General features: G+C 45.9%; 1 protein-coding gene across 1 annotated transcript; it reads right to left on the bottom strand.

Moving 5' to 3' along the window:
• Positions 1-22,438: 22,438 nt before the first annotated feature.
• Positions 22,439-26,729, bottom strand: LOC127344069 (sulfite exporter TauE/SafE family protein 5). Its single transcript, XM_051370287.2, has 4 exons — positions 25,884-26,729; positions 23,331-23,471; positions 23,071-23,223; positions 22,439-22,983 (listed from the first exon to the last, which is right to left on the bottom strand). Exons 1-4 carry the CDS (start codon positions 26,646-26,648, stop codon positions 22,675-22,677), a joined length of 1,368 nt encoding a protein of 455 aa, XP_051226247.1. The 5' UTR covers positions 26,649-26,729; the 3' UTR covers positions 22,439-22,674.
• Between the last annotated feature and the right edge of the window lie 45,360 nt (positions 26,730-72,089).

Genomic DNA, 72,089 nt, shown 5'->3' with positions numbered 1-72,089 from the left:
ATCCGAACAACACCAAACACAAGAACGCAGAAACTCCGTTTTTCTGGTTCATGGAGCGAGAGGCAGTACTACCAATCGAGATAGAGCACCCCACACCACGTCTCGCAGAATATGATGACGAACCGGCGAGACGAGTGCTAGACGACGACGTCGACGCACTTGCTGAAGCTCGAGATGAAGTATTATCTCGGGTAACCAAATATCAACGGGACTTGAAGAATTACCACGGTCGACGTTTGCGGCCAAGATCTTTTCGTGGGAGACCTAGTTCTTCGGCTCACGCAAAAAAGTCATGAAAAACTCGAGTCACCATGGCTTGGCCCTTACATTGTCACGGAAGTAATTGGAGGAGGAGCATACAGAATAAAGGACAAGAAGACAGGGGTGGAGGAGCCAAACCCCTGGAACGTGGCGCAACTTAGGCGTTTTTACGCCTAGAGTCAAAATATCGTCTTGGTAAAGCGTCACTGTCCTGAAACGCCCGCGAGTTTTCAGACGCACTCTTTTCCTTTTTCGGGGCACCGAGTGGGGCCGGAGAAGGTTTTTAATGAGGCGGGCTCGCGGTGCTGCAATATAATAAAGATAGTGACAATATAACTTTTCTTCCTTATCGACATGACCAAAGTCTTCGCTCCGACGAATTTCAATATAGTTCATCGACAAAAGGAAAAACTTGCCTTGGTATTCAAATACCTCGTGAGTCAACAAAAATACAAAATAGTGCTCAATAAAAAGCTTGGGGGCTCATATTCGCCTTAAATATATAAATGCCTTGGTTCAAAACCTCGCAAGTATACAAATATAGTAAAGAGTCACCGAAACACTCGGGGCTAAACAAACAGAGAAATATAATGATTGCTTTACAATATAGGCATGGATTACAACGAAGAAAGATCTACAAGAAGAAACTCACTAGTCTTGATTCAATATGTCCTCAAGAGTAACCCTGTTGTCCTCCGGAGCAGCACCAAGAAAATCGGCATAATGGCCATCGGCAAAAAAGTCGGCATCCATCCGAAGTAGGTCCTCAATCATTTCTTCGGCTATAGGCGTAACCTTCGTGTTAATCCTGTCAACACCAACTCTCCGCCGTTTTACTTTTTGGTGAACCTTCTCGACAACCTGGGTAAGGTCAAGCTTCGAGTGGCGATTTGGAGCATGATAAGAGCAAATCGGGCGCCAGCTACTAGTTGAGCTTTGACAAAATCATGGATACTGCGAGCATCCTTGAACCTTTCCATCAATTCAGGAAGAGTTTTTGGTTGGACGTTGCGAGGAAACATGGAGTTGTAAACCATGGACAAGGTCTTGGTACAGAAGTCGAGGAAATCGCGAGTTTGAGAGGCGCGATCTTGAAATCGACAATTTGGCGGGTCCTTTCCTGGGGTAGCCCAAAACAAAGAACCATGGTCCAAGGAGAGATTAACAAGGAGGGTTGTCCTAGCATTCACCCTCTCTTCCTCGGCAGCATCGGTAAAGGCACCTATCAAAACAAAAAAGCGGAAACCTTCAAAGAAACAATAGTATGCAAATAAAGGATATCGGCGGATGAAACAGGCATACCCGACATATCTGCACTGGCTTCATTCATTAATTCGAGCATGAAATTTTCTCGAATAGTCGCCTTTTCAGCCTCGGAAGCAGCAATTTCCTTAGCAGCTACGGCCTCGCGAGCTTGTTGAAGAGCAATTTTTTCGGCTTCAGATGACTTACGAGATTGCTCCATCATCACAAGTGTTTGCTTCTTCGCATACTGAAGTAGTTGCCGAAGTTCATCCAGCTTCTTGCGACAAGGTATCGTCGACAGAGCGGTATCACCAAAAGCTTTCCTCGCGCGGGAAGAAGAAGGCGAAACATTGGAAGGAGCGAGAAGATGGAGTATAGTTATCAAATATCAACTGAAAAATAAACAAGACAACATCAAATAACAAGCAAAGATAGAAGTCTTCATTAATCTCTTGGAATAATTACAAGGGCATTCCCGTGGAGTTAAGTAAGTACGTGTCGCCAAATGACTTCTGTGGCGACAGCCGCCCACGAGACAGAAAGAAAAACAGAGGGCTGCAACTAGACCTCCGGCCTAGAGGAGCTAGGAGGTGCAGGTGGCTGGATGCCCAGATACGCCAATATCTTCTTCGTGTTGGGCTTGGCCGCCTTGATCAGCGACCTCCATCTTGACTGCTCTATCTCGACCGGTGTCGCCAACCTTCATCCAATCAAGCGTACGGTTGGCTGTCGGCAACCAGGGCAACGGTACTCTCGACAAAGAACCTTCATATTCTCTGACGCATCTTCAATCCCAGGTCTTCCGAAGCATTAAACATCTTGGCGAGGTTAAGGAAAGTTGCGGGTTCTTCTTTCTTCGGGAAGAAATAAGGGAACAACGCCGACAATCCTGCATTAGCATTTGCCACGCCTTCACGAATTTCGCGCCCGTGAAACTCCGTAAGAGAAAGTGCGTCAAGGAGAGGATCGTTGACAGGATTATCCAGATCAAAATCCTGGTTTGTTTGGGCTGCCACACGAGACAAGACATCAGTCAACAACCAAGAAACAGGAAGTGCGAAAAAATAAAAGGGATTGATAATATTACTCGTAGTACGTCGACTTTGCGACTTCAAACGCTTGAGGATTCCTTCGTCACGAAGCCTGTGCAGCTTTGTGCTCATCCAAGGCAGCTGTCGCATCCTCAAGTTTCTTCTGCAGTTCCTCGACACCAGCAGCTTTCGCCTTAGCTTCATCAGCTTCGACCTTGGCTTTGCTAGCAGCGAGTTCAGCTTTCTTGCGAGCCGCCTCACTTTGCTCAAGTTTTTGAGCCAGTGCGTCGGCGCGTTCGTTAGCCTCTGCAAGTTTCTCTGTCGAGATATGGAAAAAAGAGAGAAGAAAGATCAAAAATCGCGGCAAGTAACGGGAGTGACAAATTAAGGAAAAACGACAAGTATGAAAGTCGTTACCTTCGGCTCTATTAGCATATTCACGGTACCCAATAAATTGGGAACCGATGCGGAGAAGATCCTTGATCATAGGCTGTTCAACGTGAACACAGTAAGAGAAACATCGGCATAAAAAAAAAAAAAAAAAAGATGTGAAGAAACAAAATAAAGAAAATATAGATGTCGACAAACTTACATCATCTAGGAGAGGGGGCGACGAACTGCCCAACTGAGGGGCAGGATCAACAATATTTTCAATCCGTGCCCTTTTTGGTGAAGGGGCACGGGGGCTCGAAGGAGTAGATGTATCAACATTTCTTTGAGGAGGCGACGATTCCTCCCCTTCAACTGGTTTTTCTGAAATAACTAAAGTATGTGACGTGCTCGTTCGAGCAGCCACATCTAAAGTTGGTGTTTCTTCATCATCACTGTGACAAAATAGTGGCAGCATAAAAGCAAGGCAAAATAAAATTCTTCAAATAAAAAAGGAAAAGAGCAAGGAACCTACGAGCTGATGATACTCTCGATGTATGGATCATAAGCTGCTTTTCGAGGTGCGGGAGCGGTTTCTTCGGGTTTCGAGGTCCCGGAATCTTCGGCATTGCTCCTTTTCCTTTTGCTCTTCGGAGAAACAGCAGGAGGAGGAGATTGTGCTGATGTTGTATCTTCGTAGGCAGCATCCTTCTCGGTAGATCCCGCAGATTTTCGAGAATCATGCGGGTTCATTCACAAAAGAGGGGGTCTCCTGGTTAACATCATCGACAACGGCTCTTTCTTCGACCTCTCCATCCTCGGGAAGAGGAGGAAGGGAAGCCATAGTAGGATGATTCTACAAAGAAATAGTGACAAAAGAGAATAAGTGAGATACCACCGCAAATAAGATACGAGGAACAGTTCAAAACAAGATAAAACTTCGAGAAGAGAAAATACCTCGGGAAGAGGATTGGAAGCACCGTATGGTTCCACTCGACGGGGAGGAGGGAATAGGATCCTTCTTGCCTAATCGAGAAATTCTTCGAACCAATTTTTCCAAGTCCTTTACAGAAAGATCACCGGAGATTCGTTGGCGTCATTTTCACCAGAATACGTCCAAAGGGGATTTTTGCGAGCCCGAAGAGGCTGCACTCTAATCCTAAGGAAGTAGGCGTAATTTGAACACCAGATAGCTCTTTGCCTCGAGTGTTTTGAAGATGACGGATACGAGCCATGAGCGCCTCTGTCGCTTTTTCTCTTCTTCGAAGCTTCGGCATCCCAGAACGGCGACGCTGAATCCACGGCACTTCCGTCGAAAGGAACTATGTTGTGCTCCACGATTGGCGCTTTCTTCGTGGATGTAGAGCCACTTTTTGCGCCATCCTTGGACAGAATCGGGAAACTTGACGTCGAAATAATCGACATCAGTTCGAACACGAGATAACAACGCCACCTATGTTATAAGTGACGTTGTGGGAGCCATTACGGCGGAGGCGGAAAATGCGCTTCCACGAGCCCAATTGGGAGTGATTCCGAGGAAGCATTCGCAAAGTGTGATAAAAATAGAAATGTGAAGGATGGAATTGGGAGTCAACCGGTGCGAGTTGAATCCCATAAACAAAAAGAAGGCCGCGGAGGAAATCGTGGATTGGGGTTGAAAGGCCGCGGATCGGGTGATCAACAAAACTAACCCGATACTCCATTGGAGGCTTGGGGTAGCTTTCTTCGCTAGGAAAGCGGATGGCGTCCTCCTTCGTCATGAGGCCGAGCCTCTTCAGCGTGTTGATGTCTTGATTGGAGATTTTGGATCTCTCCCACTCAAGATCCTCGGCGGCCATCTTGGATTCCGGCGTGCGTGGCGAGTCGAGACGCGTGCGTGGTGGCATCAACGGCGGTGGGCGAGCAATGTATGTGCGTACGGAAGATTGGAGAGAGTTGGGCGCGGGGAAGTTTTGCGAAGAGGAACAGTGAGCGGCGCAAGTGAGGGGATGAACGAAGGTTGAAGAAGGGTTTATATAAGATTCGGGTGAAGCAGTGTGCCGTTGGATGAAGAAATCGTGTGGTGAGGATGGATCTTCTAGACACAAGGGCAAAAGAGTATTTTAACTGAAATAGGCGTTACCGTACGTGCGCCAGAAAGCGGAGGACGTGTGTCCACTACTTGCACGACGTGTCAACGTAGTCGAAGCAATGGACCCACAGGGCAGAAAAATCACGACTATTCGAGGAGGATGAAGTAAATTTGATTAAGGGAAGTATGTCGACAAGAAAAACGGCGACGTAAAGAATTATTCAATACCTCGGGAACCTTTGGTCAAATACAAGTTTTTGCCCAAATGCTCGGGGGCTACTTCAGAAAAAAGTAAATTTTCGAGTATGATAAATATAGAAATTGCGGGAGCCTACAACCAAGCACAAGTCCTTGGCTGTAGCCTCGGGGGCTACTCCCATCAAGAACGCTGTTCGCGCACCCGAGAGATAAAAAAAAAGAGAGAAGAAGAAAGAGATCATATTGGGAAGTAATGAAAATATAGCGACAAGGTGGACTAAAATGTTGAGCCTACAACCAAGCACAAGTTCTTGGTTGTAGCCTCGGGGGCTACTCCCATCGGGAACGCTGTTCGCGTGCCCGATGAAATTAACAAAAATAGAAAAACAAGAGAGTATATTTCGAGTTATAATTAACTCTACATATACTCCCATCGGGAGAACAATATAAGTCATATATGACTCGATAAAATGTGCCATTCCAACAGCCGGAAAAGCACTCGACAATATATTCTCAGAACGCCGAAGTTGCGATCAATTTCTGAATGCCGCAAATTTGCGAAGGTAAGACCCCAGATCCGTTCTGCTGGGCGTGGCATCGCCAAAGACTGCGCTCTGCTACTTTTATCCGTATCAACAGATACGAAGAAAAATCCTAACGGACGCGTTAGGTACCCGATAAATTTGACTGGGACTCGACAGAATGGTAAGACCTTAAGCGGCACCTGTCGACGTTTACACCAGTATCCCGAGATCATGTCCGGGGACGTGATTTTGAAGTAGGTTTTTGCGGATTGCCACTAGAGCAGTTAACTAGTACCTGATCCGTCAGATGAACTAGCCCCAATTACCAGTATCCCTGTACAATATAGAATTTTATGTGAAGAAATATAAAAGGTTAAAGCTTTTGAGTAAAAATAAACAATGGAGATTTTCCACGACTCTACGATTCAAGCAAAATCTCGGGGCTATCGACATAGGCATCCCAAATGGGCCTGCCGAAGATGGTACCCGGGGTTTACTGGAGGCCCAATACCCGAAGAATAAGAAGATTCGGGAGCCCAAGATTTACTAAGGAAAGATAGAGTTGTAATAGGAAGTGTTGTTTGTAATCTGGCGGGACGAGTTAGAAACCGTCCCGGACTCTGTAAACTTGTATAGCACGAATCCCTCGGCTTCACCTCATATATAAGGGGGAGTCGAGGGACAAAAGGAAAGACCCGAATCATTGTCTGCAAATCCTAGTTTTCACAATCGTCGAGTACTTTTCGGCTGAAACCTTCGAGATCTACTTACCCTCTACTTCTAACTAAACCCTAGCCTACAATCCATAGGCATTGACAAGTTAATCCCTTGTCAGTGTCTCTCCCATAAGATAAATAGCATGTTGGGTGAACAAATTACAGTTGGGCAATTGACAAATAGAGAGGGCATGACAATGCACATACATGACATGATGAGTATTGTGAGATTTAATTGGGCATTACGACAAAGTACATAGACCGCTATCCAGCATGCATCTATGTCTAAAAAGTCCACTTTCAGGTTATCATCCGAACCCCTTCCAGTATTAAGTTGCAAACAACAGATAATTGCATTAAGTATGGTGCGTAATGTAATCAATAACTACATCCTCGGACATAGCATCAATGTTTTATCCCTAGTGGCAACAGCACATCCACAACCTTAGAACTTTCTCACATCGTCCCAGATTTAATGGAGGCATGAACCCACTATCGAGCATAAATACTCCCTCTTGGAGTTAAGAGTAAAAACTTGGCCAGAGCCTCTACTAATAACGGAGAGCATGCAAGATCATAAACAACACATAGGTAATAGATTGATAATCAACATAACATAGTATTCTCTATCCATCGGATCCCAACAAACACAACATATAGCATTACAGATAGATGATCTTGATCATGTTAGGCAGCTCACAAGATCCGACAATAAAGCACATGAGGAGAAGACGACCATCTAGCTACTGCTATGGACCCATAGTCCAGGGGTGAACTACTCACACATCAATCCGGAGGCGACCATGGCGGTGTAGAGTCCCCCGGGAGATGATTCCCCTCTCTGGCAGGGTGCCGGCGGCGATCTCCTGAATCCCCCGAGATGGGATTAGCGGCGGCGGTGTCTCTGGAAGGTTTTCCGTATCGTGGCTCTCGGTACTGGGGCTATTATCGACGGAGGCTTAAGTAGGCGCAAGGGCAACGCGGGGGGCCACACGAGGGCCCCACACGCCAGGGCCGCGCGGCCAGGGCCCAGGCCGCGCCGCCCTGTTGTGTCGGCGCCTCGTGGCCCCACTTCCTTTCCCCCTCGGTCTTCTGGAAGCTTCGTGCAAAAATAGGACCCTGGGCGTTGATTTCGTCCAATTCCGAGAATATTTCCTTACTAGGATTTCTGAAACCAAAAACAGCAGAAAACAGCAACTGGCTCTTCGGCATCTCTTTAATAGGTTAGTGCCGGAAAATGCATAATAATGACATATAATGTGTATAAAACATGTGAGTATCATCATAAAAGTAGCATGGAACATAAGAAATTATAGATACGGTTGAGACGTATCAAGCATCCCCATGCTTAGTTCCTACTCGTCCCGAGTAGGTAAACGATAACAAAGATAATTTCTTAGTGACAATGCTACCAACATAATCATGATCAATACTATTGTAAGCACATGTAATGAATGCAGCGATTTGAAACAATGGTAAATGACATGAGTAAACAATTGAATCATAAAGCAAAGACTTTTCATGAATAGTACTTCAAGACAAGCATCAATAAGTCTTGCATAAGAGTTAACTCATAAAGCAATAATTCAAAGTAAAGGTATTGAAGAAACACAAAGGAAGATGAAGTTTCAGCGGTTGCTTTCAACTTGTAACATGTATATCTCATGGATATTGTCAATGTAAAGTAATATAACAAGTGCAATATGCAAGTATGTAGGAATCAATGCACAGTTCACACAAGTGTTTGCTTCTTGAGGTAGAGAGAAATATGTGAACTGACTCCACATAAAAATAAAAGAAAGGTCCTTCAAAGAGGAAAGCATCGATTGCTATATTTGTGCTAGAGCTTTGGTTTTGAAAACAAGAAACAATTTTGTCAACGGTAGTAATAAAGCATATGAGTTATGTAAATTATATCCTACAAGTTGCAAGCCTCATGCATAGTATACCAATAGTGCCCGCACCTTGTCCTAATTAGCTTGGATTTACATGGATTATCATAGCATAGCACATGTTTCAACCAAGTGTCACAAAGGGGTACCTCTATGCCGCCTGTACAAAGGTCTAAGGAGAAAGCTCGCATTGGATTTCTCGCTTTTGATTATTCTCAACTTAGACATCCATACCGGGACAACATAGACAACAGATAATTGACTCCTCTTTAATGCATAAGCATTCAACAACAGATAATATTCTCATAAGAGATTGAGGTTTGTTGTCCAAACTGAAACTTCCACCATGGATCATGGCTTTAGTTAGCGGCCCAATGTTCTTCTCTAACAATATGCATACTCAAACCATTTGATCATGATAAATCACTCTTACTTCAGACAAGACGAACATGCATAGCAACTCACATGATATTCAACAAAGAAATAGTTGATGGCGTCCCCAGGAACATGGTTATCGCACAACAAGCAACTTAATAAGAGATAAAGTGCATAAGTACATATTCAATACCACGATAGTTTTTAAGGCTATTTGTCCCATGAGCTATATATTGCAAAGATAAAGAATAGAAATTTTAAAGGTAGCACTCAAGCAATTTACTTTGGAATGGCGGAGAAATACCATGTAGTAGGTAGGTATGGTGGACACAAATGGCATAGTGGTTGGCTCAAGGATTTTGGATGCATGAGAAGTATTCCCTCTCGATACAAGGTTTAGGCTAGCAAGGTTTATTTGAAACAAACACAAGGATGAAGCGGTGCAGCAAAACTCACATAAAAGACATATTGTAAACATTACAAGACTCTACACCGTCTTCCTTGTTGTTCAAACTCAATACTAGAAATTATCTAGACCTTAGAGAGATCAATTATGCAAACCAAATTTTAGCATGCTCTATGTATTTCTTCATTAATAGGTGCAAAGTATATGATGCAAGAGCTTAAACATGAGCACAACAATTGCCAAGTATCACATTATCCAAGATATTTTAGCAATTACTACATGTATCATTTTCCAATTCCAACCATATAACAATTTAACGAAGAAGATTCAACCTTCGCCATGAATACTATGAGTAAAGCCTAAGGACATATTTGTCCATATGCAACAGCGGAGCGTGTCTCTCTCCCACACAGTGAATGCTAGGATCCATTTTATTCAAACAAAACAAAAACAAAAACAAACAGACGCTCCAAGCAAAGTACATAAGATGTGACGGAATAAAAATATAGTTTCAGGGGAGGAACCTGATAATGTTCGATGAAGAAGGGGATGCCTTGGGCATCCCCAAGCTTAGACGCTTGAGTCTTCTTGATATATGCAGGGGTGAACCACCGGGGCATCCCAAGCTTAGAGCTTTCACTCTCCTTGATCATGTTGTATATCATCCTCCTCTCTTGATCCTTGAAAACTTCCTCCACACCAAACTCAAAACAAACTCATTAGAGGGTTAGTACACAATCAAAATTTACATATTCAGAGATGACACAATCATTCTTTACACTTCTGGACATTGCACAAAGCTACTGAAAGTTAATGGAATCGAAAAATCCATCAAGCATGACAAAACAGGCAATGCGAAATAAAAGGCAGAATCTGTCAAAACAGAACAGTACGTAAAGACGTATTTTTAAGAGGCACCAGACTTGCTCAGATGAGAAAACTTAAAACTAATGAAAGTTGCGTACATATCTGAGGATCACTCACGTAAATTGGCATAATTTTCTGAGTTACCTACAGAGAATTAGACCCAGATTCATGACAGCAAAGAAAACTGTTTCTACGCAGTAATCCAAATCTAGTATCATCCTTCTATTAGAGACTTTACTTGGCACAACAATGGAATAAAACTAAGATAAGGAGAGGTTGTTACAGTAGTAACAACTTCCAAGACTCAAATATAAAATAAAAGTACTGTAGTAAAAACATGGGTTGTCTCCCATAAGCGCTTTTCTTTAACGCCTTTCAGCTAGGCGCAGAAAGTGTGTATCAAGTGTTATCAAGAGGTGGAGCATCAACAGCGGTGTTCGGGGTTCTCTCAACTATGCATTGTATCTTATCTATGTAAGTTTCAGAGGCTCCCTTTTCATTAGTCTTGGGCTTGCTATTTTCATCAAAGAAATTTTCAGGAACAAGCCAATCATAGTTATTTTCTAGTGCCTCACACATCCCTAAGAGCTTACAAGGTATTGATGTTTTAATATCCCCCTCATAATTAACTTGATTAGTGTACTTTTGTCTATCTTTTTCCATATAACTTAGTGTAAGAAACATATGTTGAATCACGGGATTAAGATTAACAAATCTAGCTTCTAATGCGTGTACTAAAGAAGCAACAGCAATTTCATAAGTAGGAGCAAGTTCTACCAAGTGTCTATCTTCAAAATCTTCAACCGTACTAATATGAGTGAAAAAATCTTCTATATTATCGTTCCCAAGGATAGATCCTCGGCCTACCGGTACATCTTTAAGAATAAAATTAGGAGGAAACATGATGAACTAAGTAAAGTAAATGCAAGTAACTAATTTTTTGTGTTTTTGATATAGCAAACAAGATAGTAAATAAAGTAAAACTAGAAACTAATTTTTTTATGTTTTGTTTTAGTGCAGCAAACAAAGTAGTAAATAAAATAAAGCAAGACAAAAACAAAGTAAAGAGATTGGATTGTGAAGACTCCCCTTGCAGTGTGTCTTGATCTCCCCGGCAACGGCACCAGAAGTTTAGCTTGATACGCGTACAACACGCGTCCGTTGGGAACCCCAAGTGGAAGGTGTGATGCGTACAGTAGCAAGTTTCCCTCAGTAAGAAACCAAGGTTTATCGAACCAGTAGGAGCCAAGAAGCACGTTGAAGGTTGATGGCGGCGAGATGTAGTGCGGCGCAACACCAGGGATTCCGGCGCCAACGTGGAACCTGCACAACACAACCAAAGTACTTTGCCCCAACGAAATGAGGAGGTTGTCAATCTCACCGGCTTGCTGTAACAAAGGATTAGATGTATAGTGTGGATGATGATTGTTTGCAGAGAACAGTAGAACAAGTATTGCAGTAGATTGTATTCGATTAAAAGAATGGACCGGGGTCCACAGTTCACTAGAGGTGTCTCTCCCATAAAATAAATAGCATGTTGGGTGAACAAATTACAGTTGGGCAATTGACAAATAGAGAGGGCATGACAATGCACGTACATGACATGATGAGTATTGTGAGATTTAATTGGGCATTACGACAAAGTACATAGACCGCTATCCAGCATGCATCTATGCCTAAAAAGTCCACTTTCATGTTATCATCCGAACCCCTTCCAGTATTAAGTTGCAAACAACAGACAATTGCATTAAGTATGGTGCGTAATGTAATCAATAACTACATCCTCGGACATAGCATCAATGTTTTATCCCTAGTGGCAGCAGCACATCCACAACCTTAGAACTTTCTGTCACTGTCCCAGATTTAATGGAGGCATGAACCCACTATCGAGCATAAATACTCCCTCTTGGAGTTAAGAGTAAAAACTTGGCCAGAGCCTCTACTAATAACGGAGAGCATGCAAGATCATAAATAACACATAGGTAATAGATTGATAATCAACATAACATAGTATTCTCTATCCATCGGATCCCAACAAACACAACATATAGCATTACAGATAGATGATCTTGATCATGTTAGGCAGCTCACAAGATCCGACAATGAAGCACATGAGGAGAAGACGACCATCTAGCTACTGCTATGGACCCATAGTCCAGGGGTGAACTACTCACACATCAATCCGGAGGCGACCATGGCGGTGTAGAGTCCTCCGGGAGATGATTCCTCTCTCCGGCAGGGTGCCGGAGGCGATCTCCTGAATCCCCCGAGATGGGATTGGCGGTGGCGGCGTCTCTGGAAGGTTTTCCGTATCGTGGCTCTCGGTACTGGGGCTATTATCGACGGAGGCTTAAGTAGGCGGAAGGGCAACGCGGGGGGCCACACGAGGGCCCCACACGCCAGGGCCGCACGGCCAGGGCCCAGGCCGCGCCGCTCTGTTGTGTCGGTGCCTCGTGGCCCCACTTCCTTTCCCCCTCGGTCTTCTGTTAGCTTGATGCAAAAATAGGACCCTGGGCGTTGATTTCGTCCAATTCCGAGAATATTTCCTTACTAGGATTTCTGAAACCAAAAACAGCAGAAAATAGCAACTGGCTCTTCGGCATCTCGTTAATAGGTTAGTGCCGGAAAATGCATAATAATGACATATAATGTGTATAAAACATGTGAGTATCATCATAAAAGTAGCATGGAACATAAGAAATTATAGATACGTTTGAGACGTATCAACCATCCAGCTAGTTCCTCTTGAAGTGGTCGGAAGCGAGCTTCTGGACTAAGCATCTTCCGGAGGTTATTCATCTTCTCATTGTTTTCACACGGAACCCGCTCAGAGGTGTATCTCCGGATCATCTCACAGACATAGTATCCACATAGATTGGTCCCCGCTGGCTGAATATCCCCACCATTCACAGCCACTGACCTTTTAAATTGTAGCTCCTTTTTGAATTCACCGACCTTTGTATCTACGAACCGTCTCCAAACCTTACGAGGCAAAGAAAATTAAATGAACAAGAGAGTTATTAGTTACTTGATATTAGGAAATGTACGAAATAGGCCGATCGATATAGAGCGCAAATGAATGAAAATAATTACTTCTGCATCATTCTTCTCATGTTGGCCCAAGGCTTTGCATCCATATTCAGAGAGTCGTGGACGAGAACTGTGGAGTCGTGAAATTTAATTACTAGCAGAATCCAGTGGAACCTGCGGACACGATACATGCACAGTCATGCATAACTCATCGATTAGCCACATACCATGCATGGAGTAAATTACAAAAGAGAATGTGCTCAAGACAGAAACACTCACCCAAAATGGTAAGAAAATAGAATATCACTTTTGAGTTCCTGCCTTGTAAGAAAACGCCACAGGTCTTGCTCCACGTCGGCAGGGTGATTTTCTAACACATATCCATTAACGATTTGTGGGTCAATGAACCCAACATCATGGATGTTCCTTATTCTGCATTCCCTAAGCTTCATTCTGCATAATTAATAGCGTACACAACAATATAGTTAGGACAATATATATATATATATATATATATATATATATATATATATATATATATATATATAGTGCAGGCAATGAACGAGATGGGGTAGAAATAAATCACTTACAGGACGTAGCAATTGATGATAGATTTGTCGAGCTCGCGCAGATTGAAAAGCTGGAACAATTCACTCATATGAATTGTTACATAGTAATGTTTGAAGTGATGCTCATGTCTAACTTCCGCATAAATATATTCTTTGGCGTTTTTATTTTTTATGTAACCCTTGTACCAATTTAGCAGATTTTTCATTTGTGGAGGTAGATCCTCTTCCTGCGCAGGCTCGACGAGGGGCCCATTCCGCACATATGTAATTACTACCTCACTCATTGGCGCCTACTCAAGGCCTAACAGTGCACGAAGAGTCATACCTAAGTTGGCCGCTTGTTCGCTGGCACTCGTTACAGTCAATCCCTGTGCTGCCGCAGTTGCTATGATATCGGGGTCACCGGACCGGAGGCTTTCACTATGAGCGGGGCAATCGATTGTTTACTTTGTTCCCCGAGCTGGGCAACTCGTTTCCCGCTTTTTTTACTTGCTAATTCTTTCTCGGCCTCCACCAAGGCTTTCTTCTCCTGGTTCTCCGCCCGCTCTTTCTTCTCCTTCAACATGAGTGCCTGCCTACGAAGTTCACGTGCATAGTCGTCAGGAAGATTCTTCGCGGCTTGGGACAGTGTGCTCAAAAATGACTTAGCCCATTTCTTTTGCTCATCAGAAAATACTGGCTTGGGCTCGGGCTCTCTTTTCTTCTTGCAGTCCGCCTTCCATTTATCATAATCAGCAGCCGCGGCCGCGGCAGTTTCCTCGGCACTACGTTCCCAAGGCCTTGTGGGGAGAGGCTTCAGTGATGGCTCCGGTACCTTTGTGGTCTTAATTATAAAGAGAGAGGGCGACGAGGGAGGCGAGAGGGGCGACGCGTATTAGACGGTGGCGGTGGCGGTGGCGAAAGGGCGGTGGCGGTGACAAAAAATACCCCGCGCGTATACGGAGGGGGCGGCGAGGGCCTCGCCGCCCCCTCCGTATACACGCGGGGTCGGTGGCGAAAGGGGGGCGGTGGCGGTGGTGTTGTCAAAATTTGCGCGAAGGTGAGGGTGGCGACGGCAGCATCGTCCTAATTGCGCGACGACGAGGGTGGCGACGGCAACGACGGCGAGTGCACCGCCCCCTCCGATCCTCTCTCTCTCGTAAAAAAACAAAAAAAATACCCGGCCCACGCGTACACGGAGGGGGCGACGAGAGGGGCGCCCCCTCCGTATACGTGCGGGCCGGGTATTACAAGGTTTAAGTTTTTTTTTGTTAATTATCAAGTTTTATATTTTTTTGTTAACTATAGTTACTAATTCATTAATTATAATTAAAAGTTTTAATTTTTTTTGTTAATTAAGTATAGTTAAAATTAACAATAACAAAGAAAACAAAAAAAAAGAAAAAAAACCGGCGGCGCGCCGGCCCTCTCTCTCTTCCTCTCCCTCTCACTCTCTGTAGGCGCGCGCGTGCGTGGCCGGGCAGCGTGTGCGGCGGCGCGGCGGTCGTTTGTGCGGCGGCGCGTGCGAAACGCGTGCGAAACGACGCAACAGCGTGCGAAACGGCGGCGGCGGTCGTTTGTCGACGGCGCGCGCGCGTGCGGGAAACGACGGCGGCGCGCGCGAGACACGTACGTCGACGACGTACGGCGGTCGTTTGTCGCGGTCGAAGGCGGGTCGCCGGCGGTCGTTGTCGCGATCGAAGGCGGCGACGCCGCGTGAAGCTTCGGCGGCGCGGTCGGCGAGCAGGCTTCGCTTTGTGATGGTCGCGCGGAGAAGATCGAGAGATGGGAGCGGCGGTTTCGTGCGCGATATTTATAGCCCCCCTTTGGTCGCGGTTGGTGTGGCCAACCGCGACTAAACCTTTAGTCGCGGTTGGCCACACCAACCGCGACTAAAGGTATTTTCGGCAGGTTTTTGGTTCCCGCGCGGAACCACCCTTTAGTCGCGGTTGGCGAGGCCAACCGCGACTAAAGGCCATTTTCCAAATTATTTTGATTTCAAAATCTTAAAAATAAAAATAATATATCAAAAAATTCAGAAAAATAAAACTAATTCATTTCAAAATCTTAAAAATACAAATAATGTATCAAAAAATTCAGAAAAATAAAACTAATTCATTTCAAAATCTTAAAAATATAAATAATGTATCAAAAAATTCAAAAAAATAAAACTAATTCATTTCAAAATCTTAAAAATACAAATAATATATCAAAAAATTCAGAAAAATAAAACTAATTAATTTCAAAATCTTAAAAATACAAATAATACATCAAAAAATTCAGAAAAATAAAACTAATTCATTTCAAATTGTTAAATATACAAATAATACATCAAAAAATTCAGAAAAATAAAACTAATTCATTTCAAATTGTTAAAAATACAAATAATACATCAAAAAATTCAGAAAAATAAAACTAATTCATTTCAAAATCTTAAAAATACAAATAATACATCAAAAAAATCAGAAAATAAAACTAATTCATTTTAAAATGTTAAAAATACAAAAAAATATATCAAAAAATTCATAAAAATAAAACTAATTCATTTCAAAATGTTAAAAATAAATTTATTCCCGCCTTTGTCTTCCCGCCCCCTCTTCCCAACAGTTCTTTCCGGCCGCCTCTGTCTTCCCGCCCCCTCTTCCCACCAGTTCTTTTCGGCCGCCTCTGTCTTCCCGCCCCCTCTTCCCACCAGTTCTTACCGGCCGCCTCTATCTTCCCACCAGAGGAGATGGAGTCTTTCACGGGTTTGAAGGAAAATTTTCCCGAGTAGCAACTTCTGAAGATGTCGTAGGGCGTGTGCAGCGACGACATCTTCGAGAAGCTGCGCCACGGGAGATTTTCCAACCCTTTACCCAGCACTGTTAGAGGAGATGTAGTATTTCATGGGTTTGCAGGAAAATTTTCCCGAGGAGCAACTTCCGAAGATGTCGTAGGGCGTGTGCACCGACGACATCTTCGAGAAGTTGCGCCACGGGAGATTTTCCAACCCTTTACTCCATCCATGGGGATGAAACTCTCCCTACCTGCTAGGTTGGCTTGTTGGTCTGCTTGCCAAGGCGTATCGATGCTCCTTTTATAGGCACGGCGCCGCTGCTGCTTTGTCTTGTTCCTCCGACAGGGTGTCGTGCGCTACATGCTTTATCTCATCGAGCAGTGCGTCCACCCACGTGTCCTTATCCTGCCGACAGCTTTAGTCACGGTTGCAGTCTCCAGCCGGGACTAAAGCTTACCCAAACGTCCTTATCCCACCGACAGTTTTCTTAGATGACACAAAAACCACATTTAGTCCCGGTTGCACCCACCAGCCGGGACTAAAGCTTACCCAGATGTCCTTATCCCACCGACAGTTTTGTTAGATGATACAAAACCACCTTTAGTCCCGGTTGCACCCACCAGCCGGGACTAAAGGTTAGATGACCAGCTCTGGATTCCTCTTCTTCTCGCCATTTTTCCCTGTCTTCCCGTCTCTTTCTTCCCGCCACTTTCTTCCCGCCTCCTGTCTTCCCGCTCCCATTTTTCCCGCCATTTCTCACTACATATATGTAGCCCGGCTTGGCCAGCATTATCACATCTCTACAATCTCTCATCACTCTCACATGGCTTCCACCGCACCCACTCTAACCTACCAGCAGGTGGAGGAGCTTTGCGCCTCGAACTACCCTTGCCCACCGGGCTACCGCGTCCCCGCCGGCTGGAGCCTAAGCGCCGGAGGCGTGCCGGTCCCTCCCGTCCCTCGAAGTGCGTGCGCGCGGGCGGCCATCACGAACCACTACTACCTCGACCTCACGCCGGAGCAACGGATGAATCCCCGGCGGCATCCCGATAACCAGCATACTTGGGACGCCTTCTTCATCAATCGGCGTGACGGGCGCTCGCCGGTATGAGGAGGACGGTCCGCCTCCAGGAACTTCCACGAGGCCGGCCGTCGGCTATGGTGGTACGGCCGGACTCTGCAGAGCGTCATGGACTACATCACGGCCGGCGATATCCCCCGCCTGCGCTACCCTCAGTTCGAGCCACGAGCACCACCCGACGACAGCAACGACAGCAGCGACGACGATGGCGGCAACTTAGAAGGCGACGACTACCAGTACAACGGCGGCGGCTATGAAGACTACGAGTATGCATATTATACGCCTAGGCAGGAGTATGACTAAATCACTCCAAATTTCATGTATCATCAGTGTGGTTTCTCGAATCAATCGAATCATTCGAAAATGGACACCAAACACATCACGGGTAATATAATTCACATGATCCATTCAATAAAGTTTGGTACAATAAATTATTACACATCATTTCTTTCCTTGTGTCCCTGCTTGCTTACGATTGTGCCATATCCATGGAGCATCCTCATCATTTAACTTAATGCTTGGGTCGGTGTTCACTTTGAAGGGCGGAATTTCAGCAAACATATTATAATCTTCTGACATGTCTATCTTGTCCTCCACTCCACGATGTTTCTTTTCCCTGAAAGAACAATGTGGCGCTTTGGATCATCACATGATGTACTGATCGTTTTCTTATCTTTCCGTTTCCTCGGTTTGCTACTCATGTCCTTCACATAGAAAACCTGAGCGACATCTTTCGCTAGGACGAATGGTTCGTCAAGGTAACCAAGATTGTTGAAATCCACCATTGTCATTCCGTATTGCTGGTCCACCTTTACCCCACCTCTTGTTAGCTTGAACCATTTACACCGGAACAAAGGGATCTTAAAGGAGGGTCCATAGTCAAGTTCCCATATCTCCTCTATGTAACCATAATATGTGACCTTTTGCCCATTCTCGGTTGCTGCATCAAAGCGGACACCACTGTTTTGGTTGGTGCTCTTTTTATCTTGGGCGATCGTGTAAAATGTATTCCCATTTATCTCGTACCCTTGGAAAGTCGTTATAGTCGAAGATGGTGTCTTGGCCAACATGTACAGCTGATCTACAACATCATTGTCATTCATTAAATGTTTTCTCAACCAACTGCCAAAATTCTCCATGTGGGCCTTCCTAATCCAGGATTCAGGCTTCCCTGGGTTGTCCGAGCGTAAAATATTCTTGTGTTTCTCAAAGTACGGAGCCACCAAGCTGGAATTGGTCAGAACTGTGTGGTGTGCTTCAGTCATAGAATGGCCGTCCATACATATCGTTGATTTCCTTCCGATCGTGCCTTTTCCACTTAGTCTCCCCTCGTGCCGCGATCGAGGAAGACCAATCGGCTTAAGGTCAGGAACAAAGTCAACACAAAACTCAATTACCTCCTCATTTCCATAGCCCTTGGCGATGCTTCCTTCTGGCCTAGCACGGTTACGAACATATTTCTTTAATACTCCCATGAACCTCTCGAAGGGGAACATATTGTGTAGAAATACAGGACCGAGAATGGAAATCTCTTCGACTAGGTGAACCAGGAGGTGCGTCATAATATTGAAGAAGGATGGCGGGAACACCAACTCGAAACTGACAAGACATTGGACCACATCGTTGTGTAACCGTGGTAGAACTTCTGGATTGATTACCTTCTGAGAGATTGCATTGAGGAATGCACATAGCTTCACAATGGCTACTCGAACATTTTCCGGCAGGAGCCCCCTCAAAGCAATCGGAAGCAATTGCGTCATAATCACGTGGCAGTCGTGAGACTTCAGGTTTTGGAACTTTTTCTCCGCCATGTTTATTATTCCCTTTATATTGGACGAGAATCCAGACGGGACCTTCATACTGCTCAGGCATTCAAAAAAGATGACCTTCTCTTCTTTGGTCAGAGCGTAGCTGGCACGACCTTGAAACCATTCTGGATGCCGGTCATCAGGGTCTTTCAAACGTTGCTGGTCCTGCCATGCTTCCTTTGTATCATTTGTCTTCCCATACACGCCCAAGATGCTCAGGAGGTTCACGCAAATATTCTTCGTAACATGCATCACGTCGATTGCAGAGCGGACATCTAGGACTTTCCAATATTCTAGCTCCCAGAATATAGATTTCTTCTTCCACATGGCTGCGTGCCCGTCAGCTCCCTTCGGAACTGATTGTCCGCCAGGACCCTTTCCAAAGATGACTTTCAAATCCTTGACCACATCAAATACCTCAGCACCAGTGCGTTCCGCAGGCTTCGGCCGGTGATCTGCCTTGTCGTTGTAATGCTTGCCTTTCTTTCTTACTGGATGAATTTTCGGAAGAAATCGATGATGCCCAAGGTACACGTTCTTCTTACAATTTGGCAAATGTACACTTTCAGTCTCATGTAAGCAGTGTGTGCATGCATTGTATCCCTTATTTGACAGTCCCGAAAGGTTACTAAGAGCAGGCCAATCGTTGATGGTTACGAAAAGCAACGCTCGTAGGTTAAATTCCTCTTCTTTGTGCTCATCCCACACACGGACACCAGGTCTGCCCCACAACTGTAAAAGTTCATCAACTAATGGCCTTAGGTACACATCGATGTCGTTGCCGGGTTGCTTCGGACCTTGGATGAGCACTGGCATCATAATGAACTTCCGCTTCATGCACAACCAAGGAGGAAGGTTGTATATGCATAGAGTCACGGGCCAGGTGCTATGGCTGGAGCTCTGCTCGCCAAAAGGATTCATGCCATCTGTACTTAGACCAAATCTTATGTTCCTTGCGTCAGCTGCAAAATCTTTGAACTCTCTGTCGATCTTTCTCCATTGTGTTCCATCTGCGGGGTGTCTCAACTCCCCGTCCGACTTACGGTCCTCTTTGTGCCATCGCAACAACTTGACATGCTCTTTGTTCCTGAACAGACGTTTCAACCGTGGTATTATAGGAGCATACCACATCACCTTGGCGGGAACCCTCTTCCTGGGTTTCTCGCCCTCAACATCGTCACTAGGGTCATCGCCTCTGATCTTATAACGCAATGCAGTGCATACCGGACATTCATTCAAATTCTCTTATTCACCGCGGTAGAGGATGCAGTCGTTGATGCATGCATGTATCTTCAGAACCTCTAAACCTAGAGGGCAGACAACCTTCTTTGCTTCGTACGTACTGGCGGGCAACTCGTTATTCTTTGGAAACATATTCTTCAACATTTTCAGCAAGTTTTCAAATGCCGAGTCAGCTACACCTGCATGTGCCTTCCATTTCAGCAAATCCAGTGTGCAGCCCAGCTTTTTCAGACCATTATCGCATCCGGTGTACAGCGACTTTCTGTGATCCTCTAACATGCGATCCAAATTCTCCCTCTCCTTTTCAGTTTCGCAGCGTCTCCGTGCATCAGCAATGGTCCGACCAAGATCATCAACGGGCTCATCACGTGCCTCTTCTTCACCTTCCCCTTCCCCTTCACCTTCCCCTTCACCTTCAGCATCCTCCATGAAAGTATCACCGAAATGATCAAGATAGTTTTCATCGATGAAATCATCCCCTTCTTCATCTTCTTCCATTATAACCCCTCTTTCTCCATGCTTGGTCCAACAATTATAGCTTGGCATGAAACCGTGCCGAAGCAGGTGCATGTGAACTTCTCTTGAGGAAGAGTAACCCTTCTGATTCTTACAGTCAACACATGGACAGATAACAAAACCCTTCTGCTTGTTCGCATTAGCCACTACGAGGAAATCTTTCAAACCCGTAGTGAACTCGCCGGAGAGTCGGTTACCGTACATCCATTGCCGATTCATCTGCATTATTATAATATAAAATATATAATTAACCATCATGCATTTGTTAAACTAACTAACTATAAACAATAGAAATTAAACAATAAACTACACACATGCATATTTTATCAATGACACATATGAAAGGTTCAAGTTGCTAACCGCGATCGAGGAGGAAAAAATAAATGAGGAAGCTCAAGTGTGGCTCCGACACTTCATATCATGTTTGTTTCATGCTCTTGGGGCATTTCATCAAACACTTTGTGTGCATAAGAGGAGCCAAAAGCAAACCTAACACCCCCTTGTGAAGTTTGTGAAGAGAAGTGGCACCAAATGGCTAAGTGAGTGTGCTGAACGGGTATATATAGGGGAGGGGCTTTAGTCGCGGTTGGCCTGGCCAACCGCGACTAAAGCCCCTCACGTGCACCAGCTGGCCACCGAGCGCCCTGGGCCCAGGCCTTTGGTCGCGGTTCGCCTCCCGAACCGAGACTAAAGACTCCATTAGTCGCGGTTCCTATAGTTTCGCGACTAATGGGGCTGGACGGAAGCCTCTTTTTCTACCAGTGTTAGACTCCGGTGCATTTGCATATTTGTGTCACAGGATGATTCATTTAAAGCACAAGGGTCTATCTGAAAAGGGTAGAAATAAAACATGAAATTTGTGACTTGGTGAATAACTTAGAAGCATTGACCTTTTATACTCCATCTATTCGGGGATGGGACAGTATAGGTATAGCACTAGTCACAAGGGCATAGATAGTTTCAGAATCAGCCTGTTATCTCTCTCAAAAAAAAAAAAGAATCAGCCTGTTATCCTCATGTGGCTCTTCCTATGATCACTAGTGCGAACCGGTTTGCCAAAAAAAGAATCATGCAAACTTCTTTCTAGGTACATAATATTTTCTATTTTTAAGTGTATTGATCTATTGATAATCTCATCTATGGTAGTATAAATAAGTCAAAAGGTAGTAAAAATTGCAAATAGGTTCTCAGACCACCTAATCTTTGTATTATAAGATCCACTTTCTATTTAGTACTTCAAGGTCTGAAATGTTCAGTCATCTTTGGTTTGGAGACACGAACTACACTTTTATATGTTGCTCATTAAGCGACAATTTAGTTTGGTCAACTATGTATTCAGACGCTTTGTAGTTGTGGGGGGGGGGGGGGGGGGGGAGGTTCTTTGTTTCGCAAACTAAAACATGGATAACTTTAAGAAGTGCTGGTAATACGCTGGCGTTATTTAGTTTGGCCACTGGCTGGGGCTTTGCTCCCATTTCGAAAAGAAAAAAAAGTTCGGCCACTTTGAGCGAGTCAAAGGGTACCGGACATGCAAGCATCTTTGTTCAGAAGTAGTACAGACTTATTTCAGACAAACATATGTTATGCCTAAAACCCAGATAAAGCCATAACAGCATCAAAGATCAAAAAAACTTCCTTCAGAAAAAATTCTACGCCAAGCCAAAAGCAGCCATAAAACAAACACCTCTCCACAGACATGCTCCCAATATATATGTCACTTAGCAAGGTAACTTGAATCCCATATATGCTCCACCGATGTACTGCGTCCAAACATCTAGGGCTCCAAAACAAGTGACGATCACGGTGCTGAGCGCCATGATGGCAGTGACCAAGAAGACGATCATGGAGACCCGACCGGACTTCTTGACGGCCCGTGCAATCAGAATTACCCCGGTGAGCGAAGCGACGAAGCATATCCCTGCGTAGACTGCAGCCTCCCCGATCCCCTCCATGCCCAGGAGAATGAACTGAACCATCGACATGGACGCGCAGAAGAGAACCATGAAGGAAGACGTCGCTGCTGCAGTCTGCAGTTCAGAAAATAGCACATTTCATTTACCTTTAGGAATTTCAAAATTCAGAACATTGATTGGTTATAACATGTCCTACAATACCTGCGGGGGTATTCCGATCTGAAGGAGAACTGGGTTCAGAAGTAGCCCTCCCCCGATGCCGAAGAGGCCACTCAAAGACCCGGTCACCAAAGCGGCTAGAGGGAGTGCGAGCGGCGGCAAGGTTTCAGTTTTAGTAACGAAAGAATTTGGTTCCTACATGAGCACATTGACAGCCGTGAAAAGATTCAGTCCCATCTTCTTCGTGATTCAAGTTCTGCCACACAAACACTCAAAAGACCATGCGGGATTGGCCCACGTACCTTGCCATCTTCGTTCTCGTGGCGACCCTGTTTATTTCTCTTTGCATATACGATATAGGCTGTGAAGGCCACGGCGAAAGGCACCTGGAATATAGTGACAAGCCAGTATGCTATTCCACAAGGCTTAATCTTGATCACGCCCTGGACACACAAACCACGGTAACGAAATCAGATACGCGTTTCATATGAGTCACTGATGTAAACGTCTACCTTCTGAATTGGGAGTTTCCACTAACGTCTTCCATCAGTTGAATTCATGTACAATGAATGTGGACAGGCATAATGACCCGATTCATAGCACAAAATACTGCTTCCAAGTTCCAACACACACACACTGACGTGAATTTTAAATTAGTAATAGGCTGTCAGGGAAATAATCCTGACTTAAAATAGCACTTGGTGCTGTCCATTCGTTGGATAATAACTTTAGTAAACATAAGTTGAAGAGGTGATCCCCACTTCGACAAAGTTTGACATGAATATCCATGGCTAGCTGGCTCTAACTTTAAAGAATAGAAGGCAGATTGCTAGCTGAATTGCACTACTAGAATGAACCTAGACGGCTGCCTATACTCCATGATCTTTTCCATACCGCCGACCTTTTGAAGTGATCCACCGTTGGCTGAGCTAAAAGGGCGCCTCGGGAGGTGCAGTAAGAGCAAGTTCAATAGTAGAGCCAACTATTGATTATAAGTCAAATGTCATGTCATTTATAGTCAACCTAGAGCTAACATGTACTACTACAATAGTGAGCTATAGAATTATACTATTTTATCAATGCATGGCCCACCATTCACTCTTACAAAGTGTCTAGGAGCACGTGCTAGAGCTGGCTCTTGCATAAGAGCTCACTCATCTTCTCTCTCCTCCAACTAGGTAACAATATATTATTCTAATCCTTGTAGCCAGCTGACTAGGACTTATCACCGCTACATGATTTTGAACCGGTGGCAAGCAATGAAAAAGAAATGACAAGATGGATGCCGACAATCTTGCTACAAAGCAAAACAATGGATATACAATATTAACTGACAACAAACATGTTAGTTTTAATTAGAACGTTGGTTCTAGTGTCACCACGCTAGGGACAACCTGGTGGTCTCTAATGACATGGTTGTGTTGGACCAAGGAGAAGCAAAGCTGGTTTACTGAAGACAACAATGAGATAGCAATTTGTTTGTTACTTTTTTTGTTTGTTAATGTTAAGAAGATAATATTTTAGTTTGTTACTCTTTTTTTCCTTTTCTTGTGCATGTCTATTTGTTATGCCTACCATGTGTGGTAGATGAGGGGCTTGAACTTCCCATATGGTGTCTACCTTCTCCATTATAACTGCTAATGGATAGATACATATAGTGAAAGAGAAACCAAACAATTTCTATTGTGAAAAGGCACCCACCTTTCCAACCCAATCTCTAGTAGGAGTGATCTTCCTTTCAATTTCTCACCGGTCACTCTTTCATGGCATCATAAACTACCCACTGGATGAAGATCTACCATTCTCATCTCTAGCAGCTCCGTAGTGGACGCACCATTGACAAGCATTTTGCGACTTTGAGACGTCATTGACATGTCTAGTTACTCATCCCAACATTGACCTATGTTCTAACAACGTGTCGGCCTAAAATTTTAGTCGTGTCGTGCTCTGGTTAATATGAATATTGATTTCATTGGTAACATTTATCTTGAGTTACATCAGGATATAATGCAATTATGTTGCCCCAAAACATGTACAACCAGTTTGTACAAAGTAATGATGAAAGCTCAAAAGGAGGCAGTGACGGTTTAACCTTTTTGCCAATTTTAAGCCTAGCTAATAAGAAGCAAACAGACATGACATAAGATTTGTGACACAGATTGTAAAGGTTAGAAATTCGGTTTTCCTATTTCTCACATAAATAACTTGATCCAACTATTATAATATCCTCAAGTGCATAAGTTCGAGAAAATCTTGATCCGACAAACTGACAACTTATCAACAAATGGCTATTTTTAAATCGACGGACCCATAGTCAGTACATAAGAGACATGAGAATATTGATGTTAGAAATTGACCAGGTGAAAAATAATTAGCTAGACATATTGTTTTTAACACATAACATAAAGCTAGCCCTGTTTTCCTCCGCTGCAGCATGTTCTAGAGAGCTACAAAGGCTGACAATGAAATTCAAAGCTAGCGTCGGAGTGGCAAGGCACAGTGTCATTTCGCTAAAGCATAAAGAAGTAAACAAGCAAGCTATCCACTACTTTCCGCCGCATCAGAGAAAGGAGAGCATAATGCCAGTGAAAAAATGACAAGCGAAACGACGTATGATTACGAGTGCGCCACTATCTTGGCTTTTGGCAACCCATACTCTTGCGTACTGCCGACCGATCTCTATCTGCATTTTGTGCCTCAATAGATTCTACGGTGATCTACGCGTCACAATCCTAACTTTTGGCTGCTGGCATGAGCAAACCGTGCACAGCAGCGCATGCAGTTGTACTGTAACGGCAGCACCAAAACAAAACAGAAAGCTTACGCGGAGAAGGGAACACGTCGGCCATACATACCTTCCCGTGCTTATCTCCAATGAAGACATGGAGCAAGAAGAAGCTGAGCCAGACCACGAGGAGCACCGCTATGTCCTTCAACGGGAACCTCGGGCGGTCACCGGCCAAGGAACCTCCATTGATAGACCCTTCGCCGCCGACCTGGCCGGGCAGCGGGAGGCCGCCGCCGATCAGCAGCGGCACCTTGTGGTCGTGCCGTGCTGCCACGGTCTCGGTCCTCCAGATCTTGACCCCGGCCCGCCACGTCTTGGCGGTGCAGAAGGCGAGGAAGAGCGAGAAGAGCGCCGTGATGAGCCACTCCGGGAACATGACGTTGCACACCACCCCGAGGCTGACGCCCAGCAGCAGGCACGGCTGGAAGAGCAGCGCGATGTCGTAGTCGATGAGGCCACGCGTGCAGAAGAGGTTGTAGAGCACGTTGGAGACGGCGCCTCCGGTGACCATGAAGGAGGAGTAGGATGTGGCGCGCTTCAGGCTCAGCCCTGCCACCAGGTTCAGGATGGGGAGGAACAGCGACCCGCCGCCCACGCCGCCGGCGCTCGACACGGACGCCGCCAGGAAGGAGAGGATCCACGCGAGGACGGTGTTCCGGCGCACACTCCCGGTGCCGGCCTGCGAGGCCGCCTCGGAGAGGTAGTCTTCCCGCCATTGCGAGAGCTTCACGAGGAAGTGGCTGTGGGGTGGCGAGGTTGAATTGGGCGATGCTGCTGCTGCTGCCGCGGCGAGCAAGGTGGCAGCGACGACGACTCGAGCAGTCCAGGACATGGCTGGTCTCTGCTTCTTGGGGAATGTTTTTGCACTTCTGTGTGGATGCCCATACGCTCGTGACCTGCAGGTTTTATATGCAGGTTCAGGTGTGCGTGACACGAAAAGACTGGGTTAAGAAAAACAGATACAAATATTACACAAATACAGAAATGCAGCAGTTTCTGATCCTTAGAAAAAGATAGCATGCGCTGCTTTAAAACGTCCAAAATCGCAAATGTCCACTCAGTTATATGAAACATGCCAGTCGGCACTGCTACTTACCATTATCTCCTATTTCCCCCAATTAATATCCTACTACAATGAAGCTCCCAAATGCCCCTTCTCTTTGTCAATAGTTAAATTTCTTGTGACCTAATTAACGACTATACCCGTACTGTCTTCCAACACGATCTTTCTCAAACAAAACAGGAGTTGATCCCTGTGCAAACTTGTCAACGCTTTAAATATAGTATTTCTCTCGGTTGGAATGAGCGAACATCCCTGAAGAAGGCCCATTCATGGCTTCGTGGATGAGAACAAGCACAGCGCAAGTACATGGACAGAATCTGGGGCTGAATTCATTTTCGCTGCCTCCGTCTCACCCAGCTGATGCGGCATCCTCCAAGTCCACCTGGCTTGTAGAGCGGGGACGGTCTCAAAGCGTGGGACAGCGTATTAGGTCGCGCCAGGTGGAAAGGGGCTTTGACATGCGCGACTGGAGCTAATTAAATTTTCGGCGTGCCCCAAAAACCTTTGAGGAACGCGACTGGAGATGCTCTTAGTTTGGCCACATGGGCATAGGTGGACGCAGCGGTGGGGGGAGAGGAGGGGGGGATTTTGCCGACCCTAATTATACCCCATGGAAAAAAGGCCCGATTAGGCCGGACTCTTGGAGGAGTCGTGGAGATAGCGTCGAGATCACAAGGACGAGGCTCCAGTCACGCATCGCATTCGGCACTTCCCCACTAATCCCCACGCACCGACCGCCGCCGCCCTGCCCTGGCGCCACCGCTGCCCGCCGGCCCCGCCTGCCCTCGACTCTGCTTCTCTGCCCAGTCCGGTTGTCCGCCCGGCGCTCGCCCGCCCTCTGTAGCTTTGCCCTCACGCCGTCACCCAGCCCCGCTGGCCGCCGCAGTGCCGCACTGACCACCGGCCACTGGCCGCTGCACTGAACGCCGAGCGCCGCCCCTGATCTTCCCACCGAGGCCGCGGCCAGAAGTGAGCCCCTATTCTGCTATTGAGCATCTCAACTATTTTCATATGAACTGCTCTATATACATGTCTCTTGTATGTCTGTGTTCTCTGTATGTTAAGTCTTATAATGATGAAGAACACATAAAATTGCTAAAGTGCTAATGTTTGAATGTTTCAATTGTGTAGAAATGAAGAGGAATAGCTAAATTGCGCTACTTTTTTAGAAACAAGCATCAAAGAAGATTGGATCTCCGGTCCAATCCGATATTGTACATAATGAAGAAGTCGAATCCGATATTGCGATTGAGATTGACATTGAAGATACAACACCACATCCACCTTCACCCAAACAGCCAAATGCAAGGTCATATGATGCTCACTTTCTTCCACATGATCCGGGGGAAAGGATTTCTATTTCAAGTTATGATTTTAATAATCAAGATGATGTGCGGAGAGGGTATATCCTAAAAGGGCCATTGACATAGGCATCCCCAATGGGTCTGCCAAAGATGGTATCCGGGGTTTACTGAAGGCCCACGACTCGAAGAATATGAAATTCGGAAGCCCAAGATAGTGTTAAGGAAAGCTAGAGTTGTATTAGAAAATATAGACTTGTAATTTTACGGGACGGGTTAGAAACCCTCCCGGACTCTGTAACTTGTGTATTAGGAATCCATCGGCTCCGCCTCCTATATAAGGGGGAGTCGAGGGACAAAGAAAGCATCGATTCATTGTCTCACGCAACCCTAGTTTTCATAATCGTCGAGTACTTTTCGGCTGAAACCTTCGAGACCTACTTGCCCTCTACTTCCAACTAAACCCTAGTCTACAATCTGTAGGCATTGATAACTTAATCCCTTGTCAATTGGCGCCGTCTGTGGGAACTAGAGGTGTCAAGGAGCTGATCCCGATGGCACGTTCAAGATCATCGACTTCGTCAGCTGCAAGCAACGCGATGGACAGAGGTAAACAGATCGAAACTGGTCTAGTCGATTTTGTCCCTCACCCGCCCTCCCGTTTGGATGCATATGCGTATCTGGAGGAGCCCATGGAGATGACGTTCGGAAAGTTTCACTTCCGTGTCAAGAAGGAAGGAGCGTATCGTCTCAAAATTCCGATCTCGTCGGGATTATCAGCGGTCGATCCCGATTTTTCAAGCTCGACATCGTCAATCGAGTCAGGCGACGAGGAAACTTCATCGCCACGCTTCATCAGCACCAGGGCAAGTGAAAAACTCGCCAAGATCTTCAGCGACATGTCCTTCGAGTCATCCGCGGACTCCGATATAAGCGATGACTCGAGCAACATAGACAGCTTCAACTTCATCGACAAATCCACTATTGTTGGAAAGGTCTTCACCAATCTCTATGATGGTGTCACCAAACCCGACAAAGTTCAGAGTCCAAAATATCATCAGATCTACGGCATTGGAGAAACAAGTCGCGAACAGGAGGAGACGTCGGAGAACTTCGACGATGCGGGAAATCCGTATGTCGATCCTGCAGATCTCACGCGAGGTCTAGGAACAAAATATATCGGCACGGGGACACGAGAGATGGTACGATTTCCGCAGGCAATATGGGATCGAGTCGAAAGAGCTATCAATGGTACAGAGGCAATGACCGTAACAGCGACACCTGAGGAGTTACAAGCGTATCAGTATAGGCTTGCACGTACCAGGCGAGAACTCGAGAAACAGAAGATCGCGTTGGATAGGAGGCAAGAAGCGGCATCAGCATCAAGTAGGCGAAGAGCGGAGCTGAGTCGACAATCAGGTATTTCGGGAAGCAGTCACAGAGAAGCTCGCAACAGGGCAAGGTCTCGACTAAACAACATACCTGAAGCTGAGAGGGAAAATCTAGTTCAAAACCTCGATATGTCCTTTATGTCGATAGACACGAGGGGGAATATTATCCCTAAGACACCAGAAGCTGGGTACATGGCGACGCAAGCCTTTATCCTCGCATCCAAACCACCTCCCGGAGATCCAAGAGAAGCACTGTACAATATGGCTATGGCAGGAGTTGGAGCCATGGGAACGGCGTTTATAAATTCGCCTCCCGAAGGATCAGCAAGGCAAAATAGTCCACGACCTACTCCAGCAGCACCAGGTCCCGAGAGAACAAGTGGAGCAAGAGACACAGCAGCACAAGCACGGGTGGACAGAGCACGACAAAATAGAAGGGAACATCAGCACTCTCCAGAGATAGATGACGAGGATATGTGCGGGTTACAAGGAGGGTCCGGAAAACTCGAGTCCCTGATGACCCAAGAGTATAGGGGATCGCAACAGTCTTCGCGGGAAGTAAAACCCAATTTATTGATTCGACACAAGGGGAGACAAAGAATACTTGAAAGCCTTAGCAGCGGAGTTGTCAATTCAGCTGCACCTGGAAACAGACTTGCTCGCAAGAGTTTATCAGTAATGTGATTTATAGCGATAGCGATAGTGAAATAACAAAGAGCAGAGTAACGAGACAAGCGTAGTGATTTTAGTAAACAGCAGGATTAAAATACTGTAGGCACAGGGATGGATGACGGGCGTTGCATGGATGAGAGAAACTCATGTAACAATCAAAGCAGGGCAATTGCAGATAATAATAAAACGGTGTCCAAGTACAAAGCAATCCATAGGCATGTGTTCCATATTTAGTCGTACGTGCTCGCAATGAGAAACTTGCACAACATCTTTTGTCCTACCAGCCGGTGGCAGCCGGGCCTCTAGGGAATCTACTGGAAATTAAGGTACTCCTTTTTAATAGAGTACCGGAGCAAAGCATTAACACTCCGTGAACACATGTGATCCTCACATCACCGCCATCCCCTCCGGTTGTCCCGATTTCTGTCACTTCGGGGCCTTTGGTTCCGGACAGCGACATGTGTATACAACTTGGAGGTAAGATCATAAAACAATGCATATCATGATGAAATAATAACATGTTCAGATCTGAGATCATGGCACTCGGGCCCTAGTGACAAGCATTAAGCATAACAAGTTGCAACAATATCATCAAAGTACCAATTACGGACACTAGGCACTATGCCCTAACAATCTTATGCTATTACATGATCAATCTCATCCAATCCCTACCATCCCCTTCAGCCTACAGCGGGGGAATTACTCACACATGGATGGGGGAAACATTGCAGGTCGATGGAGAGGCGTCGGTGGTGATGGCGGCGATGATCTCCTCTAATTCCCCGTCCCGGCGGAGTGCCAGAACAGAGACTTCTGGTCCCAGAGACGGAGTTTCGCGATGTGGCGGCGTTCTGGAGGGTTTCTGGCGACTTCGACTTCTCTCCGTGCGTTTTTAGGTCGAAGGCGTTAAGTAGTCCAAAGGAGGGCGTCGGAGGCCGGCCGAGGGGGCCACACGCTAGGGCCGCGCGCCCCCCTCCTGGGCCGCGCCGCCCTAGGGTGTGGGGCCCTCGGGCCTAATCCCGACTTGCCCTTCTGGCTCCGTCAGTCTTCTGGTAAAATAGGACCTTTCGCATAAATTTTGAGGATTTTCCTGAAAGTTGGATTTCTGCACAAAAACGAGACACCAGAACAGTTCTGCTGAAAACAGCGTTAGTCCATGTTAGTTGCATCCAAAGTAAACAAATTAGAGGCAAAACAATAGCAAAAGTGTTCGGGAAAGTAGATACGTTTTGGACGTATCAGTCCCCTCAGGGTTAGCTTATTGCTTGTCCTCAAGCAATTCAGTTAACAACTGACGCGATAAAAGAACTTTCACGAACACATTTGTTCATATGATGTAAATATTCTCATGCTATGGCTAACACTTAGGCGATTCATAATAAGATACATGCAAATAAGATCATCTAATAGCTATGCCAATCATGGAAGAGTACCAAAAATTAATAAGCATCATGAATCATGTCTATAAGCAGGATTGCAATGTTCATAAAAGGATATGATAGAGTGGTATCTCGCTTGCCTGTATTTGAGTAGCAAAACATAAATTCTCAGACACCTTTGAAGTTCATAGAAAGACTAGAAATAGAGATTGTCAAAGATAAAAGCATCAAAGTTATACCACAATCAATAATATTTTGAGACAAGCATATTATACTAAGAATGACAGTTGTGCTCTCAAGAAAGTGCTCAAAGAAAGGATGGAGACACAACATAAAAGTAAAAGATTGACCCTTCACAGAGGGAAGCAGGGATTAACATGCGCTAGAGCTTTTCATTTTTAAAACAGGAGTAAAATTATTTTGAGAGGTGTTTGTAGTTGTCAACGAATGGTAATGGGTACACCAACTACCTCGCCAACCAGAATTTCAAGAGCGGCTCCCATGAAGGACGTTATTTCTACCAGCAAGGTAGATCATGCCTCTTCTCTTTTGTTTACACACGTATTTTAGTTTTATTATGGGTGACACTCCCCCCAACCTTTTCTCACACAAGCCATGGCTAACCGAATTCTCGGGTGCCTTCCATCAATCTCATACCATGGAGGAGTGTCTATTTGCAAAATTAAGTTGCTTACTGATGAATCAGAGCAAAACATGTGAAGAGAATTATTAATGAAGTTTGATTAATCGGGGCTGGGAACCCCGTTGCCAGCTCTTTTTGCAAAATTATTGGATAAGCGGATGTGCCACTAGTCCATTATGAAAGTCCGTCAAGAGTAAATGACAAGGTTGAAGGATAACACCACATACTTCCTCATGAGCTATAAAACATTAACACAAATTGAGAAGCATTTTCAAGGTTTTAAAGGTAGCGCATGAGAATTTACTTGGAATGGTTTAAAATGCCATGCATAGGTATTTATGGTGGACACTTTGGAACAACTTGGTTTTCAGGGGTTTGGAAGCACGAGCAGCGTTCCCGCTCAGTACAAGTGAAGGCTAGCAATAGACTGGGGAGCGACAATCAAGAGAGTAGTAACTGTCATAATCATGCTTGCGGCAAAATAAATTAACTGAGGCATAAAAGTGATACAAGAACTCTGAAGCAAATTAAGTCATCGAGGCTTAGTTGACTTTTTTTTAGTCATATGCATGCGTGAGAATGTGTCAAGTCGATTCAAATGAATTATTCAGAGGAGGATACCACAATGTCATACCTATTCATGAATAAAACAATGCAAGCAAACATCCATGACATGCTACTCATATTAATAAATTGGTGCTAATCATGAGAGATCATGAACTACTAGACTTTCTTTAAATGACATATACCTTACATGAACCAACTAAGTATGCTCACATGGATGAGTATATGTACAAAAATGAAAACAAATAGAGTTCATACCAGCCTCTCACCACAGTCGAATTGTCGTAGATCGTCATTATTGCCTTTCACTTGTGTAGCTTGGATAATATGAAATGAAAACCACGCTCCAGCCACCGAATACCATTGAACTCACAATGAACTTTACAAAACCAAAGAAGAACAGCAAATATTTTTGGTGTTTTCGATTTTGAAACAAGAACAAAAGGAAACAAACAAACAAAGCAAAAAAAAATTGGATTTTCTTATAGCAAACCAATGATAGCAAATAAAGCAAAATAAAAGCAAGAAACCAAAATAAGCAAATGGTGAAGAGAAACAACAGAAATATTTTTGGTCTTTTTGTGTTTTAGGAAAGAAACAAAGCAAAGACAGGAAAATAAAAACTAGAAAAGTCACATAAACACAAAGCAGCAGGAATTCGTCAAACTTGACAGCAGTACAGTAATCGATTTTTAAAAAATTCTTCCGCTGCTCAAATCGAAAAGTGTTCAACTAATGAAAGTTAGATAACAACCTGGGGAACATGCACAAAAATTGGCTTCGCAAAATAACACTCTGACTGTTTTTGAGAATTTTTATGGTGACAGTCCAGAATCTGTTTTCAGGCAGCACTTCCCCAAATATCATCTCCCTCTCATTAGAAAACCACTCAAAGAAGCAAAACAAGTATATAGAAGTATCCAGCAATCATAATATGCAAAGAATGAGTGATGCCGGTATACCTCCCCCCAAGATTAGGCTTTTGGCCCAAGTGGAGTTCAATCCCATGGTGCCCATGAAGTAGCACCTCCGTAGTACGACGAAGATGGATCATATTCCGGGTATGTGTGGAAGAAGCACCCGGATACGTGACGGTGTAGTCGTAGGAGGGTTCGGCGTCCTCGGAATCATGCTGCTGGTGGAAGTCTTGTATCTTCATCTTCTCATCCACCTCCTCCTTAGAGCGCGACCATGGTTTCCTGTCAATACTGAACAAATCTGGCTGGGGCAAAGGGATTTCCCTCTCATCCCGTTCAGCAAACAACATTCTATAGACCATATTATCTGAACTAGAATCAGATGTAACAAATTGATGGCTCTTCATAGCAGCAATATCAAGTCTTATAGGAGTTAATGGCACATCAGTAGGATCAACAGGAAATTCTAGATGTGCTAAAATGCGTGATGCAATAATTCCTCCAAAAATAGGCCCCTTGCTAGACAAGCGGCGAGCAATAAGAGCACCAAGATGATAAGGTGTCTCTCCAGTGAGTGCAGAAATTAAGAAAGCAAGATGATAGCTAGAAATATTGCTAGTGTTCTCCCTACCAAGAATGCTAGTAGCAAGGTAATAAGCAAAATACTTAATGGCGGGGAGTTGGATGTTTCTTATCTTGCCACGCTGAATGGTGCGGCAATCATCGTTGGTGATCTCTCGGTAGAGCTCAAGCAAAACCCTCGGATTGTCCTCGATCCTCTTTACGGTACCTATAGGGGCAATACCCAATGCAGCACAAAAATCTTTCAACTTCATAGTAATGGCTTTACCATAGATCTTGAATGCAACTGTTGGGTGGTAGTGCTTATTGTTGAACTTGAAGCTCTCCACAAAGATTTTAGTGAGCATATAGTATTGCTCCCTTTCATCTTCCATATAGGCGGTTAAACCCGCCTTGCCAATGAGGGTCAAGAAATCATCCATCAACCCTGCATTATTCAAAAAGTCATAACATGGGAAAGATGAAGCGTTAGGAACTCCATCGTCTTCTTCGGGATCGAAACTTGGCGCGATGATATCCTCATTATAGGATTGCCTAAATCGAGTGGCGGTCCTAGAGGGCCTTCCAGTGCTTGTAGTCTCTCTCTCAAACACTTCTCCAAAGTTATAGTTGTCCATCTCCCTTTTCTGAAATTTTTCAACAATCAATATAAAATTTGATTTGGTGACATATAATTGAAGGGAACTACTATAGGAACTTGCTAGAGTACTAATCATGCATCAAAACTAGTTTTTACATCATAGAACAAGCATGCAAGCTCACTAAACATGTTACCTACAACAGCAAAATATTCAAGATATACTCAACCAAACAAAATTCTACTTGGATCATCGGAGGAGTCACATACCAAGGAGCAAATGTGCCAAATTTCAGCAAGAAATCTGGGCTGAGCAAAGAGATCGAAAAATCTGGAGTTCTTGAGCAGAAACACGAGTGAGAGAAAGCTGGTGTTGATTTTTTCGGGAGAGAGAAGAGAGTGGGAGGAAGAGATGGGAAAGTGGGGCTAAGGGGGGCCCACACACCAGGGTGGCGCGCCCCCGTTGCTGGCCGCGCCAGCCAGGTGGGAGCCACCCTGGGGTGCCCCACTGGTCATCCCCAGGTGTTCCCAGATGCCTCGTCGAAAAATAGGACCAACGGTATAATTTTTGTGAATTTTTGAAAACTTTAAAAAATGCACATTTCTGGGTATTAATTTTATTATTACTGTGCAGGAAATTTTTTGAAATCTCTATACAACAAAAAACTTTGCAAAACAAAAGTGCTACAGCAAGTAGAACAAGTGGAGGAAGAAAGAGATGTTGTTTAACTCCTATATGCATATAAAATGAATTTGTTAAAAAGGTTGATCAAGTCTTGTCACCAAATAAATTTTACATAACATATGAAGAAATAAACCTCAAATCGATCATGTTACCTTGTATTGAATTGATATGGATCCAATCATAAGAGTTTGATATCCTTCTTTAGGCTCATATATAGGACAATCAATAGTCCCAACTTTGATAGTTCTCATATTAGAAATAGTATTAACTCCACATACTTTATCAATCCTCTTGGGGAAATAGACGGTATGCTCCTTATCATCAACATTGAAAGTAACTTTCCCTTTATTGCAATCAATAACAGCCCCTGCGGTGTTAAGAAAAGGTTTCCCAAGAATAATAGACATATTATCATCTTCAGGCATTTCCAACACAACAAAATCAGTTAATATCAAGCAGTTAGTAGTAACTTGAACAGGAACATCCTCACATGTACCAACAGGAATAGCAGTAGATTTATCAGCCATTTGCAAAGATATATCAGTAGGTATCAACTTGTCTAAATAAAGTCTCTTGTAAAGATAAAAAGGCATAACACTAACACCGGCTCCCAAATCACATAGAGTAGTTCTAACATAATTATTCTTAATAGAACAAGTAATAGTAGGTATACCTGGGTCGCCCAACTTCTTTGGAACTTTGCCATTGAAAGAGTAATTAGCAAGCATAGTGGAAATCTCCTCATTAGGAATTTTCCTTTTATTAGTGACAATATCTTTCATATACTTTGAATAAGGAGGCAATTTAATAGCATCAGTCAAAGGGATTTGCAAGAATAAAGGTTTCATCCAATCGCAAAATTTATTATAGTGTTCTTCTTCCTTTGATTTTAGTTTCTTAGCAGGAAAAGGCATTTGCTTTTGAACCCATGGTTCTCTTTCATTACCATGTTTCTTAGCAATAAAATCTTCTTTAGTATACTTTTTATTTTTAGCATGCTTTTCAGGTTCATCTTCAACTTCTTCTTTATCAGAAGCGTCATTCTTATCATTATCTTTATCATGTTCATTACCACTTTCAGTTTCAGCATCAGAAATAGAAATACTATCAGGATCATTAACAAGTTCAGAGGATTCTACAACATTTTTATGTTTCTTTTTCTTTTTCTTTGAGGGTGCACTAATTTCTTTAGTTCGTTGAGAATCTTGTTCAACTCTTTTGGGGTGCCCTTCAGGATATAGAGGATCCTGGGTAGAAACACCGCCTCTAGTTGTTACTTCATAAGCATGTTTTTCTTTAGAATTATTTTTTAACAAGTCACTTTGCACTTTAGTGAGTTGATCAATTTGAGTTTGAATCATATGAAAATGTTTAACAACCATCTTAACATCATTGGAGGTTCTCTCCACAATATCATGCAATTCACTAATAGCTTGAGAATTTTCCATTAAATGATTCTCTACTCTCATATTGAAATTTTCTTGCTTAACAATATCAAACTCATCTAAGCATTGAGCAGGAGATTTTGAATACGGAATATCTTCCCTAGTAAAGCATTGAAGGGAGTTTACCTCAATCATGGATGAAGGGGGAATTATCTCACATATATCTTCTATGGGAGGTAAGTTTTTCACATCTTCGGATTTAATTCCTTTCTCCTTAAGATACTTCTTGGCTTCCCTCATATCTTCATCATTTAATTTAATCAAACCCCTCTTCTTCAATGTAGGTGTCGGAGTTGGTTCAGGTGTAGACCAATCATCATGATTCCGGCCTATTTTAGCCAATAATTCTTCAGCTTCGTCCGGAGTCCTTTTTCTGAAAACACAACCAGCACAACTATCCAAATATGCTCTAGACTCAATGGTTAGTCCACTATAAAATATATCAAGTAGATCATTCTTTTCCAGGTCATGTCCAGGTCGATCTCTGATAAGAGAACAAAATCTTGCCCAAGCCTCAGGCAATTTCTCTCCATCTTCCTGGTCAAATCTATAAATTTTCTGTAAAGCAATATGTTGAGCACTAGCAGGAAAGTATTTTCGAAACAAAACATCACGCAAATCAGTTGGACTTTTAATAGAACCAGGAGGCAAATTATTATACCAAGTTTTAGCATCATCCTTTAATGAGAAAGGAAAAAATTTAGCAGCAAAATAAGTACGCATCTTGATATCATCAGAAAACAAGCTACTCATAGAAGAAAGTTCAATCATGTGTTCTACAGCACTTTTTTTTTCAGTACCACAAAAGGGTGTTTTCTCAACAATAGCTATATGAGATAGATCAAGAGAAAAATCATAATCTTTATCCTTAATGTTTATAGGAGATGTGGCAAATTTAGGATCAGGAGATAGCTTATATCTAACAGTATGTTGTGCGAGAAACTTTTTAATTTTACTTGCATCAGTAATAGAATTGCATTTATCAATAAAATCATCATTAAGCTCCACATAATCCTCATCGGGATCATCACTAGAATAATCAACAGACTCAGGTGAACTAACAGGTGTAGTAACATTAGGAGTTTCAGTATTTTCAATTTGTCTAGACCTAGCAATTGTAGCATCTAGAAAAGATCCCAATGAACCACTATCATCAAGCACAGCAGAAACATTATCAATATTATAAGAGTTTTCAGATTCAGCAGAAGTACCAGCAAGTGAAGCTTGCGGCGGTGAAATAAGTTGACTTATCACAGATGGTGAATCAAGAGCAGCACAGGTACTCAGAATTGTACCTTTTCTTGTAGTGGATGGTAATATGGCGACTTTAGGATCGCGAGATTTACCCATGATAGAGAATGTGCAGCGAACAATATCAATCCAAGTGAACTTCCAAATAAAGCTATGCTCCCCGGCAACGGCGCCAGAAAATAGTCTTGATGACCCACAAGTATAGGGGATCGCAACAGTCTTCGCGGGAAGTAAAACCCAATTTATTGATTCGACACAAGGGGAGACAAAGAATACTTGAAAGCCTTAACAGCGGAGTTGTCAATTCAGCTGCGCCTGGAAACAGACTTGCTCGCAAGAGTTTATCAGTAGTAATGTGATTTATAGCAGTAGCAGTAGTGAAATAACAGCAGCAGAGTAACAGAGACAGCAGTAGTGATTTTAGTAAACAACAGGATTAAAATACTGTAGGCACAGGGATGGATGACGGGCGTTGCATGGATGAGAGAAACTCATGTAACAATCAAAGCAGGGCAATTGCAGATAATAATAAAACGTTGTCCAAGTACAAAGCAATCCATAGGCATGTGTTCCATATTTAGTCGTACGTGCTCGCAATGAGAAACTTGCACAACATCTTTTGTCCTACCAGCCGGTGGTAGCCGGGCCTCTAGGGAATCTACTGGAAATTAAGGTACTCCTTTTTACCGGAGCAAAGCATTAACACTCCGTGAACACATGTGATCCTCACATCACCGCCATCCCCTCCGGTTGTCCCGATTTCTGTCACTTCGGGGCCTTTGCTTCCGGACAGCGACATGTGTATACAACTTGCAGGTAAGATCATAAAACAATGCATATCATGATGAAATAATAACATGTTCAGATCTGAGATCATGGCACTCGGGCCCTAGTGACAAGCATTAAGCATAACAAGTTGCAACAATATCATCAAAGTACCAATTACGGACACTAGGCACTATGCCCTAACAATCTTATGCTATTACATGACCAATCTCATCCAATCCCTACCATCCCCTTCAGCCTACAGCGGGGGAATTACTCACACATGGATGGGGGAAACATTGCTGGTCGATGGAGAGGCGTTGGTGGTGATGGCGGCGATGATCTCCTCCAATTCCCCGTCCCGGCGGAGTGCCAGAACAGAGACTTCTGGTCCCAGAGACGGAGTTTCGCGATGTGGCGGCGTTCTGGAGGGTTTCTGGCGACTTCGACTTCTCTCCGTGCGTTTTTAGGTCGAAGGCGTCAAGTAGTCCAAAGGAGGGCGTCGGAGGCCGGCCGAGGGGGCCACACGCTAGGGCCGCGCGCCCCCCTCCTGGTCCGCGCCGCCCTAGGGTGTGGGGCCCTCGGGCCTAATCCCGACTTGCCCTTCTGGCTCCGTCAGTCTTCTGGTAAAATAGGACCTTTCACATAAATTTTGAGGATTTTCCTGAAAGTTGGATTTCTGCACAAAAACGAGACACCAGAACAGTTATGCTGAAAACAGCGTTAGTCCGTGTTAGTTGCATCCAAAGTAAACAAATTAGAGGCAAAACAATAGCAAAAGTGTTCGGGAAAGTAGATACGTTTTGGACGTATCAGTCCCCTCAGGGTTTAAATTACCCGATAATTTCAAAAAATTCGATGGCCTGCAAGATCCCGAGGATTGGCTAGTCGATTACCTCGAGACGGTAAAGCTGATAGGCGGAACCAGGGCAACAGCCATGCAGAGCATTCAAGTACACCTGAGTGGAGCCGCGCGATCTTGGATAAAGAAGCTTCCTCCGGGTTCCATCGACAGCTGGGACAGCTTTGAGGACGTATTCGTCAAGAATTTCCGATCCACCTGCAAAAAAACCCGCATCGCTAGAAGAGCTGAGGGCGTGTCGACAAAAGCACGATGAATCAATGAGAAAGTACATCCAAAGGTGGAACATCATTAAAAACTCGGCAGAGAACATATCTGACAAGAGAGCAATAGATGCGTTCGTGGCAGGAATTCGACGAGGAGATTTCGTCGAAGATTTGGGAAGAACCAACCCAAAGACAGTATCAGCGTTAATGGAGATAGCAAACAGGTGGGCAGATGGAGAAGATGTTATTCACAAGAAATGGCACATGTCACCGGAGGAGGACCGTAGTCGAAATTTTCAAAATAGACAATGTTTTCCTCGACAGTTCTCGAGTTATGATGCTCCTGGCCAAATATCGGCTCGTTTTCGAGGAAACAGTGGAGGAAACAATAGAGATGAATATCAAAGGAGCAGCGAGCAACGAGGCGACAATAGAGAGGATTCTCGAAATAACAGGCAAAATAGTGGACCAAGGTTCCAGAGACCATATGTATCTCCCGAGGATATGATGAACGGTCCATGTCAGATGCATTTCTATCTCGACAATAACGGGAAGAGGCAGTCAGGACATCTGCAGAATGATTGTCGAAACTTTCAAGCAATGTTGAGGTTTGCAGGGCAAGCCAATGCTCAGGCAGCAAGTAGAAATCCCCAGGGACCTAGGAGTGAGATCCACCTACCACCTCCTCCCGCAATTACGGACGAAAATCGGCACCAGCTGAGAATAGCGGCAGCACCACACCCACCTCCATATGTTGACCCCAACTCCAACGGTGCGGTCTCGATGATTCAGAAAGCTAGGCCGTCTAACAGAGCTCAAAAAGTAATATCGCGACAAGTGTTCATGGCAGAAAAGATGCCTCTACCAACGATTGAGTACCTAAATTGGTCGGGACAGGACATTGGCTTCACAATAGCGGATCACCCGCAGCAAGTTCCTCGACCAGGGCAGTCAGCACTTATCTTACCAGCAATAATCGCAGGATTCGACGTATCTCGAGTATTCATAGATGGAGGCAGCAGTCTAAACCTTATGTATGCAGATACACTAAGGAAGATGAACATATCCCTGGCAAACCTAAAACCCACGGACACACGTTTCCATGGCATCACGCTAGAGAAGCCGAGTTATCCGCTGGGGAAGATCAATCTCGACGTTCAGTTTGGAACCCGAGAAAATTACAGAATAGAAAGGCTGGAGTTCGAAGTTGTGGATTTCCCGTTGCAATACCACGCCCTGTTGGGACGACCAGCATATGCCAGGTTTATGGCGGTACCACATTACACGTACCTGTTATGGAGGCTACCTGGACCTAAGGGACCAATTACAGTCAAAGGCAGTTTTGCGTTAGCTGATAAATGCGACAAGGATTTCCATCGACTGTCAAAAACTTTCGGGATGCAGGCAGAATATATGGCGTCAAAACTAACAACTGACTACGACGTGTTACCAGACGTAGGAAGGCCACTCAGGGAGCCAACCTTTAGCACCACCAAGAATTCTAAGGAGGTGCAGATTCACCCGACAGATCCAAAGAAAACAATGTCCATTGCAACAGACATGGACCTCGCATAGGAAAGCGCGCTCGTCGAGTTCCTCCGTGAGCACTGGAAAATCTTTGCATGGTGTCCAGCTGACATGTCAGGAGTACCCAGGGAACTTGCTGAGCACCACCTAAATTTGGATCCAATAGCGAGACCAATTAAACAACCTTTGCGGCGTTTCTCGGAACCAAACCGCAAAGCTATGCTGTCGGAGATTGATCGACTCAGAAAAGCTGGTTTCATCAAAGAATTACATACAGAGGCCACATGGGTAGCTAACCCAGTCTTGGTGCCGAAGAAAAACACAAAAGTCCTTCACATGTGCGTCAACTTCACGTGTCTCAATAAACATTGTCCAAAGGATCACTTTTCCCTCCCAAGGATCGATCAAATTATCGACTCCAAGGCAGGCTGTGAACGTCTTTCCTTCCTGGACGCATATTCTGGTTATAACCAGATCAGGTTAAAAGAAGAGGATGAAGTCAATACAGCGTTCATAACACCTTATGGCGTGTTTTGCTACAAAACAATGCCCTTTTGTCTTAAAAACGCGGGAGCAACATATCAGCGGATGATGCAGAAGTGTCTTGCAACACAGATTGGGAAAAACGTACAAGTATACATCGACGATGTCGTCATAACAACAAAAAAGGGATCAACGTTGATCGAGGACCTAAAGGAAACTTTCGACAATCTAGACAAGTTCTGCCTCAAGCTAAACCCGACAAAGTGCTCCTTCGGCGTTCCTGCGGGAGAACTTCTTGGGTTCCTAGTTTCAACAAGAGGGATCGAAGCCAATCCAGAAAAAATTCAAGCTATCATAACAATGAGGAAGCCAACAAAGTTGAAAGAAATACAACAACTAACTGGGTGAGTCGCAGCTTTAAGCAGATTCATCGCCAGGTTAGGAGAAAAGGCGTTGCCGTTCTACCCTTTAATCAAGCAGGGAGAGAAGTTTCAATGGAACGAAGAGGCAGACAGATTCGAGGATCTCAAGCGCACAATCTCGACACCACCAATCTTGGTGGCGCCTAAGGAGAAAGAAACCCTGTTGTTATACATTGCAGCCACGCCTCAGGTGGTCAGCACAGCACTCGTAGTCGAAAGAGAGGAAGAAGGAAAACTCCATGGAGTACAAAGGCCGGTATATTTCATCAGTGAGGTTCTATCGCCTTCAAAACAGCGGTATCCGCAGTACCAGAAGCTAGCATATGGAGTGTTTATGACCGCAAGAAAATTGCGGCACTATTTTTCGGCACACCCGATAATAGTGGTCAATGAGGTGCCTTTATCCAATATACTAAACAACCCAGAATCTACGGGTCGTGTCTCCCTTTGGGTAATAGAACTTTCCCCTCGGGACATCACGTACGAAAAAAGAAAAGCAATAATGACGAGGCGGTTCCTCGGCAATGCCCACCATGAGGGGCTTGGGTTTTAGAGAAAGGCGACGATGGAAGTTCCGGGAGCGAGGCGATACACGACGTACCCAGGTTCACGTCCCCGCGGTGGAGGATCGCTACGTCCTGCTAGCAATCCAGTATATGAATATATGTGTACAAGGGGCCGCCATAGGCGGAGTAGTTGTATCTAGTCTAGTTCTAGTTCGCGGGTTGCGATGTCTAGGCGTGTCGCCTCTATGATCTATGTTTCTGAATATGTCCCCTAAGGGGTGCCCCTGCCTGGCTTTATATATCAGCTAGGCTAGGGTTTACAAGAGTCGTAGTAGGATTCGTATTGGAGCCTTCTTTCCTTGTAGTCCAAGTCAAAGCGCGTGCAAGTCCAGCTTGTTGAGTCCTTGTGCTGGTCCAGCTTCATAGTTTGCACCGGGTATGGCAATGTCGAGTACCCGAAGGGTTATGCCCACGTCAGTAGCCCCCGAGTGTCTGGCCGAAGTGAAGCTTCGGGCAGGGACTAAAGTTGTCTTCGCCGAATGTCTTGATCATCTGTTTGAATCTTGTGCTTGATGTAGAGTCGAAGTTGCTTTCGGTCGGGTGCGCGAAGCGCTCCCGATGGGAGTAGCCCCCGATTCTATGGGCGGGTGCTTGCAGCCACGCATAGACTCAAGTTGTACTACTCGAAGATCTTGATGCTGATGTCTTCGGGTTTATTCTTTATTGTCGACGAGGTTTCCTGTTTTTTTTATCGGGTGCGCGACTAGCGCTCCTGATGGGAGTAGCCCCCGAGCATGTAGATAAATATGAAATAGTTATGTATAGGGTGTAAAAAATGCTAAGTCAAATACCGTAAATGTCTCGGAGGAGACGATGATTTGGACGATGGCCCAGAGGAGCCGATGATTTGGATGATGGCCGAGAGGAGCCGATGATTTGGATGATGGCCCAGAGGAGCCGATGATTTGGATGATGGCCCAGAGGAGTCGATGATTTGGATGATGGCCCAGAGGAGCCTATGATTTAGATGATACCCAGGAGGAGCCGATGATTTTGATGATGGTCCAGAGGAGCCGATGATTCGGATGATACCCAGGAGGAGCCGATGATTTTATCGGGTGCGCGCCCAGCGCTCCCGATGGAAGTAGCTCCCGAGTCTAGGCACTGATGCTTGCAACCGTGAGTAGACTCAAGTCGAGCAACCCGATGTTTACAGTTTTCTTCAGGTGTCGTTCACACATTGTTGTTTACTTCAAGGGGCAATTCTTAATGCACCTTGAGCATCGTTGATGCCATTATTTGTAAGTTTATCGGCAGCAAATCTTTTGAGTGATCAGCTCGTGTTGCGGGTCTTGCTAAACCCGTTGTATGTGCAACTTTGATTTCAACCGATGCATGTCCTGACAGCAGCTCCCGAACATATCGGTAGCACTAGCTCTGCCGATGACTCCGTCGTTCTTTGATGCTTCCATAGGTGAAGTATCGAACGTGGGTCGTTTTATATACGTATTTCCAGACTCTTGCTATTTACGGCACTCTTAGTGGCATCTATAGCAGAGGGAAAGGTCAACGTCCTTATTTGTTTCATGATCCTTGCTATCTGCGGCACTCTTTGAGGCATCTATAGCAAAGGAAAAGAGCAAGGTCCCTGCTGTTTCATGATCCTTGCTATCTGCGGCACTCTTTGAGGCATCTATAGCAAAGGAAAAGAGCAAGGTCCCCGTTGTAGTCTTCAGGGGACCGTGAGCACAGTCAAATCTTCAGGGGACTGTGAGCACAGTCGAATCTTCAGGGGACCGTTAGCCTAGTCGAATCTTCAGGGGACCGTTAGCCCAGTCGAATCTTTAAGGGACTGTGAGCACAGTCAAATCTTAAAGGGACTGTGAGCACAGTCAAATCTTCAAGGGACTGTGAGCACGGTCAAATCTTCAAGGGACCGTTAGCCCAGTCGAATTTTCAAGGGACCGTTAGCCCAGTTGAATCTTCAAGGGACTGTGAGTACAGTCGAATCTTCAAGGCACAGCGAAATAGTCGGCTATCTTCATGTCTTCTTGAATTCCAATGCTCCCGATGGGAGTAAACACAATAGTTTGAAAATACTCCAAGAGCTCCCGACTAATTGCAGCGCTCCCGACAAGAGCACATCGGGTCAATATAATATGATATTCATTGAATACTCCAGATGATGAATCCACCGACTCGAGAGTGCATCGGGAGAAGATATACCAGAGTTGAAGAAGATAAATCCAGTAGCCCGGCTGCGGCGAGGCCAATATGAAAGCAGGTCGCACTGCGAGCGCAGTCGAAGTAATCATCCGTACAGAAATAGTTGTCATGGCGGGCGCAAATGAAACGCCACCAAAGATAATCCATGTGGCAGGCGCGGCCAAAATAATTCCGCGGCCAGAGATAGTCCGATAGTCCATGCGGCAGGCGCAGCCGAAATAATTCCATGGATAGAAATAGTCCATGCGGTAGGCGCAGCCGAAATAATTGCACCGCCAAAGATAGTCGATGAAGAGGACGGGTGAGCACTCGAATATATCGGGTCCGTAATGTCGGATCCGCAATATCGGGTCCAAGACAGGCGAGCCCCCGAATATGTTGACTGCGTGCGGCAACGCAGTCGAAGCTTGTTCCGATATGTAATTATATTACGACGCAAAAACTGATAGTCCTTTGTCAGATGGCGAATCTAGCGGATCCGTATGTCGTCGTTTCCACCGGAAATTTTATGCACGCGAGCTAGCTCTACTAGCAAGCAAATTGATCAACCTCTTGTATTTTCCTTTGGAATTTCAGAAATTGTAGTTCTTGCACGGCTGCTTGGGACTTGATTCGGTTGTGCAGCCTTATACGTATATTTACTTTCCTTTGGCGGGGAAACAATAACATGGAATGGAACCGCTCCTCCTACTCCAATTTGCTTCTACCTGCAACAACGTTTTGACGTTTTCTCCTTGGGATTTGTGCAAGTGTTGGATGATGAGTTGCCGTTTTCTCTAAGCCCACTTTTCTTGATCGGTAGTTCGACGGAGACAGATTGTTTAGAATTTCCCATGCAATTGTGAGCGATTCTTTTCCTTCTCGGGTTTTGCATAAACTCGTGTTGCATCGATGTCCTGGCGTGCTTGTCGTTTCCATGATTGATAGATCTGCCTGAACGATGCCGAGAGACCTTGATTTTGTAGCATGATATGCCAGGAGCAGACCGCCGGCGTAGCCCACGAATTTGCACTGCTCCAACTTGCTTTGTTGTGCTTCGTGAAACGTGGCCACGTCTGATGACTGCGGCGACCGCCCGCTTTCATTGAATCGGGCATAATTTTCGATCCTTCGGCTTGGAGATTAATCTTTAGCTTGATGACGATGGTGATGGATCCCGCCCGGATGACAAAATCCGTTCGCCACGTTTCCCATAGACGGCGCCAATTGACGAGGCGGTTCCTCGGCAATGCCCACCATGAGGGGCTTGGGTTTTAGAGAAAGGCGATGACGGAAGTTCCGGGAGCGAGGCGGTACACGACGTACCCAGGTTCACGTCCCCGCGGTGGAGGATCGCTACGTCCTGCTAGCAATCCAGTATATGAATATATGTGTACAGGAGGCCGCCATAGGTGTAGTAGTTGTATCTAGTCTAGTTCTAGTTCGCGTGTTGCGATGTCTAGGCGTGTCGCCTCTATGATCTATGTTTCTGAATATGTCCCCTAAGGGGTGCCCCTGTCTGGCTTTATATATCAGCTAGGTAGGGTTTACAAGAGTCCTAGTAGGATTCGTATTGGAGCCTTCTTTCCTTGTAGTCCAAGTCGAAGCGCGTGCAAGTCCAACTTGTTGAGTCCTTGTGCTGGTCCGGCTTCATAGTTTGCACCGGGTATGGCAATGTCGAGTACCCGAAGAGTTATGCCCACGTCAAATAAAGTCGCAAATTTTACCAGACTTCATCGCAGAGTGGATGGAGCTACAAAATACGGGACCCCTAGGTTTATCGAGAACCTGGACTATGAACTTCGACGGGTCCAAGAGATTGGAGGGAGCTGGAGCAGGCGTGATACTAATATCACCTGAAGGCGACAAGTTGAAGTATGTCTTGCGGATGACGTTCCCAAATGCATCTAACAATGAGGAAGAATACGAAGATCTCATACACGGGATGAAGATGGCAAAGGCTTGTGGCGCAACTCGACTAAAAATCTTCGGTGACTCACAGTTGGTGGCTCAGCAAGTCATGAATCAATGTGATGCAGTCAACGATAGTATGGTAGCATACAAGAAAGTTTATAACAAGCTAGAGAAGCTGTTCGATGGATGCGAGGTAAATCACATCAGCAGGCTGAGCAATGATGAAGCCGATGTTCTTGCAAACATTGGGTCGCAGTGTCTCGCGATTCCACCAGGAGTGTTCTGGGAAGGGATAGCCGAGAGATCTACAAAGCCGAAGAAAGCACAGAAGAAACAGAAGGACGAGAAACCCTCGGGGGCTACAAAAGAAGCACCAGAAGAAGAAGAGGAAGAGGACCTAGTAATGATGGTGCAAATTCCATGGATGCAAGCATACATATCATACATCCTAAGGAAACACATACCCGACGATTCAGTTGAAGCAAGGCGAGTTATTAGGCGTTCTAAAGCCTTTACTGTGGTCAAAGGGGAGTTATACAAGGGAAGTATTTCGGGAGTGTTACAAAGGTGCGTGACACCCGAAGAAGGAAGGATAATTCTGAAGGATGTACACGAAGGAATATGTGGTCATCATGCAAGCAGCCGAGCTATAGCAGCTAAGGTTTTCAGAGCAGGATTTTATTGGTTGACAGCAATTGAGGATGCGAAAGAAATAGTTCGTACTTGCGATGCGTGCCAGAGATTTGCCGCAAAACCTCACTCTCCGGCAGCAGAGCTGATGCCAATACCGCTGTCTTGGCCCTTTGCTCAGTGGGGTCTCGATATGGTGGGAAAACTACACAAAGCTTCGCCAGGAGGATACGAGTGCATGCTCGTCGCTGTCGACAAATTTACAAAGTGGATAGAAGCGAAGCCGATAAATTCGCCAGACGGAGCGTCTGTCGTTAAGTTCGTGAAAAGTATCGTTTTCAGGTTTGGAGTACCTCACAGCATCGTCACGGACAATGGTAGTAACTTCACATCCAAGGAATTCAAGGCATATTGTGCAGAGGTAGGCATCAAACTACACTTTGCGTCAGTTGCACACCCGCAGACCAATGGACAAGTCGAGAAAGCCAATGGTATCATCTGCAATGGTATCAAGAAGCGTCTGTTAGAACCATTGGAAAAAGCTCGACATACTTGGCCAGAAGAGTTGCCCAGTGTGTTATGGAGTATTCGAACAACACCAAATACAGCGACACAGGAAACTCCATTTTTTCTGGTCCATGGAGCTGAGGCAGTACTGCCGATAGAAATAGAGCATGATTCTCCAAGGATAACGGAATATGACGAAGAAACTTCAAGAAAAGCACTAGAGGATGATGTCGATGCACTTGATGAAGCTCGAGATGAAGTGCTATCACGGGTCACCAAGTACCAGCAAGACTTGAAAAACTACCACAGTCGATGTTTGCGACCAAGATCCTTTCAGGTGGGCGACTTAGTTCTTCGGCTCACACAAAAAAGCCATGAAAAACTCGAGTCGCCATGGCTTGGCCCTTACATTCTCACAGAAATAATTGAAGGAGGAGCATACAGGATAAAAGACAAGAAGACAGGGGTTGCCGAGCAAAACCCCTGGAACGTGGCGCAACTCAGGCGGTTCTACGCTTAGAGTCGAAATATAGTTACTCCTTTGTAAAAATACAATGTACTGAAACGCCCGCGAGCTTTCAGACGCACTCTTTTCCTTTTCAGGGCACCGAGTGGGCTGGAAAGGTTTTTATTGAGGCGGGCTCGCGGTGCTGCAATATAGTAAAGATATTGATGACATACATCTTCTTTTTCGACATGCTCGGGGGCTCACGCCCAGCAATTACAATATAGATCTCCAAATTACAAAAGGATAGTTTTGCCTTGGTACAAAGCACCTCGCAAATCAATGAAGATACAAAATAGTGATCAACAAAAAGCTCGGGGGCTCATACCCGCAAATACAATATACTCAATAAAAATATTTGCCTTGGTTCAACCTCGCAAACACAATAAAGAAAATCGCCACCGAAACACTCGGGGGCTAGGGAAAAAAATATATCTCTTTGTCTTACAACATATATACAACAAGTTACAGTTCCTTTCGACAAAGAAGTTATCTACCGAAGAAATAAATTTAGTCGTGCCTTAATAGATCGTCAATGTTGACTTTGCCTTCTTCGGCAGAGGCACCCAGAAAATCGGCATAGTGGCCGTCTGCAAAAAAGTCGGCATCCATTCGAAGAAGATCACCAATTATTTCTTCAGCCACTGGCGTAACTACTGCATCAATTCTATCGACACCCATCCTCCGTCGCCTCAGCTTGGTATGAACTTTTTCAACCACCTTGGTCATATCAAGTTTTGAGTGGCAGATCTGAAGCATGATAAGGGCAAATCTGGCACCAGCTACTAGTTGAGCTCTTACAAAACCATGGATTTTGTGCGAGTCCTCAAATTTGTCCATCAGCTCAGGAAGAGTCTTAGGCTGAACATTACGAGGAAACATGGAGTTGTAAATCATGGACAACGTCTTGGTACAGAATTCGAGGAATTCACGAACTTGGCATGAGCGGTCTTGAAATCTGACGATTTGTCAGGTGCGTTCAGGGGTAGCCCAAAAAAGGATGCCATGATCAAGTGCAAGGTTAATAAGGAAATTTGATCTTATGTCAACTCGTTGATCTTCGGCATCAGCGTCTAAAAAGTGACCTATTTGGCGACAGTACACCAGTTAAAGACAGAGAAACAGGCAAAGAAAAAGAGGAAGGTTAAGTTTGGGGAATATACCCGCCATCTCCTGGCTTGCTTCAGTCATCAACTCAAGCATGCAGTTTTCTCGGGAGGCAGCCTGCGTAGCTTCAGCAACTGCAGCTTCTTTTGAAGCTATAGCTTCCTGAGCTTGATGTAGCACAACTTTTTCCCTCTCAGATGACTTTCGAGATTGTTCCATTATCACGAGAGCCTACTTTTTCATCGACTGTAGTTGTTGTCGGAGCTCGTCCAAGTCTTCATTATGTGCAGCACTCGAAGAACCTTCAATAAACTCGCCAGCAGAGGATTTTTTCGAACAAGATGCAGGAGGCAAAGCAGCCGAGGAAGGCACCGCGGTGTAGTTGTCAAAAATCAATTGGAGAGGAATACTTTGATATCAATAACTCAGCAACATAGCTTTTCATTCATAAGATCAAATATTTACATGACTATTACAAAAGAGGGTTCTTAATGGACTAAGGAGTAGTTGTCGCCAAAGCTACTATGGCAACAGCATCAAAAGAGAAACAAAACAAAAAAAGAGACAAGGTGGTCTACTTGACTTCCGGCTTCGACGAACTAGGAGCTAGAGTTGGCTTGCATCCAAGGAAGGCAAGGATTTTCTTCGAGTTTGGCTTGGCAGCCTTGATCAAAGATTGTCATCTCTTCTTCTCCATCTTCTGCACATCGCCAACTTTGGCCCAGTCGACGTCTTGTTGGCTGTCAGCAACCAAGGCGATGGTGCCTTCAACACCAATCTTCAAACCTTCTTGTCGAATACCGTGCCCAAGATCTTCTTGAGAGTTGAAGCACTTGGCCAGAGCAGCAAAAGTGTCGGACTTTTCTTTCTTTGCGAAGAAGTACGGAAAAAGCCGCGATAGACCTGCTTTAGCGTCGGTAAGGCCTTGGCGTGCCTCGTCTCCATGAATTTCAAGAAGGGAGAGCGCATCAAGAAGACGATCCCCATCAGGATTCTCGAGATCATATTCCTGATGCGTTCTCCCTGATAAAGCAAAATACAGCTTGTCAGCAAATAAGCAAAGAACAATATAGTTACCCGAGAAAAACACAGTGGTCAAGGTACTTACTAACAAAATGTCGACTTTGCGACTCTAAACGAGCGATGATTTCCTCCTCGCGAGCAGTTTGCTGCGTGATGTGTTCACTCAAAGAGTTTTCCGCGTCATGAAGTCTTCTTCAAAGATCTTTGACAGCGGTAGCATCTGATTCAGCTTTCTTGCGGGCTTTTTCGCTTTGCTCCAATTTAAGAGCAAGAGCATCAGCACGTTTGTTAGCTTTCGCAAGATTGGCTGGAAAAACAATTGACATCAGCAAATGTCATGACAAAAGTGATGGCGAATTTATTCACCAAGAAAAAGCAGCAAAAATGGTACCTTCAAGCTTGATAGCATGGTCACGGTACCTGATGAATTGGGTACCGAGACGGATAAACTCCTTCATCAGAGGCTGAAAAGAAAAATAGAGGAAGAGAAATCAATATAGAAAGTGAAAGTTCGACAGCAACAAGCAAAGGAGAAGCAAGATACAAAAAAGAGTCAAAAACATAGAAATGTTCAAAGGGAAACTTACATCATCCAGTGAGGGAGTCGTGGAACCACCAACTAATAGGGTGGGTTCCTTGGCTGGCTCGACCCTAGCTCTCTTCGGTGAAGAGGCACGGGGGCTCACAACTGGAGCAGGGGTCTCGATGTCTTGTTGAGGAGTCGAGGTTTCATCCCAATCAGGTTGAGCTTCAGAGACAACCAAAGTACGGGATGTACTCGTTCGAGTAGTCACGTCAATGGGGGAAGAAAGGCCGCGGATGAGGTGGTCAACGAAACTGACCCGATACTCGATAGGAGGGGATGGATAGCTCTCCTCGCTGGGGAAGCGCAGCGAATCTTTCTTCTTGCTGATCCCAAGTTTCTTTAGCAAGTTGATATCTTGGGCGGAGATCTTGGATCTCTCCCACTCAGTGCTCCCCAGATCTGTTGTCGCCATCTTCGCTTCGGGGGTGGTGTGCCTTGAAAGTCTTGGCCGTGGCGGTATCAACAATGGTGTGGAGAAAGTGTAGCAGTACGTGTGCGCTAGAACTTGGCTGTTTGCAATGGAGATTGGAGCAGAGAAAGTATGCGCAAAGGTGCGGTGAAGGGGAATACGCGAGGAAGAAGAAGAATATTTATAGCAGGTTTAGTTGGAACGCCGCACCGTTGGATGTTTTCCAAATAGACTTGATGCTTTACACGTGGATCAAAGGGTACAATGGTACTTTTATCATGATGGAACTGGACAGGCGCTACAGCGCGTAGAGCAGAAAAAGTGGAGGACGTGTGTCACCCACTTGCACGACGTGTCAAATTGATGAGGATTCTGGGCCCGCAAGACAGAGAGAGCAGTACTCGCGTCTTCCCGATACAGTGGTCGTGGTTATCGTCAGTAATGATGTCACTTTGACTAAAGGGAAAATCTCGGCAGTGAAGATTAAGGAAATTGGCGGCAGGGAAAAATTATTTATTATTTTGAGAGCCTTTGATCAAATACAAGTTTTTGCCCAAATGCTCGGGGGATACTTTGGAAAAAGAAAAATTCGAGTATGACAAAATAGAAATGGCGAGAGCCTATGATCAAACGCAAGCATTTGTTCATAGCCTCGGGGGCTACTCCCATCGGGAGCGCTGGTCGCGCACCCGATAGATGTGAAAAGCTCGAGAAAGAATGACAATATAGCGGCATAAAGCGTTGAGCCTACAACCAAGCACAAGTCCTTGGCTGTAGCCTCGGGGGCTACTCCCATCGGGAACGCTATTCGCGTGCCCGATGAAATTATAAAAAGAAGTGAGCATATTTCGAGTTATGCAAATAACTCGACATATACTCCCATCGGGAAGGCAAGATAAGTCATCCGTGACTCAATAAAATGTGCTATTCCAACAGCCGAAAAAGCACTCGACAATATATTCTGAGAGCGCCAAAGCTGCGAACAATCTCTGAATGCCGCAAAACTTTGCGAAGGTAAGACCCCAGATCCGTTCTAAGCGGCGTGGCACCGTCTCTGGCGTCAGTTTGCTACTTTTTTCCGTATCAATAGATATGAAGAAAAATCCTAACGGACGCGTTAGGTACCCGATAAAATATGACTGGGACTCGACAGAATGGTAAGACCTTAAGCGGCACCTGTCAAGTTAACACCAGTATCCCGAGATCATGTCCAGGGACGTGATCTTGAAGTAGGTTTTTGCGGATTGCCACTAGAGCAGATAACTAGTACCTGATCCGTCAGATGAACTAGCCCCAACTACCATTATCCCTGTACAATATAGAATTGTATATCCAAAGATATATGATAAGCTTGGCAAAGTTATTGAATGCTTATAAAATTGGAGATTTTCCCTGATTCTTCGATTCAAGCAAAATCTCGGGGGCTACTGACATAGGCATCCCCAATGGGCCTGCCAAAGATGGTACCCAGGGTTTACTGAAGGCCCACGACTCGAAGAATATGAAGTTCGGAAGCCCAAGATAGTGTTAAGGAAAGCTAGAGTTGTATTAGGAAATATAGACTTGTAATTTTACGGGACGGGTTAGAAACCCTCCCGGACTTTGTAACTTGTGTATTACGAATCCCTCGGCTTCGCCTCCTATATAAGGGGGAGTCGAGGGACAAAGAAAGCATCGATTCATTGTCTCACGCAACCCTAGTTTTCATAATCGTCGAGTACTTTTCGGCTGAAACCTTCGAGATCTACTTGCCCTCTACTTCCAACTAAACCCTAGTCTACAATCTGTAGGCATTGATAAGTTAATCCCTTGTCAGCCATGCCAACCATATGATCATGCTTTCCCAACAACAACAAAGAAGGCCAAAATCGACACTTTAGTTTTGTTTGGTTCAATCACTACAATTGGCTATAATATAGTATCAGGAAGGATGCTGCATTTTGCTTTGTGTGTTACTTGTTCAAAGAGAGAGCCAATGGAGGTCCCAGAGGAGATGCCTTTGTTAAAGATGGTTTTAGAAATTGGAAAAGACACAAATCATTTAAGAAGAATGTGGGTGGTGTTACTAGCATCCACAACCAAGCTCAAGAGAAGTACAACGTATTTGTTGCACCCAACACCAAAATTGATAATGTTATTATAAAGGTGTCTAAGAAGGATGTACTTCTTTACAAGACTAATCATTGAAGATCTTGATGGTGACCACTATGCAATTCTAGCCGACGAGTCTAGTGATATGTCTCACAAAGAACAACTTGCTCTTTGTTTGCGTTATGTGGATAAATTGGAAAGAATATGTGAGAGGTTTCTTGGAGTATTTCATGCTTCCGATACTACTTTGTTATCTCTCAAGGTTGCAATTATATATTTGCTAAAAGATCACCATTTGTCTCCCACTCAAATTCGTAGACAAAGATATGATGGGGCTAGCAACATGAAGGGTGAGATTAAGGGGTTGAAAGCATTGGTCATGAAAGAGTCACCATCTTCTTATTACATACATTGCTTTGCACATCAACTTCAATTGGTTCTTATTGTACGTTGTTGCAAAGGACAATGAAGCATGTGTGTGGTTCTTTGATCATGTTTCTTATTTGTTCAATATCATTGGAGCTTCTTGCAAGTCATGGCATGCTTCGAGATGTTAGAGCTCAACAAGTTTTACAAGCACTTCAGATGGGTGAAATTGAAAGTGGAAGTGGACTAAATCAAGAGATGGGTTTATCTAGACCCATAGACCCGGTGATACTCGATGGGGCTCTCATTACAATACCATTCTACACATTGTTGATATGTACCCCATAATCCTTGAGGTGCCTGTAAGGATTGGAAAAGATCATTCGCAAAAGAGTGAGTGGACAAGAATAAGAGGAGTTGTCACGGCCTTTGAATCATTTGACTTTGTTTTCAATCCCAACTTGATGCTTGTTGTTCTTGGCTACACAAATGACTTTTTCTATATCTTTGCAAAAGAAGGATCAAGATATTCAATGCAATGGCGCCTGTTGGATTGGCAAATGACAAAATGAAGGATATGAGGTCATCACTTGGATGGGAAAGATTTCTTGCAAAGGTGACATTCTTTTGCAACACACATGGCATTGAAGTTCCTTCACCGGAGTCCAATTATGTGGATCATGGAAGATCACAGCGGTATTATGAAAAACGAAGAAATGATGATCGTTTTAGAAGAGAAGTGTATTTTGGTGTTGTTGATCAAATTATTCAAGAGCTTGATGATGACCCACAAGTATAGGGGATCGCAACAGTCTTCGCGGGAAGTAAAACCCAATTTATTGATTCGACACAAGGGGAGCCAAAAAATATTTGTAAGCCTTAACAGCGGAGTTGCTAATTCAGCTGCACCTGGAAACAGACTTGCTCGCAAGAGTTTATCAGTAGTAACAGTTTTATAGCAGTAGCAGTAGTGAAATATCAGCAGCAGTGTAACAAAGACAGCAGTAGTGATTATAGTAAACAGCAGGATTAAAATACTGTAGGCACAGGGATGGATGAACGGGCGTTGCATGGATGAGAGAAACTCATGTAACAATCAAAGTAGGGCATTTGCAGATAGTAATAAAACAGTATCCAAGTACTAAACAATCCATAGGCATGTGTTCCATATTTAGTCGTACGTGCTCGCAATGAGAAACTTGCACAACATCTTTTGTCCTACCAGCCGGTGGCAGCCGGGCCTCTAGGGAATCTACTGGAAATTAAGGTACTCCTTTTAATAGAGCACCGGAGCAAAGCATTAACACTCTGTGAAAACATGTGATCCTCACATCACCGCCTTCCCCTCCGGTTGTCCCAATTTCTGTCACTTTGGGGCCTCGGGTTCCGGACAGCGACATGTGTATACAACTTGCAGGTAAGATCATAAAACAATGAATATCATCATAAAACAATAACATGTTCAGATTTGAGATCATGGCACTCGGGCCCTTGTGACAAGCATTAAGCATAACAAGTTGCAACAATATCATCAAAGTACCAATTACGGACACTAGGCACTATGCCCTAACAATCTTATGCTATTACATGACCAATCTCATCAAATCCCTACCATCCCCTTCAGCCTACAGCGGGGGAATTACTCACACATGGATGGGGGAAACATGGTTGGTCGATGGAGAGGCGTCGGTGGTGATGATGGCGATGATCTCCTCCAATTCCCAGTCCCGGCGGAGTGCGAGAACGGAGTTTCTGGTCCCGAGACGGAGTTTCGCGATGGCGGCGGTGTTCTGGATGGCTTCTGGCGATTTCGTCTAACCCCCGTGCGTTTTTAGGTCGAAGAACTTAAGTAGTCTAGAGGGGGGCATCGGAGGCTAGCCAAGGCGGCCTCACCATAAGGCGGCGCGCCCCCCTCCTAGGCCGCGCTGGCCTATGGTGTGGAGGCCGTGGGCCTCCCCCTGGCCTTCCCTTCTGGCTCCGTGAGTCTTCTATGAAAATAGGCCCATTGGCATTAATCCCGGGGATTTTCCTGAAAGTTGAGTTTCTGCACAAAAACAAGACACCAGGGCAATTCTGCTGAAAACATCGTTAGTCCGTGTTAGTTGTATCCAAAATACACAAATTAGTGGCAAAACAATAGCAAAAGTGTTCGGGAAAGTAGATACGTTTTGGACGTATCAACTCCCCCAAGCTTAGCTTATTGCTTGTCCTCAAGCAATTCAGTTAACAACTGAGTGCGATAAATGAACTTTCACGAACACATTTGTTCATATGATGTAAATATTCTCATGATATGGACAAGTACTTAGGCAATTCATAATAAGATACATGCAAATAAAGTCATCTAATAGCTATGTCAATGATGGAAAAGGTACCAACAAATTAATAATAAGCATCATGAATCATGTCTATTAGCAAGATTGCAATATTCATAAATGGATATGATAAAGTGGTATCTCGCTTGCCCGTATTTGTACAGCAAAACATAAATGCCCGGGCACCTTTGAAGTTCATGGAAAGACTAGAAGTAGAGATTGTCAAAGATAAAAGCATCAAAGTTATACCACAGTTAATCACATTTTGGGACAAGCATATTATACTAAGAATGACAGTTGTGCTCTCAAGAAAGTGCTCAAAGAAAGGATGGTGACTCAATGTTAAAGTAAAAGATTGACCCTTCGCAGAAGGAAGCAGGGATTAACATGCGCTAGAGCTTTTCATTTTTAAAACAGGAGTAAAATTATTTTTAGAGGTGTTTGTTGTTGTCAACGAATGGTAATGGGTACTCCAACTACCTCGTCAACCATGTCGGGGGGAAGACCCCGGGTAGGGCAATGGACGCGGAGTGGCCGGCTTGAGGCTGGCCGGCTCGCGGCAAAGGCCGGCTGAGGAGCAGCCGGCTGGAGCCGTGGCCGGCTGGTCCGGAAGCCGGCTGGTTCTAAGTCCTAGTCGGCCTGGCTGTAGCCGTCTGCGATGTGGCTGGGCCGGCTTCTACAAGCCATATCCGACTGGGGTTTGTACTCCAGACCGACTCGAGGCTGGCGAGTCTTGCATGAGAAGGAACTGGGTAGGTGGTCCGGGTTCAAAGGTCCACGCTGACCTCACTTCCCGTAAAGCGCGGGGCACTGTGGAGCAATAGTGCCACGCGCCGGACAGGCCATCATGGCTTACGGCGATCCGTACCGGCTACAGTGCATGATGGCGATAGGGACACCTCCTCTCCATACCGCTGACCCTGCAGTCGGATGGGACAGGCCATGAGGCCTCAACGGCTCCTGACGTCACCGCCTCGGGAAGGAGCGGAAGCCGGAGCCGGCCAAGCCGGCCAGTAGACTATAGGGTCTTTTATGTAAAGTGCCGGTGCCTATATAAGCTGCACTACCCCCTCTCGTGTAGGGGATGGATCATTCTCATTTCATTCTAGTCTTAGCGCTGCCCTGTGAGAGAGACCTTTGTCTACCTTAGCCTCCCAGGGCAAGCCGGATACAGCTCTAGGAGCACCATTGTACTGTGTGATCATCATATACACTCATAGCAGGAGTAGAGGTGTTACCTCCACAGGAGGGCCTCGAACCTGGGTACGTCGACCGTGTCACTCGTCCCCATACCCGCATCCGGATACCGCCGTGAGATCATCTAGGAACCACCTTTAGCCATCCTATGGCATATGCCGTGACGATACCACGACATTTGGCGCCCACCGTGGGGCCTTCAGCGTCCTCGGCCGGTGTCTTCATCCGGACGGGCCTCACCATCACCACCGGCGAGCGAGTCGCTTCAGGCTTGATCTGGAGATTCGGCTCCCTCGACTGCGTCAGCGACAACGCTGGCTGCTTCGCCGACCGGCCCTTCCCAGCCGGCGGCAACGTCATCTCCTTCGGTGGCCACGACGTCTACGTCGCCACCGTCGCACCGCCGCGCTACCCGCAGCAGGTGCTGCGCTGCGCAAGCCCTCCTCCAGGAGCCGGCGCCAGCATCGTCCCCGCCAGCCCCTGCGTCGAAGTCATGATGGCTGGCGAGGAGCTCCCCGCCAAGTCCACTCGCGTTCGCGGCCCCAACCTCGAGCGCAACGTCGACCCCCACGCATCCGGCTCGGGCCCAAAGGAGCCCCCGCCACCGTCCCGGCTGGACGAAGTCCGGGCAAAGCTGAGCTCTCCGCTCACAGCCGGCGGCGACGCCACCGTCGTCGAGGCGGACCTGGAGGCGCACCGCCAGCTCCTCCTCAAGCGCCAGCTGGAAATCACCCGGCGCGAGTACGAGCGCGCCCACGGCTTCACGCCAGGCGGCAACAACCCCAGCCGAGCCGGCATGATCCGCCGGCGAGGAGGCGGCCTGGGCGCCAAGATCGACCGCGATGGCGCGGAAGCGCCGGCTCCATCCACGGAGCTACCCGTCTACAACACCCCCGACAAGAACATGCGCGCGGCCGAAGCCGCCGCAGAAGAGCTGAACTCCCTCCAAGGAGAAGAGCTGCGCTGCCAAACGAGGCGGGTGGCTGAGCTGTGCCATGCGGCAGCCGAACAGGCAAAGAACCCAAGGTATGCCAACGCTCCCAGAGCTTCTCACGCTCACGGTGCTGCAGGCAACGGCAAGGAAGGCCCCAGGGACACGGCCGAGTCCTCCTCGCCAGCACCAAGCCGGCGCCGAGACTCCCGCGCCACGCACGCAGGCTCTAGCCGGACAAGCCGGCTGGACAGCGGCCACCAAGCCGGGATCAGGAGCACGACTCCAAACTCGCGGGGCCACGACGCCCACACCGGCCGGCTCCAGAAGATCGCCAGCCGGCACGCTCCCGGCTGGGCCCACGTGTCGAGCCGGTCGACGCCCGAGACCGCCTCGACCGGCTGGTCGAATCCCGCATCGCGGAAGAAGTAGGACCTGCCGGCCCAAAGTGCTTCGGGCCCCGCATCGCCAACGAGCCCATGCTCGACGGCTTCCATCTCCCGCGCGACACCCCCAAGTACGACAGCACCACCAAGCCGGAGGACTGGCTGCTGGACTACTCCACCGCAGTCGGCATCTCCAGGGGCAACAAGCGTTGGGCGGTGCGGTACTCCCCCCTGATGCTGGTCGGCTCCGCCCGCACTTGGCTCAACAACCTGCCAGCCGGCAGCATCAACGGCTGGCTGGACTTCGAGGAAGCCTTCATCAGCAACTTCACCGGCACCTACCATCGGCCGGGTCGCCCTCAGCAGCTGGAGATGTGCAAGCAGGGCCCGGACGAGACGGATCGCGTGTACCTAACGCGCTGGTGCGAGATGCGCAACTCTTGCGAGGGTGTGCACGAGATTCAAGCCATCAGCTTCTTCATGGGAGGCTGCCGGCCCAACACCATGCTGTGGCACAAGTTGCGCCGCAGCGAACCCAAGACCATGGCGGCCCTGATGGCCATCGCCGACAAGTACGCGCTGGCTGAAGAAGCCGGCAAGGCGCCGGCTGAGGCATCGCCGGCTCCCTCCAGGCGGGACCACCACAAGTCGGCCGAGAACAAACCGGTCGAAGGCGCCTCTCATGGCAGCCGGCGGGACAACTACCGCGGCAAGCGGCACAGCGACCAGCCGGACCGCCGGTACGGTTCTGCCCATGTGGCAGTCGTGTCGGACCACGCGGCTGGCGGCAGCCGGCGCCAGAAGCCAGACCGGCCCTGGAAGCCGAAGTTCACTTTTGAGCAGATGCTCGACTCGCTGTGCAAGTACCACAGCGGCAAGAACCCCTCCAACCACACCACCCGTGACTGCCACTTCATGAAGCGGCTGACCAGCGGCGAACCTATCCCACCTCCACCCCCGCCCCCTCCAGCCGGCGGGCCGGGTGGCGCAGCCGGCGCAGAGAACGCCAACCTCGAGCACCACGAGGCTAACCAAGTGCACCATGGCAGATACCTGCCTGAGGATGCTACCTACATCATCTTCACCTCCGAGCCCGAGGACAGGACGAGCCAGCAGAGCCGTTCCCTCGAGGTCAACGCGGTCATACCGCCGGTCCCCCAGTACCTAAACTGGTCCGAGCAGGCCATCACCTTTGATCGCCGCGACACACCGGCTGTCCTTCCGAAGCCGGGCAGCTACGCCATGGTCCTCGACCCCACCATCGGCACAACCCGGCGCAGCGTGCGCTTCTCGCGCGTCCTCATCGATGTGGGCAGCAGCATCAACATCCTCTACCGCGACACCGCCCGCAAGCTGGGCATCCAGGAGGCCGAGTTGCGTCCCACCTCTACCGTTTTCCATGGCATCGTGCCAGGCCACTGCTGCCAGCCGATCGGCCGGATCACGCTGGAGGTGATGTTCGGGAAGCCGGATCACTTCCGCACCAAGAAGATCGAGTTCGAGGTGGTGGACCTCGTCAGTCCCTACCACGCGCTCCTGGGCAGGCCGGCCCTGACCAAGTTCATGGCGGTGCCCCACTATGGGTACCTAAAGATGAAGCTACCTGGCCCAAAGGGGGTCATCACCGTAGCCGGCGACAACCGCCGCTCCATGGACTGCGCCACGCAGAGCTCCAAGATGGCCCAGACGCTGGTCATCGCCACCGAGAAGCAGCTCATCCACGACGCGGTCGCCTTGGCCAAGGCCGCACAGGCGGACATGCCGGCTGCAGGCAACCCGGCTGGGACGACTCACTTCCAGCCGGCCCACAACACCAAGAAGATCCTGCTGGACCCGGCGCAGCCGGACAAGTACGTCACCATCGGTGCCGACTTGAACAGCAAATAGGAAAGCGAGCTCACCAGCTTCCTCCGTGAGAATCGGGACATCTTCGCATGGACTCCAAGAGACATACCGGGTGTGCCGAGGGAGTTGGCTGAGCACCACCTCCACGTCCGGCCTAAAGCCAAGCCGGTGAAGCAGCCTCTCAGGTGCTTTGCCGAAGAAAGAAGAAAGGCCATTGGTGAAGAAATCGCCCGGCTGCTGGCAGCCGGCTTCATCATGGAAGTACTGCACCCGGACTGGTTGGCGAACCCGGTCCTGGTCCTGAAGAAGAACGGCTCCTGGCGCATGTGTATCGACTACACTAGCCTGAACAAGGCTTGCCCAAAGGACCCCTTCCCCCTGCCGCGCATAGATCAAGTCATAGACTCGACTGCCGGCTGTGAATTGTTGTCTTTTCTAGATGCCTATTCAGGCTACCACCAGATTCCTTTGAATCCGGATGATCAAATAAAGACTTCGTTCATCACCCCGTATGGGGCTTATTGCTACACGACTATGCCGTTCGGCTTGAAAAATGCAGGCACCACCTACCAAAGGTGCATGCAAAAATGCTTGCAGGATCAAATCGGCAGAAATGTCCACGCATATGTGGATGATGTCGTTGTAAAGACCAAGGAGACGACTACCCTCCTTGATGATCTGAGAGAGACCTTCACCAATCTGCGAAGATTCCGGATGAAGCTCAACCCGGCCAAGTGCACGTTCGGCGTGCCATCCGGCCAACTCCTTGTCTACCTCGTCTCTCAGCGAGGGATCGAAGCCAACCCGGAAAAGATCAGTGCCCTGGAGAAGATGGAGCTGCCGCAGTGCCTCAAGGACGTCCAGAAGTTCACCGGTTGCCTGGCCTCCTTAAGCCGCTTCGTCAGCCGGCTGGGGGAGAAGGCACTACCCTTGTACCAGTTGTTGAAGAAATCGGACAAATTCGTCTGGTCACCGCAGGCGGATGAAGCCTTCCGTGACTTGAAGCGCGTGCTCTCAACCGCGCCCATCCTCGCATCGCCGGCTTCAATGGAGCCGATGCTGTTATACATCGCTGCCACCAATCGAGTGGTTAGCGTCGTCCTGGTGGTGGAGCGCAAAGAAGCCGGCAGGGAGCAGCCGGTCCAGCGCCCAGTCTACTACCTCAGCGAGGTGCTCTCCCAGTCGAAGCAGAACTACCCTCACTACCAGAAGGTCACCTACGTTGTGTACATGGCGGCCAAGAAGCTCAAGCATTACTTCCAAGAGCACCCCATCAAGGTGGTCGCCACAGCACCCCTGGCGGAAATCATCGGCAGCAAGGACGCCAACGGCCGGGTTGCCAAGTGGGCCCTGGAGCTAGCCGCCCACACCATCCTCTACGAGGCACGCACAGCCATCAAGTCGCAGATCCTCGCGGACTTCTTCGTCGACTGGGCCGAGATGCAGTACCTGCCGCCTGTGCCGGATTCCACACATTGGAAGCTGCACTTCGACGGCTCGAAGATGCGCAACGGCTTGGGAGCCGGCATCGTCATCACTTCTCCCAAGGGAGACCGGCTGGACTACGTCCTGCAGATCCACTTCGCCGCATCCAACAATGTGGCGGAGTACGAAGCGCTCATTCATGGGCTGAGGCTGGCCAAGGAGATAGGCGTGCGTCGCATACTCTGCTTCGGCGACTCCGACTTGGTTATACAGCAGGCCTCTGGCGACTGGGACACGAAGGACGCCAATATGGCCTCGTACCGCTTCCTCGTCCAGCAGCTATCCGGCTTCTTCGACGGCTGCGAATTCCACCATGTGCCACGAGCAAACAATGAGGCGGCTGACGCCCTATCCAAGATTGGCTCAACCCGGCAAGCTATTCCGCCAGGCGTTGCCCTGGCGTTCCTCAAGAAGCCATCCATCACACAGTCACCGGACTCGGATTCAATATTCGTGCCGGCTGACCCGGGGGATGCTCAGCCGAACCCGGGGGCTTCATCGCCCAAGTCGGGGGCTCCAAAGCCAAACCCGCCGGCTTCCATGCCGAACCCGGGGACTTCTCAGTCCAACCCGGGGCCTTCAACGCCAAACTCGGGGGCTAGCAAGCCGAACCCGCCGGCTTCCAAGCCGAACCCGGCGACCAAGCAGTCGAATCCGGAAGCTCCCACGCAGGAGGCCTTGTTGGTTAGCGTATTCGAGATACGATGCGTACCTTCATGGGCACAAGATTTCCTCTCCTACCTCACCGACGGTGTGTTGCCTGATGACAGAGTCCAGGCCAGGCAGATTGAGAGAAGGGCCAAGGCCTATACCATCATCAACCACCAGCTGTACAAACGCAGCGTAAGTGGGGTGTTCCAGCGGTGCGTCGAGCCGGCTGAAGGGATTGAACTCCTACGGGAAATCCATCAGGGAGAGTGCGGCCATCACGCCTCCTCCAGAGCCATAGTGGCCAAAGCTTTCCGGCATGGTTTTTACTGGCCGACTGCGCTCAGAGACGCAGAAGAATTGGTGAAGAAGTGCAACGGCTGCCAGCGCTTCGCAAAAAAGAGGCACCAGCCGGCTTCTGCCCTGAAAACCATCCCCATCACATGGCCGTTTGCCGTATGGGGTCTGGACATGGTGGGCCCGTTCAAAACGGCGCGAGGCGGCATGACACATCTCTTGGTGATGATTGACAAATTCACCAAGTGGATTGAAGCCAAGCCGATCAAGAAGCTGGATGGATCCACAGCCGTCACATTCCTCAAGGAAATCATTGTGAGATACGGCTACCCCCACAACATCATCACCGACAACGGCAGCAACTTCGCCCAAGGCATCTTCGCTCGCTATTGCAAGGAAATGGGGATTCGGATGGACCTGGCCTCCGTGGCGCATCCGGAGTCCAACGGACAAGTGGAGAAGGCCAACGTCTTGATCCTAGCCGGCATCCGGCCCCGGCTGGTGGAGCCGCTCGAGCGGTCAGCCGGCTACTGGATTGAAGAGCTGCCCAGTGTACTATGGAGCCTGCGCACAACGCCAAACCGCTCAGTCGGCTACACGCCCTTCTTCCTCGTATATGGGGCCGAAGCCGTCCTGCCGATTAATATCGAGCACGACGCGCCAAGGATCAAGCTCTACACAGAAGCTGAAGCTAAAGAAGCTCGCAAAGATGGAGTCGACCTGGTCGAAGAGGCCCGGCTGCTGGCCGCATCCAGATCTACCATTTATCAACAAAGCCTCCGACGCTATCACAGCCGGAAGGTCCAGCCCTTAGCATTCCGAGAAGGAGACCTAGTGCTCCGGCTGATCCAACGGACAGCCGGACAGTATAAACTGTCATCCCCATGGGAGGGTCCCTTCATCGTGAGCAAGGTGGTAGACAATGATTCCTACTATCTCATAGATGCCCAAGAGGCTAGAAAAAACAAGCCGGACAAGGCTAACGAGGAGACTAAACGTCCCTGGAATGTCAACTTGCTTCGCCCATTTTATGCTTGAGAGCAGGAATGTATGTATCCCTTGTACTCCTTTTGTAAGCTATGAAAAAGCAAGCGCCAAGAGCGCCGTTTCCGACAAGTTTTTCGCGTACTCTACTTCGTTTCGCCGATTGGCTAACACGCTCTCACGCGGCTGGCTCAGTAACTGTAGGATAACGTTGCATAGAAAACAAAAATTTTCCTACCGCGAACACGCAATCCAAGCCAAGATGCAATCTAGAAGACTTGCAAAAGCGCGTAGAAGATCTTGATCACGATCGGTTCCGGCGCCACGAACGGGCAGCACCTCCGTACTCGGTCACACGTTCGGTTGTTGATGAAGACGACGTCCACCTCCCCGTTCCAGCGGGCAGCGGAAGTAGTAGCTCCTCTTGAATCCGACAGCACGACGGCGTGGTGTCGGTGGCGGTGTAGAAGTCCGGCGGAGCTTCGCTAAGCTACGCGGGTAATATGGAGTGGAGGAGCAAAGCTAGGGTTTGGGAGGGGGTGGCCGGCCACTCAAGGGGGGCGGCCAGCTTATGGTCTTGGGGTGGCCGGCCCCCTCCCTTGGCCCCTCATTATATAGGTGGATCCCAAGTGTTGGTGTCCAAGTCTTCGAATAAGACCCGAAACCAAAACCTTCCATAGGAGGGGGGAAACCTAGCCCAACTAGGACTCCCACCCAAAGGTGGGATTCCCACCTCCCATGTGGGGTTTGGCCGGCCCCCTATGGTGGAGTCCACTTGGGACTCCACCCCATCTAGGGCTGGCCGGCCATGGTGGTGGAGTCCCATGTGGACTCCACCTTCCTTGGTGGTTTCTTCCGGACTTTTCTAGAACCTTCTAGAACCTTCCATAGAACCTTCCGCGACATTTTATTTCACATAAAATGACATCCTATATATGAATCTTATTCTCCGGACCATTCCGGAACTCCTCGTGATGTCCGAGATCTCATCCGGGACTCCGAACAAATATTCGAACTCCATTCCATAATTCAAGTGCTACCATTTCAACATCCAACTTTAAGTGTGTCACCCTACGGTTCGAGAACTATGCGGACATGGTTGAGTACTCACTCCGACCAATAACCAATAGCGGGATCTGGAGATCCATAATGGCTCCCACATATTCAACGATGACTTTAGTGATCGAATGAACCATTCACATACATTACCAATTCCCTTTGTCTCGCGATATTTTACTTGTCCGAGGTTTGATCTTCGGTATCACTCTATACCTTGTTCAACCTCGTCTCCTGACAAGTACTCTTTACTCGTACCGTGGTATGTGGTCTCTTATGAACTCTTTCATATGCTTGCAAGACATTAGACGACATTCCACCGAGAGGGCCCAGAGTATATCTATCCGTCATCGGGATGGACAAATCCCACTGTTGATCCATATGCCTTAACTCATACTTTCCGGATACTTAATCCCACCTTTATAGCCACCCATTTACGCAGTGGTGTTTGGTGTAATCAAAGTACCTTTCCGGTATAAGTGATTTACATGATCTCATGGTCATAAGGACTAGGTAACTATGTATCAAAAGCTTATAGCAAATAACTTAATGACGAGATCTTATGCTACGCTTAATTGGGTGTGTCCATTACATCATTCATATAATGATATAACCTTGTTATTAATAACATCCAATGTTCATGATTATGAAACTAATCATCCATTAATCAACAAGCTAGTTTAAGAGGCATACTAGGGACTTCTTGTTGTCTACATATCACACATGTACTAATGTTTCGGTTAATACAATTATAGCATGATATATAAACATTTATCATAAACATAAAGATATAAATAATAACCACTTTATTATTGCCTCTAGGACATATCTCCTTCAGTCTCCCACTTGCACTAGAGTCAATAATCTAGTTTACATTTGTAAAGATATAACACCTTGGCCTTCCGGTGCTTTATCATGTTTTGCTCACGGGAGAGGTTTTAGTCAACGGATCTGACATGCTCAGAACCGTATGTATTTTGTAATTCATTTGCGTCTCAACGCGTCACTCATTTCCAAATGAGTCGGCATTTAATATGTTTGGTCTTCTGGTGGAACCTTAATTCCGCGGTCTGAAATATGTCACTAACATTGTCACACACAATATAGCTTCAAAGTTCTGACTCTGTCGGAACTACACCAAGTTCTCAAAGAACCTCTTGACTTAACATCCTTTGTCATTGTCAAAACAATGACATACTCTGCCTTCTTTTGTAGAATCCGTCACAATATTTAGAACTCTTCTAAATCTAGCATAAACTACTTCTAGCTCATTGTGCTACCTTTTAAACAATACTTAGTCTAATTTGAGATTGAAATTATATTTTATATGTGACAAAACCAATATCGGTGTAACACCTTACAGCGATTTGTTTGTCATTTCTTCATACAAATATATATATATATCCTTAGTTCTTCTAAAGTACTCAAGGATATTCTTACTGTTGTCCAATGATCATCATATGAATCATTCTGGTATATGCTCATAACACTTTATAGCACATGATATCTGATTGTGTACATATTATTCGTGATCTAAAATCACTCATGTGTTTTTACTCATCGAGTGTCAGACACACTCAAGTCTTGTTAATCCTTCACATGACAAGAACATTTTCTTAATATTTCTATATTGAACTACTTCAATATCCATTCTATGTACTTTGACTTAAACTTATTATGTGTTTCAATCTATCTTCATAGATCTTGACACTAGATATGTTTCAGTCCATATCCTTTCATTGAAATTAATTTCTCAATGAAACCTTTTAATCAAGTATATAATTACATCATTTATAACCAACTATATGTCACCTACATAAAGTATTATAAATATGTCTTAGCGCTCCCACTTAATTTCTTGCAAATGCAAGCCTCTTCATCGTTTCTGATGAAATCAAAAAACTCTTTGACTATTTCATCTGGTGAAGATTCTAACTCCGTGATACTTACTTCATCCAATTGAAGCTTGTATAGCTATCTAGTATTCCACGGACCAGCAAAATTCTTGGTTGTATCTTGTATACATACTTCTGTTAAGTAGTGTATTTTGCCATCCTACTAGCATATCTCATAAAAGAAATATGTAGTGATTACTAGAATAATCCACATAGACTATAAGCATTGCTACGGAAGATCTAATCTTATCGTATTCAACTCTTTGAATTTTGTCGTAAACAATTTTTCGACAAGTCAAGATTTCTTCAAGGATATTTCATCCAAGTCTATCAATTTCATAGATCCATTTACTTTCATAAAGTATTCATCTATCTTGGATTTCATGGCGTATAGCCATTTTAACGGAGTCAGGGCCCATCATAACTTCTTTGTTTGTAGTTGGTTTATCATTGTTCAAAATCAATCCTTTGTTCATAAATCATTTATTTGATCACAAAGTAAACCATACCTACAAGGTTCAATATGTACTTCGATCTCCATGGCTAAAACACTTTGTAGTCATGGGAGCCATGATCGTCGTGGCCGCTTCCGAAACAAATTCCGATGCTGCGCTACTCTGATCATTATGCTCAGGTTCATAAACCTTATCAAATTATATTGTCCTCCCACTCAAAAACTTCACTCGAAACAATTTCTCGGAAATAAGAAACATTGACAAACACTTTTGTCTTTGTCTCGTGGGAAGAATTCCCAATGAAATCTCTGGGATAACCAACAAAGACATTCATCCGATTTTGGTTGACTCTTAGGGTTTATACCCATGCCATAACTTGTATGGTGTCATTTCAACGGATCATGATGATGCTCTATTCAGTGTAAAAGCGGTAGTCACTAAAGCATAATCCACAAAAATATAATGGCATCAATATTTTATCTCATCATTGATCCAACAAAGTTTGGATATATCTCTTGGATACTTCATCATCACTATGATACTCCAAGAAACGTAAGTTGTAGAACAATTTCATAACTCTCTTAGATGTTCGCTAAAACTCGTAATTCAAATATTTCCACCATGATCCAATCATAGATATTTGATTTCTATTACGATGATTTCCACTTCATGCTGAAATTTATTTGAATCCTATTCAAATGTTTCAAACTTTTCCTTATTGAATATATCCACATATATACTCAATTCATTGTTTGAAAGTTTTCATGAAGTAGAAGAATCTTTCGCACACAACTATGCCCAGTGAACCACATATATCATTATGTATGTTTTCATTAAGTTAGTTGCCCGTTCAACTCTTCGGCCTATGAACGGTATTTCAGTCATTACCTTTTAGAAAAGATTTTGCAAGTGCCAAACGATTCAACAAATCGAATGACTCCAAAAATCCATTTTCATGGAGTTCCTTCATGCGATCCTTTCTAACATGACCTAAATTGCGGTTCCACAAATAAGTGGAATTCAAATCATTTGCCTTATGGCATTTTTAGCGTCAGTGTTATGTATGTGTGTTTCACCATTTAAGATTTATAATAACTTATCCATCATACATGGAGTAATGTCATAATTTGAACAACTCATTGTTTTCATTTGACCAGAGCAAAATAACAATTTATTAAGCTCTTTATTATAAATCCTAAGGGCTAGATAGAATGCCAACGACGAACATAATAACACTTTATTTTTGTTCCAGGCGAACATTCTTATCATATTCCTTGTTAGTCACTTAGGCCATTGTATTCTTGAATTGCGTTGTTTTGTATGACACTTCATACCAACCAATATGGTATTAATACCCAAGAATTTCATTGTGTGACTTAACTAGGAATACAACCATAACATGTATATCATTTATATACACCTGAGCTAGACTTTCTAGTCTTTTCTTTTCTGTTGCCAAAATATCTTTTGCGCTTTCTCTTTTAGCTTTCCTCATTATTCAGAAAAACATTTCAACATCAATAACTTCTAGGTTTGTTGGTCAAATACCAATAACCTTGAGGTTCTTACTTTGAAGTTGATCATCATATGACAAGTGTTCTAGATTTCACATATTAGTAACTATGATGAACAATTTCACTCATAATTTTATCCATCAATTCATGACAACTTTTTGAGACCATGTCTGTACATGCTAGGCTCATAAAGTTTAACCTTAGTATTCGCATGTGCAAATCAGGCTTGCACCCATTGTAAGCACACGTAGAATCTATAACACCCGATCATCACGTGATGCTTCGAAACGACGAGTCTTAGCAACGGTGCATACTAAGGATGATAACTTCATGGATATGCGAATATCATTAGTGCCCCAATAGCTGGAGGATTGTGACGTCTTGCGTTTTCAACCTTCATACATTCCCATAAAACTTATGAGTTTATGTAGTCTCACCAAATTATATTCTATCATCTTGCAATAAGGTCTTAGATATCACATATATCTCATACCTTGATTATTTCTGAAAACTAAATTTTCAGCTCCTTATTTTTCAAACATATTTGAACTTTCAAGTTTCATGGAGACAAGATAACTTTAGGTACTAATTGAAACCATAGCTCTTTGAATCAACAATGTGAGGTTTACTAAAAATTTGCAATAGGACTTAATCAATTCTTGATTCTTTAACAATACGGTACCAATCCGTAAAGTTTCTTGTCAGATTTTAACAGTATTTCTATCTCAATAACAAGACTAGCGCATAGTAGTAAACGGATGCCAATACTACAAATTAATTCAAAATACTACTCAGACTATGTTTATGATAATTAGTTCATGTTTTAATCTAATTACTAATGAACTCCCACTTAATACAACATCCCTCATAGTTGTTAAGTGGTACACGATCCAAATCCACTACACCAATAACCGATCATCACGTGAGATGATGTAGCTTCAATGGTGAACATCAACATGTTGATCATATCATCCATATGACTCGTGTTCAACCTTTCGGTTTCCGTTGTCCCGAGGCCATGTCTATACATGCTAGGCTCGTCAAGCAAACCCAAGTATTCCGCGTGTGCAACATGGCTTACACCCGTTGTATGTCAAGTTTTATCACACCCGATCATCACGAGATGCTTCAAAACGTCGAACAATGCAACGGTGCATACGAGGGAAGAACACTTTATTATCTTGATATTAATGTGAGGGATCATCTTATAATGCTACCGTCGCGATCTAAGCAAAATAAGATGCATAAAAGGATTAACATCACATGCAGTTCATATGTGATATGATATGGCCCTTTTGTCTTTGCGCCTTTGATCTTCATCTCCAAAGCACGGATATGATCTCCATCATCTTCGGGCATGATCTCCATCATTGTCGGTGTAGCGTCAAGGTTCATGGCGCCGTCTTCATGGTTGTTCACCTCATGTAGCAACTATAACAACTACTTTGAAATACTACTCAACATGAAAATTAAAGACAACCATAAGGCTCCTGCCGGTTGCCACAATACAATAATGATCATCTCATACATATTCATCATCATATCATGGCCATATCACATCACCAAACCCTGCAAAAACAAGTTAGACGCCTCTAATTTGGTTTGCATATTTTACGTGGTTTAGGGTTTTCGAGAGATCTAATCAACCTACGAACATGAACCACAACGTTGATACTAATGTTTTCAATAGAAGAGTAAATTGAATCTTCACTATAGTAGGAGAGACAGACACCCGCAAAGCCTCTTATGCAATACAAGTTGCATGTCGAACGAGGAACAAGTCTCATGAACGCGGTCATGTAAAGTTAGTCCGAGCCGCTTCATCCCACTATGCCACAAAGATGCAAAGTACTCAAACTAAAGATAACAAGAGCATCAACGCCCACAAACCATTGTGTTCTACTCGTGCAACCATCTATGCATAGACACGGCTCTGATACCACTGTAGGATAACGTTGCATAGAAAACAAAAATTTTCCTACCGCGAACACGCAATCCAAGCCAAGATGCAATCTAGAAGACGGTAGCAACGAGGGGGTATCGAGTCTCACCCTTGAAGAGATTCCAAAGCCTACAAGATGAGGCTCTTGTTGCTGCGGTAGACGATCACTTGCCGCTTGCAAAAGCGCGTAGAAGATCTTGATCACGATCGGTTCCGGCGCCACGAACGGGCAGCACCTCCGTACTCGGTCACACGTTCGGTTGTTGATGAAGACGACGTCCACCTCCCCGTTCCAGCGGGCAGCGGAAGTAGTAGCTCCTCTTGAATCCGACAGCACGACGGCGTGGTGTCGGTGGCGGTGTAGAAGTCCGGCGGAGCTTCGCTAAGCTACGCGGGTAATATGGAGTGGAGGAGCAAAGCTAGGGTTTGGGAGGGGGTGGCCGGCCACTCAAGGGGGCGGCCAGCTTATGGTCTTGGGGTGGCCGGCCCCCTCCCTTGGCCCCTCATTATATAGGTGGATCCCAAGTGTTGGTGTCCAAGTCTTCGAATAAGACCCGAAACCAAAACCTTCCATAGGAGGGGGAAACCTAGCCCAACTAGGACTCCCACCCAAAGGTGGGATTCCCACCTCCCATGTGGGGTTTGGCCGGCCCCCTATGGTGGAGTCCACTTGGGACTCCACCCCATCTAGGGCTGGCCGGCCATGGTGGTGGAGTCCCATGTGGACTCCACCTTCCTT

This window comes from Lolium perenne, chromosome 3 (genome assembly GCF_019359855.2).
Source record: "Lolium perenne isolate Kyuss_39 chromosome 3, Kyuss_2.0, whole genome shotgun sequence".
Lineage (NCBI taxonomy): Eukaryota > Viridiplantae > Streptophyta > Magnoliopsida > Poales > Poaceae > Lolium > Lolium perenne.
This window is presented reverse-complemented; position numbering and strand designations above follow the sequence as displayed.

Bases quoted from the DNA above. Each gene is read 5' to 3' on its own strand.
- LOC127344069 (XM_051370287.2), bottom strand. From the start codon at position 26,648: ATGTCCTGGACTGCTCGAGTCGTCGTCGCTGCCACCTTGCTCGCCGCG. The intron at 23,224-23,330 runs GTACGTGGGCCA...GTGCTCATGTAG, and splicing joins ACGAGAACGAAGATGGCAAG to GAACCAAATTCTTTCGTTAC. The intron at 22,984-23,070 runs GTATTGTAGGAC...TCTGAACTGCAG, and splicing joins AGATCGGAATACCCCCGCAG to ACTGCAGCAGCGACGTCTTC.